The sequence below is a fragment of the Emys orbicularis genome, chromosome 1 (genome assembly GCF_028017835.1).
Source record: "Emys orbicularis isolate rEmyOrb1 chromosome 1, rEmyOrb1.hap1, whole genome shotgun sequence".
Classification (NCBI taxonomy): domain Eukaryota; kingdom Metazoa; phylum Chordata; order Testudines; family Emydidae; genus Emys; species Emys orbicularis.
The window spans coordinates 196,856,632-196,924,553 of NC_088683.1; the positions used below are offsets into that span (position 1 = coordinate 196,856,632).

Sequence of the window (67,922 nt, forward strand, 5' to 3'; positions counted from 1 at the left end):
AGGTCTCATGTGAGGTCTTTCATCCTGCCCCTACCAGGCCTGATGGGGAAAAAAAGAGAAATCTAGGCTTGCTGCATGGGCTACACATATCTCCTAGGCCAGTGATAGTCAGACCTCAGTGATTCAGGAGCCAAATTAGTGATCACATTACCCAAAAGAGCCACAGTAGTGTGAATTCATAGTCTCTATTATAGTACTATTCATATTTAAACAGTATGACAGGGGAAATATTTAATTTACATATATTATATATATAAAATTCTCACAGCAAATAAGTTAATAACTTAGTGCAGGTTGATAACTTAATTGGTTAATAACATAGTAAAAGCATCCTGATTGGTTGATAATTAAATCATAGTGTTTTAATATCATGTACTGCCAAGAGCCACAGGAGTCACATTAAAAAGCCACTTGCGGCTTGCGAATTGCAGTCTGAATATCACTGCTCTAGTCTGATCTTCTCTCTTTCTACAGTCCTAGCTCCCTAAACCAAACAGTTCTCAGTTGGTTTACCTCCTCTATTGCCCCACATACCCTAGCCTGGGATTGTAATTCTGGGAGATATTAAATAGCTCAACAGGAGTGCTCAGAGACAGAACTATTAAATAGCTTCTTTATTACACAGCATGCACCTGAAGGTGAACATATGGCTATAGAGAGTTACCAAATCCCTTATATAATGAGCAAAAAGAGCAAGATAAAGGGCCTGATCTTAGACTACTGAAATCAATGAGAGCTTTGCCACTTCCATGAGAACAGGATCAGAATGTAGGAAGATAAAGAAACTGATAATTGACCACATTAACAGCAGGGAAGAGAAGGATAATTGTTGTGGTTCAGAAATGATGAAAAATAATATTTTTCAAAAGTTAGGAATGGGATGATTATCTTAATATGAGGAACTGTAAACATTTTATAAAGGGAGCAAGTATTATGGGAGAACAAAGAGAAGGATCAGCAGTTAGGTGATTTTATTATTGACTACAGCATGACAGGATTTAGTTAGGAGTAATGCTGACACTCAATTCATATTTGGAAGTTGACTAAAACTGCATGAAATTAAGCTTAAGAAAAGTGATAAACATGTACACAGCCAGGTGAGGAAGCTTTAGATGCCATGCCTTAAACATTGCCATCCATCCCAGTGTAACAGTTGTATGCTCCATTTAAAAGGGGAGGGTGTGGCCAAGATTTTCAAGTGACAAGCTATTTACAGTGCCCTATTTGAGACACCTAAAAGAGGCCTGTGAGACAGCCAAGGAGTGAGAGGGAGTGAGGGAGCTTCCTGCGGGAGACTTGAAGCGTGGGGCTGACTTGCTAAATGAGCTAACAAGAGACACCTGGTGCTGTGAAGGAACCACAAACAGCTGGTTCCTTAGAAGAGAGCTGAAACAGTTGTTTAGGGGAGCTGACTCTGAGATGTCTACAGGGGAGTCAGCTCTGAGCAGGACAGCTGCAAGCTGAACCCAGGCAGGTCACCCCTAAGAACTCATGAAAAGGAAAAGGACTAAATGAAGGAACCCTTTCACTCACCCAGCTCTGAAGTAAGAGCCATGCCTCAGGACAAATTTTAGTGACTCTGACTTTTACTTTTGAGTTACTGTCTGAATAAACCCAGACCCTATAAGGATGGTGACTGGACAAGCAAGTGTGTGGAATCTCTGTAAAAAAGGGCCTGGAAGGAGAATAAAGGGCAGTGCAGAGCAGAGGCCACAAGAGGGTGTATGGGCCCAGCCAAGTCTTCTACATCTCATGCCTGAACAGGGACTTGAATCTCCCCTCCTCCAAGAGAGGCCATGGAGGAAATTTTACTAGTAATGATACAGCAGCAACAAGCTGAGGAGTGAAACCATCAGTTCCAGGAGGCCTTACTAGCCACTCAGCAATGCATACAGGAGGCCCAGCTGGCCAAACAGGAAAGGAATCAAAAGTTCCAGGCCAAGGTGGCCAGGCTGTTCGTGCAAGGTCCGCAGAGCCCTCCCACGAGAGTGTTCCCTGCTGAGACTCTTCCAGGGCCCACCCTAACCAAACTGACTAGCTCCTAGGACACCAAATCTCAGGTGTTTCTGACAATGTTCAAGTGGGTGGCAGCCAGCACTGGCTGGGAAAGGAGCTTCTGGGCCACACAGCTCACCCCTTACCTGACAGGGAAGGCCCAAGCTGCTCACAGGGCCCTAAATGCAGAGGAAGCCCCATCCCAATCCACCCTGAAGGCTGCCATGTGGGATCAGCTTGGATTCTCCCCTGAGGCCTATCAGAGGAAGTTTAATGAGGAACCTTTCCCAAAAAGGGGCAGCCCATGGGCTGTTGTCCAACAGCTCCATGATATGGCCACTCACTGGCTGACTCCAGAAAACAAGACCATGGGTGACATCATGGACAGCATTATTTTAGAACAATATTGAAAACTTCTCCCAGTAGCAGTACAAGCTTGGGTCCATCAGTTCTGCCCAGCAACCATTGCAGAGGCCGTAGAGATGACAGAGGATTTTGGAAACAGACGCCTGAAGTGTTGGAAGAGTGAAGTCACTTGAAGCTCATTGGAGCCGGACCTGGTTTCGGGGTTCTCCGAACAAGGAGGTATCTGCAGTATTGGGCCTCCCTTGAGGGACAAAACCTATACCTTGTGGGGATCTCAAGGGCTCAGTGCTCCAAGGCTCCGGACCCCAAGGGGGCCTTTGGTAACTGGTCAAGATGGCTCAATCAAATGTTATCATTGTGGGGAGCTGGGACACATGTGGTGAGAATGGCCCATGATGGGGTGTGATTATCTCAGGTGTTACTTCATCCAGCAGGGTAAGACCTCAAACCCACTATAGAAGGGGGCCATAAGACCCTTAATGATTCCTATCATGATAGGGAACCAGGAAGAAGGTCTAATTGATTCTGGCTGTGGCCAAATGCTCCTGAGCTGATACTTGCTCCCACCCAAGGCCCTTGAACCTGATCAAACAGTTCAGATTTCCTGCATACCTGGGGAAAGGTATACTTACCCAACCGCCTTTATTATTTTACAAGTAGCTGACCAGGTGAGGTGTCTCAGGGTAGGGGTAGTGGAGCATCTTCCTTGGCCTGTAATCCATGGTCAAGATTGGAAGCACCTCCTTGTGCTCCTGAATAGAAACTTGGTGCCTTTTACCCCAGATAGCTCGCAAGAACCAAATCAGTCTTGGGCCTGTGCTGAGGGTGCCCTGACATAGTCTTAGTCTGGAGAAAGTCTGCCCCAAGAAGATCTCCCAAAGGGCCCCCTCTCAACCTCCAACCATGAGAGAGACGGAAATCCTACCTGCTCTGTACTACCATCCTCTAGATCAGTGGTTCTCAAAGCCGGTCCACCGCTTGTTCATTCCTCCCCTGCACCGCACCGCTTCCCGCAGCCCCCATTGGCCTGGAGCAGCGAACCGCAGCCAGTGGGAGCCGCGATTGGCCGAACCTGTGGACGCAGCAGGTAAATAAACCTGCCTGGCCCGCCAGGGGCTTTCCCTGAACAAGCGGCGGACCAGCTTTGAGAACCACTGATCTAGATGACACATTTGATTGCATCACTGCCCAGAATGAGGATCGGACCCTCTGAGAATGTTAAAGCTAGGTCACCGCGATCAATGGGAAGGCCACTCTGGGACTTGAGATTAGCCCCCTCCATCCCAATGGTCAGACATCTGGGTAAGGTAATAATGCTTGAAAGACTACTGGCTTGGTTCTTTTGGCCAGGTATATTTTGGGAAGTTGCCGATTTGACCAAACCAGATCTACCATGTCATTCTGCTAATGCCTGGAGAGCACAGGAAAACGTTTTCATCTAGTCAGAAGAAGGAGAGGAGCGGGAGCATCTGGGCCAGGAAAGCCTTTGTGCTATTATTTGTTGGGGACCCTGTAAAATAGTGCTGGGCAACAACACCTGAGCCAGCACTCTGGTCACTGCAGCACCAATTAAACACTGCATAACAGACCTGGTGAAGAAGAGCTGTGCCTAACTGGTGGGTGGGGGAGAGCTGGAAGTCTAATAAAGCAAAGGATACAAAAAGTCATAGGAAGGGAGTGATGGGGAGCAGACAGAGAGATTGCTCTTCCCTGCTTGCCTCGGGAGCTGAGGGCTCCCTACAACTGTAGGAGCGCAGCTGTATAGTGTACAAGGGTGGTTGAAACCAACATTGTAAATAAGCTGCAACCAGGTGTTTTACCAGCATAAAGGTCTCTGAACTGTTTGTGGACTTGAACAGAGGCAGGAGCAAGTGGGCCTTGCCACAGACCCCCTTTCTTCTCATCAGTGATCATGGAGTACTCCAGTGGCTCCAGATAAAAGATTCAAATGTCTGAGTTAGTCACTGGTACCTCACCTTATGGCCTTTTGTTTTTGTATAGAGCATCATCCCAGCAAGAACCACCAGAATGCAGACTTTCTGTTAGGGACAGATGAAGGTGACAAGCCATGCAGTGACTGACACACCCATTCCAGGCAGGGGGTGGTATGTTAGATAGCAAAGGGAGTGAGGGAGCTGCCTGCAGAAGACTTGAAGCCTGGAGCAGTCTTGTTAACTGAGCTAACCAGAGACACCTGGCATGGGGAAGGAACTGCAAGCAGATGGTTCCTTATAACAGAGCCAAAGCAGTTGTTTGGGGGAGCTGACTCTGGGAAGTTTACAGGGGAGTCAGCTCTGAGCAGGACAGTTGCAAGTCAAATCCAGCTGGGTCATCCCCTAAGAATTCATAAAACGGACTAGTTGAAAGAACCCTTTCACTCACCCAGGCTCTGAGGAGAGCCATGCTTTGGGGACAGATTGTTGTGACTCAGAATTTTACTTTTCAGTTATTGTCCAATCATCACCCTTATAAGGTCTGGGTTTATTCGGACAAGCAATTGTGTGGAATCTCTGTAAAAAAAGGCTCTGGAAGAGGAAGAATAAAGGGCAGGACACAGCAGAGACACCCTGGCCGCAAGAGGGCATACAGGGCCACCTACTCTTCTACAAGGCCTAATTTTCAGAAAATGGATGCTCAGCACTTTCTGAAGATCAGGTCCCTTTAGGTGTCTCAAGGTGGGCCCCCTAAAATCACTAGTTACTTTTGAAAATCTTGCCCATATGTTCTTGATCTTAGAGCACATAGTGGTTAATTTAGTTAAGCATTCTAGCTCCTCTGCTAAGGATTATCATACATGATGCCAGTGCTTACTTTGTGCCAGGACTTGTCAGGGCTGAGTCCTGGCACCTCTAGGCTTAGCAGTTCATAGCCCCAGCATCTATGGGCTTGTTGCATCAGTTATTAATGTAAAAACATTGCTTGAGCCCCGGCATCTAATTGCTTGAGCCCCGGCACCTCTTTCATTACAAATTAAACATTGCATGGGGCACATGTCTACCACTAAATAAGAATGCAGGCCTTGGGTTAAGCAGGTGCTCTATTCTGGTTAGAGAGGTTTTTTTTAGACACACTTCACATAATTGAGATCAGAGTCTCACTTCTATTTTACTAAATATTGGAGCTGGTCAAACCACTGGAGAACTCTTTTCATGAAAAAGATTCATTAAAGTTTTGAAAATTCTAAAGATTTCAACCATCAATTTTTTTTAAAAAAGCACATTGAAACACCCAACACGAGCAACTCTGGGTATAAAACAAATATGTTGACTGTCTTCTGTGGAAGAAGTATGGCATTGTAAAACCTTGCTAGCATTTAATAAAATGTTTATTAAAATATGAATACAGAATTAAGGCAGCATATCTCCAGGACCTGGCAATGGGATACAGTGAATCACCTGTTTGGTAGAAGAGGAACATTTACCAGAAGTTGTTCCATAGCTCTTTTATGGCCTTTGTGAAATGCGTGGATGATTCAACAAGAACTAGATGGAAACAAGTGCCCAAATTACAAAGCCACCATAGGCAATCATGAAAAAGCACATTAATCGTATTGGTTATGGAAAGCAAATTATTGCTCTTGTAGAGTAGAACTCTGAGCTCTGCATAGATGTAGGGGTCCTCTCACTCCACATGGTCCTTAGTGCAGGATTGACTACATTTGAGAATACTGACCAGGCAGTGGGTTGAAATATATTGCCTGTGTTGTAAAAAAACCCCTCTGTCTTAGTAGAACTTTTGCATCAAGTGCTCGGACTGACATTTTTCATGAGTACAAAGTTCGCTTAACACACATGTTAAAAAATGATTGTTGTTGGCACTAAATACCAGTTAAAATATATCATTTGTTAGTCTGGCTTTATTTTACAGCACTTACACACACTTTGGGTTTATTAAACTTTAGTATCACATTTTACCAGTTGTGTCTCTAAAATCAGGCTATTTGGGGGGTCTTATTTAATTGCTGACATTTAATTTTTGACTATAATGTATGTCTTAATATTTCTGAAGAACACAAGTTCTTCAATTAAAGTAATAAAGATTGGGAAGAGGAATAAACAGCTTATAGGAATTAAAGACAAGGGTATTTGTAGTGGGGAGACGACTCACCCTGCAGTGCCTCCTGCTGTTCGTCCAGGGAATTAGCTCGCCAGCCTCCGGAGCAGGCCGGTGTCCCGCTTGCCGCTGGGCCCGAGTCCCTCCTGGACCCCGGTGCCCCTTTCTGGCCAGGGTGCTGCCCCCTGGCAGTACCCCCCTACAGATCTGGGTCTCCCCTCCCCAGGGAACCCCTACCCTCTATCCCCCACCTCGCCTCAGTCTATGGCCACTGCCAGTCATCACCTAGCCCCCGTTCCCTGGGGCAAACTATAGTGTAAGTGCCACTCATCACTTGCAGGGGCGGGGGGGGTTGAACCTGCTGCCTCTGCCTACCTTTGGGCTGCCCCTCTGCAACCCCAGTACCCTTTCCAGCCTTTAACAAGGCCTGCAGCCTGGGGGGTTTCCAGGCTGGAGCTCCCCCAGCTCCTCTAGCCTTCCCCCAGCCCTGCTCCACTTTAGGTACTCTTTCTCAGCTCCCAGGCAGCCAGGCCCTTCTCCCTCAAGAGCTAGAGGGAGAGTCCTCTCAGCACCTGGCTTCACTGGCCAGGGCTGGCTCTAGGATTTTTGCCGCCCCAAGCAAAAACAATTTTGGCCGCCCCCCCCCCCCCATTTTTTAATTGCCCCACCCCCGGCCCCACCTCAACTCCTCCCCTTCCCCAAATCCCCAGCCCTGCCTCCTCCCCCCAGGCTCTCAAGCCTGGGAGGGAGGGCGAGTAGCAGCGCACGAGCGGCAGCAGCAGCAGCGGAGGTGAGCTAGGGCAGCCAGGGCACATTTTTAGGGGCGGCATTCTGGCGCCGGCCGTGCCGCCCCTAAAAATGTGCCGCCCCAAGCACCAGCTTGTTTTGCTGGTGCCTAGAGCCGGCCCTGTCCCTGGCTTTTATAGGGCCAGCTGCAGTCTGATTGGGGCATGGCCCAGCTGTAGCTCCTTCCACAATCAGCGAGCCTTTAGCTCACAGCCCCAGCCCTCTCCCAGGGCTGGCTTCAAGCCCTTTCAGGGCAGGAGCGGGTGACCACCCTGCTACAGTATTATACAATATAGCTGCCTCTCTAACAATAGTTGTCCTGTTTAACAATATACAGTGGGTGGGGTAGTCCCTATTCCAACAACTGACCCTGTCCTGTCTCCACTTCAAGTTGCTGAGATAGTGTCACAGAACTGGAAAAAGTTAATCATGTTGGGTGACTTGCGCAGTCTAACTTGGCTGTTGAAGTATTAACTAACCGTGTGTGTCAGCAAACAAGCCCACACTCCATCAAAAAACTCTAGCTTCTAAAAATTTTAATTCTAATCACTAGTCTACTTTAGTGAAGAACGACGATTCATCAGCAGTGTCACTTATGGGAAGTGACAGGGTAGACCTGAAAATCAGGGTCATGCTTAGAATATGCAGCCCTCCTCCATATGTGACTTTTTTTTTCCTGAGAGGGAGAGAGTAAAATATCTGCTCAAGATTTTATAGAAGAATTTGCCAAAATGCATTTGTCTTAAGGCTTCAGCCCTTAGGAAGCTATGCAGGAAATAAGAGCAAATTCAAGATGAGTTCTGTTACAAAAAATGACTTTTACAACACACAGGATCCTGTTGTGTCTCCGCAATCCTCTGGCACCATTCACCCTCTCGCTAAGACCCCACAGAAGGCTCTTCACAGACCTGGGATCTGCACAAGGGGAAGGACTAGGCCAGTGAATGGGCAGCCCCAGATGGGGTGGGACTGGGGCCACCTACTGATCCTTCCCCTGAGCACTGTGGAGATTTCTGGAGCTGTATTATCTGGTCCTCAGTGCCCCCTCAGCAGGTACCCTCCATGGGGAGACCAGAGTAATGCAGCTTATGGGAGCTACACTGCCAGAGAACAAGGGGAATAGCTCCTCATTGGTGACATGAAGCCTGTGCGGAAGTATGGACCTCTGTGTAGATCGCCCTGCCTTCCTGTGACTCTCTGATCATCATAGTTCCTCAGGTTCCTCCAGGTTACCTAGAGGCAATGTCTGAAGCAAAGTGTAAGGGGAAATTACTATCATTCACTTTCTTCCTTGTGTTTTTCCAGGGTAAGTTGGTTGGGGTTTGCAACAGGCCTTCCACTTCCTGCACCCCTTGGGATGCTCCACAGGTGTGGGATGTGCCTGTCCTGTGAAGTTCAGTACCATAGAACGAATTCAGGTCCAGCAGAACTTAGTACAGTGGTGGGCAACCTGCGGCCCGTCAGAGTAATCCTCTGGCAGGCCGCCACATAGTTTGTTTACATTTGCACAGCCACCCGCAGCTCCCAGTGGCCGCACTTAGACATTCCTGGCCAATGGGTGCTGGAGGAAACAGCACAGGCCGCAAAGACGTGCTGGCCACCACTTCCCTCAGCTCCCATTGGCCGGGAACGGCGAACTGCAGCCACTGGGAGTTGTGAGCGGCCTGGCAAATGTAAACAAACTGTCTCACAGCCCATCAGTGGATTACCCAGACGGGCCGCATGCCGCAGGTTGCCCACCACTGACTTAGTAGCTCTATAGGGCAGGCACCTCCTCTTGTGGTTGGATGATATCTAAACAGGGCAAGCTGGACAAGAAGAGAGGACAGAATTGTAAGCAGTCATGCTGGTGAGAGAAGTTAGACATGTCAGGGAGGAAAGGAGCTATTAAGAAGATTTTTCTTTTTGGGTACTTAGGCAAGGCAATATTTTAGAGGCCTCAGTGGGAGATTTATGGACATAGTGAAATACAGGCAGAGAAATGTTACATTCAGTTGGAAAAGGTCACCAATTGTGCAATCATAGAATTATCACTTAAGGGTTTTAGCTCCCATCAACACAGTATCCAAGTGCTTCACAATTCAGTTACATTTTATGGTGAAGTGCCTAATAGACTTCATGGAGTCTTCTGGCTTACCTGGTAATAAGAGGTTTCTGTCCAGTTATGGTGAGAGAGCTTTCTCAAAGAGAGCGTTGTAGTATGCTCTAAAAGAAGAGTCAACTCTAGGTTGTCTAAGTTCTCTGGAAGCTCATTCCATCCCCAAATCAAGAATGCTTATTTCCTGCATCTTGTGAGCTTTGCCCTGGGTTTTGAGAGTTTCATTGTCCCAGAAGAGCATGAGTGTCTTGGTAGGTCATAGATGGACTTGCAGTTGCACATATAAGTGAGTCCTTATCCATTAATGGCTTTGAAGATCACAACCAAGGCCTTGAACTGACATCAGAAGTAGACTAGGAGTCAGTGCAGAGAACAGAGGTTTGGGTGATATGTTCACAGCACCCCATTCCATTGATGTGGCAGATGGCTGCATTTTGCTGGAATCTCTGCAGTGCTTCCCCATTCAGTGAACTACAGTAATCCAGTCTGGGGTAGATAAAGACATTGATTATTGTGGCCAAGATTTCATTGGAGAGATGACATTTCCAAGCAATCTGAAGGTGGAAGGATGCTGTTTCTGCCACTGGTGGTACTTAATCATTTAAATTTAATAAAGAGTCCCCAAAACTTCACACCACCATGGTAAGCAGAGTGGGTTTGTGGGTAGATGCCTATTATGGAAGCAGAAGACCGTGTTCCAGTTAACTCCCTGAAGCATATTCCCCTTCCAACCAGCATCAGGTGGGTTGTGTTTGAGCCACCTCTCCTTCATTCAGGGGCTGATCTTCTAGGCAGTGTGACTTCGTGGCACTAGTTGCTTCTGTGGAAGATGAAATATAGAGGTGGTGGGTGATGCTATGTTGGCAGCACAGCGCCTGTCATCTCACCATTTCTCTAAGTCATCTCAGATAGGTATTGAAGAGGAGTGGGTACAGGATGGATCCCTGGGAGATCCGGGGGGCTTGGTGGAAGAGAAGCCTATCCCCACTCTCTGGGTGAGAGAAGATTGGAGCCATTGTGCAGCATAGTGCTGCGCTACTTAACTCCTGCTGTATCAGTAAGTGGCTCAGTATTGGTTGACTGTGCCAAAAGCTATGGAGAGAGAGTAGTATCCGCACTGAGATGTGGCCTCCATCCTTTTAGTGCTGCTAGGGCTGTCTCTGTGCTGTGACATGGTCTGAAGCATCTAGAAGAGGGGTGTCAAAAAAAACATTCAGTTATATGCTCCCCCAGGACCCTTTTCCTGTGTCCTGCAGCTCCACAGCTGCTGCACTTCAAAAAAGCCAGCCTGAGTGGAAGGAGGGAGCTCATGCCTAATCAGTCACAGGGACCTGAAGCATTTTCTCCTTCCCCACACTCCCACTGCTCCTGACCAGTAACCACTGCCACCAGGACTCCAGCAGCCCTGGTTTAAAGGACTCCTTCCTAATTTCTTTTTCCCCTTCCTGCTGCCACCTCCATGGGCCATTTAGCAAAAGCATCTGTAAGGCAAAGGCCAATGTTGGATTAGAACAATCATATGATTTCATAGTTGTACTTTTAAAAAATTCAGATCAGCTAATTGTTGAATTTAAAATACCATACAAGTAAGTGTTTTTGTAAGTAGAATTTTGATTTCCCATGTTGTTATCTTGTCTATAATCCTGGAAGTCTTTTAGATCTCTTTCAGTGGATCTTTTAAATCCACTTTATTGAGAAAACAAAGTTATATGGAGTTCTTGGCTAGTGCCTCAAATATTCTAAAATACCCTTCTAAGGGAGATAGAATATGAAAGGCAAAGGGGATTCTTTGACAACGAGACTGGGAAGTTGATGGGGGAAACCAAAGTAATACTTCTTTTTTTGACTTCATTACTTTAATCAATATATATATGATGGTCACAAGCTATACGATATTCATAGTAGTTATACAGTAGCATTTAAAAGTCCCATTTGAGATCAGGATCCCACTGTACATTTTCACTAAGAGACACTGCTGCCACAAAGAGATATCCCCATCTATAAAATGAGACACAAATTAAGTGGCTTGCCCATGGTCACACAGGAAGTTTGTGGTAGAGCCAAGATCCTGGTTGTCCTGAGTTCCGCTCCAGTTTCGTAACCACAAGACTACACTTCATTTCTTCTACAACTTCAAACACTGGAAAACTAAATACTTGTTTAAGTCCATATTCTGATATTCTTGCACATTCTGAGTAGCACTTTACTGCTTGAGTGGTCCATTGATTTCAATAGGATTACCAGTGGAGTTAGGGTGACCAGATGCTAAGTGGAAAATATCGGGACCGCCGCAGGGGGGGCACCTTTTTAATTGTTATGCTCACACGTCCGGGTCTTCGGTGGCAATTCGGCGGTGGGTCCTTCAGTCGCTGACGGTCTTCGGCAGCATTTTGGCGGCGGGTCATAAACTTTGCCGCCGAAGACATAAGTACCCGCCGCCAAAATGCTGCCGAAGACCGGCAGCGACTGAAGGACCCGCCACCGAATTGCCACTGAAGACCCGGACAGGTGAGTGTAAAAAAAAAAAAAAAAAAGCCCGAAACAAAATATCGGGACAAATGGCGTCCCGACCGTACTTCGGTCAGAACGCGGACAAACTCCTCAAAATCGGGACAGTCCCAATTTTATCGGGATGTCTGGTCACCCTAAGTGGAGTAAGGCTCACTATTCAATGAGAGTAAATGAATCAGAAACTGCCCTTTCAATATTTAAAAGGACTCAAAGTGTTATTAGTTATTGCCACAAACCAGAACACCAAAGAGAAGCCCACTTCAACCTAGGGATAGTACAGATCTGACTACTTTCTGAACATGGTGAGTTGGGGCCCAACTTCAGTTTGTTTAAACTTTACCATATAAAATGATGCATTTCTATACAGTATAGATGAGCTCTGCATTATAGTAGCCTTCAGACTATCCTATTCTCCACTAAAAATCTATCTTTCTTTATTGTTTTCCATACGGTCCCTCAACTTGTAGCAACATTATTCCTGCTGGTGTTCTGGACACTTTGAACTCTGGCATCAGGTTTTTTACTAGATCGAAGCTACAGAAAAGGGATTCTAGCAAATCAAAATAATATTTAATTCATATTTTAGTGAATTTCTCGATAGCAGTAAAGGAGAAAAATCATAGCCACTAAAGATAACAAAAAGCAAAAAAGTAGCACACATTCTGCTAGCAAGTAGAATTACTCCATGTGTGGGAATAGGAATGATCAGTTCTCACCTAGCATTATATTAAAGAAGATATTCGGAAACTACTGGAGCAGCTACCAGGATCTGAGCCATCATAATGGGAAATACTTTTAGTGTCCAAATCCAAAAGATTTAAAAAAATGTTTGGATGCAATGCAACAGGTTGAAAACTATGTTCAAAAGTAAATAAAAAATATTGTCTGAGTGTTTTTCAATCATGCCAACCCAGATTTAGCTAAGCTATAACAATAAACTAAGAGACTATTCTTTGGTGATAGATACTTGCTCCATTGCAGAACTGGGATTTTAACTCAGTTGCATTTATTTTTGGGACACTCCGTTTAAATTAAAAACTGTGAGAAGGTTACAGCAGTGGCTTACCTCTCCATTGTCAGATGTGGCCACTGCCTCAGCTTCACTCGTCTTGGTAGGATAGTTTAATTTAGTCCTCCAGCTACACTAACAACTACAATATCCACCCCTTGCAGAGTAAGAAAATATTTTGTTTGATTTTTGAGTATACAAAAGTATCAGGCCACAAGGAATTATTGTATGAAAGGCACGGGTGTAGTATTTTGGTACTATACAATATTTGTTTAGGTGGAGAAAATCTGTAGGCATCAGCTACACCCAAGTACTAAATTGATTAGGGCAAAATTCAGACAAAAGAAATTTTGCTAGTGATATTCTCAGCCCTAAAAAGAATGGCATCATAGCTGAAAATAGGCATTTCCCTCTACATAATCCCTGTATGTTCATATCAACAGAACTATCAAAATCATCTGAAGTAGCGCCATCTGATGACATCCGATAATGTCACAAATGGGAAGGACAGAGTAAGGCTCAGAAAGGAACCTTACAACCTAAACAATAGAGTCAATACCAAAGTTACACAATCCACTATTTTATTGTCTCACTCCAGTCTGGTTATAACCTTTCCCAGCTGGTGCTGCCAGGTCTCTCGGTGCAGGTTTGCTGAGGACTGGAGGAATTTTATCCATCTCAGTGAGGTGCCTCCTTTTTCCCACCGGATCCACAGGGTTTAATTCTAATAAGACAAATCCGTGCAGCCCAGTTCTGGCTAATAAAGTAATATAAAGAAGAGTTAGAAGCAGTTCCCAGCAATGTACTCCCTCTCCAGGTAGTCATGTTACAGACTTCTGCAGATGTGTGCGTGTGTGGTGTGTTTCTCTCTCTCTCCCTTTCTTGCAATTTACCCCTTACTTGTTTAACATGTTACCATCACTACTAAGCAATCATTTGCATGTATTATTATTTCTAGATTCAAACGTGGAAGCCAAACAGTCTCTGTCCAAGCAAGGAAAGTACATGATGTTAAAAGAAAAATTCTCACGTCAGTTGGAGTTTTCTGTTTTCCCTTTTTAAAAAAAAAAAAAAAAAAACTCTTCTGAGAAAAAAAAGTCAGGGGATTTACTGAAAGCTAAGTCGGTTGGTTATGAGTCACCTTCATGACTTATAAAGGGTCTCAAGTTGTTTGGAGCAGGCTTTCTTTGCCTAACTTGTGCCGCAAGGATATCAAGGTGACCAGCCAGACCAACAGACCTGCCATGCAACTGCTGCTGCCTCAATTGCTTCCCTCCCCCCTGTTTGTTTCATTTTCTCTCTCTCTCTCTTTAGAAGAAGAAAAAAACCCAACAAGCCCAGTGCTCTTGGTTAACAAGTGAGACAGAACAAAGGAAGTCTGTGGCCTCCTCGCTGCATTGGTTTTACTTGCATCTTTCTGAAATTGCCTCGTAGCAGGTAGGTTTTGTTGTTGTTTTTTTTTTTTATAATGAAAATATCATGTGTTACAGGAGACGTGGAGCTGTCCAAGGGAGGGGACCCATAGACAGGGTTCAACAGAGCTCAGGAGCTTAAATAATCAGTGCAAGCTCAGCTTCAGAAGTGTGTGCACACACACATCCACACACAGAGATGCACCTTCAGAAAGCCAAACTCACACACAGATATGCACACTCACAGGAGCACAGACACCATTCCATCACTACCTTTGTATCAGATTCACTTCTATAGATTTATACACTTATATATAACTTAAGTCACATTACACCTAGGGAAGACAAACACATGGTGGATTCTGTTGCTGCTTTTTAATTCCTTTCAGCCTCCCCCACCTATTTTTTAACTTGTTTTGAGATGCAGGTTAGAAGAATTTGTTATATAAAATGTCAGTTATAAATCCCTATATTAAGAGGTTTATGACTCAGACATAAGTATTCCCTCTGGTCTACAACTTGCCATAGAGACTGTCAGCTGGGAAAATAACCCATTTTACAGATTTATTTTGACTTTTTAAATTTTAGGGATGCAAATTAAAATGGAGAGGTGGCCAGTTCTGGACCTCATTTTACAAATACACAACTGAAAAATACCTCCTTTAAAAGATCCAAATGCACTTCTGTAATTTGGGTAAGGCCTTTTTCATTTTTTTTTAAATGTTAATGTTTGGAAAAGCATACTCATACAAACTTTTTATAACTTGTTTGATATGCATATCCATATTAACAAAACTGCAGTGGTATGCTGAGCATTGATACCTTGCTTTGTAAAAATTCTGAAGTTTACAACTCAGCAATAAAAATTGACTGTGGACTAAAATTTGGCATTCAGTCTCAAAGCCTCGCCATGCTTTTTTTTTTAATTTTTAATGTGGCCATTTTTTTATGTATAAAAGTACAAAAAACATTTTATAAAAATATATGCTAAAGAATTTTAAAGATATTTATTCAATAATGTGAAGTAGATCTTTGGGGGGCAATTTAATATTTAAGTGAACACTTTTGAAAAATTTGCTGTTTTAAAAAAAAAATGTAAACACATCCTTCTTCAGAGTTCTTCCAGTGTCTTGGGTAAATATGTTTATTCAAGAGAATGGGACAGAGCTGTCAGATTAAATACCTTTCAAATATTTTTTAAAGAGTACTGTACTCTAACTCAGAAATTCCAGACATCCACGTAAATATATAGAGAGGACATATTCTATGCATAACCAAAAATGGGTATTCAGTGGAGTTACTGTACGTCTAATGCCCACTTTTCAAAGTTTAATATCACTAGAATTTTTAAGTTCTTCTAAATATTTAGGACAATTAGAATATATGAGAATGGAATTATTTGATCCCATCTGAAACTCAGACATTATGCACAACTGATGCCAAATAGGGTTGTTGTTTTTTTTAAATGCAGCGGAAAACATTCCCCAAAGACACTTTTATACTGTATCAAGTTTTAGCCTTGATAAACTGCATAAAAAGTGGCGCCTTGGTTTATTTTCTTTTATGGAAGACAGACTCTACCAACTTTACTGACACTGACTAGCATGGTACTATGCAGTGTAAGGAAGAATGGGAGAATCTGGCAGTGGATTTTTAAAACTGTTAATGAAAGTGAATGATTGGCAGCACCTGTTAGAGTGAGATACGGGACAGCAGGTCCTCTGCAGTCTTTTTCAGCCAGTCCATCTGCAAAAACACCTCAGTCCAGACTGCCAAACCCACCTGGTTTTTCTCCCCCAAGTGTTGAGACTCTGGTCACTGAGTAGGGAGTAGATTGAGATTGTGAATGTGATCTGTGTCTTATTTGAACTCAGGTATGCAGAGGCAAAAGGCCAGTATACCAAAGACCTGTGCCAAAGCCCACTGAAGTCAATAGGAGTCTCTACATTGACTTAATGGGCTTTGTTTGGATTAAGCCCTGACACAGCCTGAGCATTCAAACATGTTTGGAGCTAAAGCTACTTGTGAGTATTTCCAGAATTTGGGCTTTGGTGAGCTGTTTCTTCTCTCTTTTATTCCTCCACGAAGAGGAGGATTTGTAATGGAAGTGTTGGCACAACCTTCCCTGCAACATCACAAAGCACAATGTTGTAATGATTTTTTGCAGCACACATTTCCTTTATCTTCCCTGAAATGACTCAGTGCTTTAGCAAGCTGGAAAATGAATTATGTCAGAGAAGTAAAATACAAATGTGTTTAGAGTTTCTCCAAGAAGTCTTAATTAGCATATATTCAAGGGTTTTTTTAATTAGCAGCTTTCCCTCTTCTTCTGGATCTAGGGCAACTGATCTGATAAAATCATGCTCCCTTGAAGTCAATGGCAAAACTCCTATTGACTTAAAGAGTCCAGAATTTCACCATGGTGTTTAGGATTTCTTAGTTTCAGAGGGAAGTGTGATCTAACCTACTTGGGCTGACTGTATTAATATGTTTTTAGTTTGTTCTAAAGTACTGAAACATGCTGCACCAATCACAGCAGAGATCACAGCAACATTCTAATAATCTCTGTTTTTACCTCATGCTACAGACATGAGTGACAACCTGTAGCCACTAGGAGTTTTAGGCTACTGTAGCCAATGGGAGTTTTACTATTTACTTCAATGGGGCTAGAATATCACCCTAAATTGGCAAATTAGGGTTTCTCCTCACATCATAAAAGGGCCTTGGGGGAAAGAAATATTGAAAATTACATTTGCTTTCAAATGAACAAGTTATTGTCTCTGTTTCAGTGTTTATTAGTAATCAGCTGCAACTCACAGCACTTGGTATCATCTAACCAACTTCAACACTATAATTCAACAAAGCAAAGGGTAGGGCAGCCCTTATACAATGTAGAAAAGGAAATGCAGTATCTTTAAAAAGTGCTAAATGATACCAGAGACCAATTAATTATTTGCCTTTAGAGCAAAACAGGACAGGCAAACTGTCTGTTCAGAAAACAGCATGATATGGGACAAGGTTAAATAGCTGCCAATATAAAATAATAGTGAAGAACAAAAATAGAGCTGATCTATGCTGGTTACAAAATGTTCAGGCTGGAAGCATTGTGCAGTTCTGCTCTTAAAGTGGGTTGAGGTAGTTGACTCCAAGTTTCTGGTCCTATTGGTGTCTAAGGAGTTGGCTAAATGCAATGGTATGAAGTTTGTAAAGGGATGCAAAGCTATGATCTGACTTGCAAAAATATCACAGAAATCAGACTTAACACTAAGGGCCAAATTCATTCCTGGCATTCATCCCTCCATTGACTTCACCAGTTATCACAGACTTCAGTGAAGTTATGCTGGGGATGAATTTAGTTGCTTGCAATACATGCACAGTTAAAACAGACTAGTTTTAAATTCTCAGGTTCATATATTTTAATAAAGAAAAGCAGGAATATGAGATTAGGAAATAAAATCAAAAGTAAGGAATTAAGTATTTCAAAAGTACATTAAGTGCTTCATATTGTGCTAGTAGGCAAATGTGGGAAACATTAGACTAGTCAAAGTAATACATTGTGTATGTGTAATTTAAACAACAACAACATGAACCCTAGAATTGGCTTTCCAAGTCAGTGACAGAAAAAAATACAATATAGAGTAAGGACTTGATCAGAACTCCCTTGCATTAGTTTCACTCCATTGAATTCAGTGGCATGAGTCATATTTTACCATACTGCATGTGAGATCAGAATCAGTCCTAGGGCTTCCATGGGGTGCAGCGGTTAGATTTATTTCAGCACAGAGGGCCCTCTCCTGCAGCATTTACTCAGGCAGAGCTCCCATTGAAGTTGAAGGGAATTTCAGTATGTATGACTGAGGTGTAAATAAAGAGCCTTTCATTCAAAATTGTCACAGTGATAATGTGAACCTCTCAGATTACACTGCAATTAAAGAGTTAAAGGATCCAATCCTCTTCCCACTGAAGTCATTGGAAAAATTCCAGTTAAATTCAGTGGGACTAGGAGCAGGTCCAAAACTGACTGAAGCTATATTAGGAAAGCTAGTGTTGGGACAAGTCATGGGGATGGATGTGTGTCATTAAATCACTTTATGGGTTTCTGAAAATCCCACCCATAGTGTATATGGAAAGGACTGGACAAAATATTTCTACTACAGAGCAGTAGATTCATGAAGGTTTAAAGTCACTGGATTAATCTTCCCTTTTGGAATACATACCAGTTTATCTGTATTCTCCCTTAATTCAATTGGATTTGAGACAGATTCTGCCACCCTCACTAATTCTGAGTAGTGCCTTATTCCTTGAGAAGTGCCCCCTAAATCAAAGTAGGTCGAAATCAGCACATTAAAGTGTACTGAACAATTTATTTTTACACCACCTTAAAGTGGCTAAGATAGTTGCACAGTCTGCAATGCACGTGTTCATGTTTTGAACAGCAGCAAAACTAAAAGGCAGGTTGTGCTAGTCGTAGTGCATTATGCTATGTGGTCTGCTGAAACACTCAACCAATTCATAATTACGTTACAATAGTGAGAGATGTATAGGTACTGCATGTTCCTAGGAGATTAAAGATAAATAATGATTCTATCTTTATTATTATTAGCTTTCCACTGATAATTTGGGCTTAGAAAAGCAGGGCTTTTTACTGAAATATAAAGTAATAAAGTTATGAATGTGGTGAGTTGTCATATTCTGGAAGAGGCCTTCAATGCAAAATCAGTCATATGTATTATACTTGTATTATTATTAAATATATTTATCATAGTAGTTTTCCAGAGGCCTCAATGAGGATCAGGAGCCTGTTGCATTAGGCACTGTACAGAAATAGAAGTGTACAGGACCCCTGCCCTGAAGAGTTTATATTGGAGACAAATTCTATATTTTTATACTTATATGAAAGGTGGGATGAGAAGGAAACAATCTTTTATATTTTATAATTAAACATTGGTGTATCCTAGCCGCCTCTCAGCCTAGCCAGCAGATTTCTTGTAGGCGTCATGGTAGAAGTGGATCTTGAGGCAGGATTTGAAGTAAGAGAGGGGAGTAGTGTTTCAGATCTGCTCAGGGAATGAGTTCCATGCATAAGGGATGGAGTAGGAGAAAGCATGAGGAAGATTGTGCAAGGAGTGGATAAGTGCAGTAAGCGAGCAGTTGAGGCACACATCATTGGTGTGCAGGGACGACACAATATGAAGCAATACCAGATAAATCAGGAGGGCAGAGTTGTGACTGACAATGAAGGTTACAGTAAAAATCTTGAAATTGATACAGTAGAAGCAGGGGCATCATTGAAGTGACTCACAGGGAGGGGAGGCCAGAGCAATGGACGAAGAAAATGATCTTAGCAGCTGCATACATGAGGGACTATGAAGATGTCAGGGAAGCCAGAGAGCAAGAGGTTGAAGTAATCAAGGCAGGAGATGATGAGGGCATGGATAGGATTGTAGCTGTCTGAGTCTCAGATTATTTGCAGAGTTGTTGTAGCTGTCGGTCCCAGGCTATGAGAGAGACAAGGGAGGTGAGGTAATATATTTTATTGGACCAAATTCTGTTGGTAGAAGGTACAAGCGTTTGAGTTACACAGAGTTCAAAAGCTTGTACCTTCCACCAACAAAAACTGGTCCAATAAAAGATATTACCTAACCCACCTTGTCTTTCTCAGATCATTGACAGAAAATATGGTGATTTTTTTAACAGAGACTGGGGAGAGCAGAGAGGGTTTTAGAAGCAAGATAAGTTGTTCCAGTCTGGTCATATTAAGTCTACATTGATAGTGAGATATCCAGAAGGAGATGTCAGAGAGGCAAACTGAGATTCAGGATTAGATGGAGGGCTACAAGTCAGAAGTGGCGAGGTAGATCTGTGAGTCATTAGCAGATAGATACCATGATAGTGGGGGTGATTGCCCAGAGAACAGATGTAAGACACACCCAGGATGGAGCCCTATAGACTCCCACAAAGAATGGGAGAGGGAAAGACCTGCTGAAAGAGACACCAAAGCAAGGATCAGTGAGGCAGTAGGAGACAGTCGCAGTAGCCAAGGGAGAACAAGATTTTAAGGAGGGTGTGACTGACAGGGTCAAAAGCATCAGATGGATCAAGGTGGAGGAGGAGTTAGCCTAAAAGAAATAGACAGACCTTGGTGAGAGCCGTTTCAGTGGAACACAGTTAGTGGAAACCATATTGGAGGGGATCCAGGTTGGAGTTGGAGGTTAGGAAGTAAAGGCAAGGGTTGTAAATGGCATTTGAGCTGGAGAACAAGCAAGATACTTTGGTTTCACTAGTAGGAGGAGGAGAGGGTGTTGGAAAGAGGAGGAGGGAGGTCACACAAGATCTTGTCAATCTTTTCTATGAAAATTTGCATGGGAAGGTAGGAGGGAATTTTATTTTATTAAGCATGGGTGGAAGGATGGAACATCATTTCCATTACCTAAAAAGCCAGTTTCTACAACCTGTAAAGAGGGCACCATCATATCCACAAACTTGCTAATGTAATGGAAAGCAGACAGCTGTGCAAAAAGCTGTTACAGAGGTTCAGCAAGAGGAAATGTCATTTCTCACCACTTCCTGATACAGTAAGACTCTGTTGTTGTTTTAGAACTTAGAAATAAAACATGTAACAGGATTATGGAATTTACACAATGACTGAAGCATAATGGGCTGCCCAATTCACCCACATACACAGGGCCCACACAAGGCCCTCTCTACCACCTAAGTCCCACACTGATATTCCATGGGGCAGTGGGGACAGCAAAGCACCATAGACAGGGTCTTTGTGCTCACCAGAGCTGCCTCCCCTCCAGATTTTGGCTGGAGGAGCTGATTGTCTGCACTAATCTCAAGCTCCAGCCTGCTGCTTCTAGGTTTTCTTGTAGCCAAACAATAATGTGGGATGTGTGTGTATGTAGCTTTTCCTCTCAACCACCATTAGAGGCTATTGGCTTTTCTGACTGCTGGAGGGAACCAGCTCAGCCATGCCCCTTTGTACTCCATCTGCCTCGGCCTTTCTGCTGGGAGACTGTGCGCTAGGGAGCAGGTTGAAAAAGAAGAGTGCCTCCCACAGCAAGTTGCTGATACATGCCAAAGACTCAACATTGTTTTGGTTAGTAAAACCTATGGGAGTCTGTGGAAAAACTCTAAATGGATTTAAATACATTGGGGATGTATGATGCAAAGGATGCTTACCTGGGACACATTTCAGATAATGCAGCCTGATGAAAATGAAGGGCACTGCTCATATATGCTGATGAGATCTTCTGATGAAATCAGTGGCAGTGTTCCGTGTGATTTCAATGGGCTTTGGATCAGGCCCTTAAGTGAGATGTATGCCCATTGGACAACAGCAGGGAAATAAGCAGCAGGGAATGTAAATGCATTAAAAATGGGAAACAATACAGAAATTACATTACTGGAATGTCTTCACAGCTGTAGTACAACTAAGTTGGATGCTTTGTCCTCAAAAAAGCAATGAAAAGTTAGCCTTGTATCCCCATTCCACACTCATCTCACAGTGGTACTGAGGTAAGTATTACAAAAGCTTTAGAGACCTTTTACCTCATTTAAACATGCTGTATTATATTTGCATTTCTAGGTAACAGCTGAGTTCAATGGGAGTTTTGCCTGAATAAGTAATGCAGACTATGGCCCTTAATCACTGTTTTAATCCTGGGTCTGGAAATTTCCAAACCACTGTTTTTTAGCTCACTAAAAACTATTCACTGTGGAATTTTTGTTTGCCTCTTTGATATTTCACTTGAATCATGCACACATTTAAGTAGTTTCATTTTGAGTTGAGTAATGCTGAAGGTAATTTCCCTAAAATCTCTAAATTAGACCACAGATTCATGACATTTTAACTTCCCCTTTGCACTTGCGTTGATAAATGTAAGAATGTTATAAAAATACACAAAGGTCTCAGTGACTTATATACAAAGAAAGCGCCAAAAACATGTTTTTACAGAACAAGTTTTACAAACATATTTATTGTGATTTGGGGGAAAAATGGTTATTGGCTGGATTAAAAGACAATACTTCCTTGTAAACAGTTGATAAATCGTGCCATGATCAAAAGATGAGGCAGATTTGGCAGAAAAGTAACATTGAATGGTATATTAATTAGGCTGAAAAAAGTCAGTTCTCAGTGGCTGAATCAACCATTCTTCTCCCAAAAATTGGCTAACTGAAATCTGTCTAAAGTTTGTATAATTTGTTAATGAAAGAAAAATTCTGTCTGACCCCTCTTTCTTTAGCAGATTCATTTCCACATGATCTTATATTTGAAGCATTATATATAGTGTCTTATCTTATCTCCGAATACTCTTGCTTCCTTATTGCAACATGATTACTCTAGCTTTCAGGACATGACTCACAGATGGGTGAGATCAGAAGACATAAACCTTAATAATCAATACAATCCACTCAACAAAGTTTTCTGTATTGGTCTATGCTATTTATCCCCTTCTATTATTAAGTATTCTCCATCAAGGCATCAGTGTCTTGTAGGTCTTAAGAAGTGTTTATTAGATAGTGGGCTGTTTAATAAACAGGAAAAAAAACCTCAATTCTCTCTCTTCACCCTATTGGAAATTAGTATATACTTCTGAAGTATATTGGCTCCAGTCCTTCAGTTGGCTCCATGGAAGAAGCTTTGCACCTACATGGTGCCCAGCGATTTCAGAATCCAACTGGAGGATCAGGCCCTTTATTCAACCAGCAGTAAATATATATTGATGAGGCTATAATTGCTATAATTGAATTTCCTATATTTTCTCAGAATACTTAGAGCCTGTAATAGATATCTTTATACATTTTAAGACAATATAAAATTAAAAGGTGCGCTTATTATAACCAATTATTGATCACATGCTAATTTTCAGATGATTATTTTGTACATTTAAGTATCTTGATTAACTATCTATTCCAAAGATTCAAAAATATCTAGGACACTGTAAGCAGCATAATAAATAAAACTTGTTCTCTCTCCCTAAATCACTATCATTCTTCTTGTGCAATGCAATTTAGAAAAAAAAGGAAGATGAAACTGAAATGATAGGAAAAATTATTCGGTAAACCTAATGGGTTATTTATTCTTACTGATATTATAAAAATAACATTAAAATTAGTATGCTATTTTGAATTTAATATAACTACAATCCTTTTTTTACACTATGGTGGATGGTCTCACTCTGAAACAATTTATTGGATACATTTCTCTCTTTATATTACAGGTAAACCAATGGGAAAAACCAGTTCAGTTCTTTGTGGCTCATACTCAGTTCTCTGGAGTTCTTCTGTAGGCTGTATGTTGTTAATGCTAATCGTGATAGGGGTTTTTACCTATGACTGACTCCTACATGTTAGCATTAACACTGTATGATGCCTTTTACCAGAACTCATATGGAACAAACTGCCACTGTGGGAGGAAGACAGAAAGCATGAATGAGTCACTACAATGCTGGGAAAACCTCCATTCTGCATGTAAAAAGAAGGGCTGCTCTACATACAGGCATGTTTGTTAGAATGTATTGGTTTATGGTTTCTGGAAAAGGGGGGGAAAGCAGCTTCATATATCAATGCCTCTTTAGCAGGATTTATAAATTGATGCATTTTGAGCTCACCAACTTATTTTTTTATTTTACCCTATTGCCTTTCAGTAGCGAGTTTTCTTCCCATACAAGTCACTTCTTTGCTTCATCATTCCTTTATTAGGGGAGGAGAGGGAAATGATTAATTAAAACTATGGCATGCCTCGCTGTGCACTGTAGTCATTTATAAGAAATATTTTTATACATAGGAAATTTGACTCTCAGAAAATACTTTACCTGATTTTTAATGTTGAATATTTAGCAGTTTTTTTAAGTGTTGCTTTTCTTAGGAAATTATGATTGTGTATAGATCTTAGTCAAGGATTTCAAATGCTATGCAAACCTTATGAAGCCTCACAACATGCCTGTGAAACAAACAAGTATTACTATATCCATTTTGCAGGTGGAAAACCTGAGGCACAAAGCTGTGAAATGCTCACACTCACAGAGCAAGTGAGTGACGCAGCCAGCCTGACTCCCAGTCTCTCATCCTCATTACACCTACTTTATTAACTCAACAATTTAGTTATGACACTTGAGATTGACAAGAAAGAAACTCAGTGGCGACTGTGAGAATTCATATTTAGGCACCTGCAAGAAGTATAAGTTTAAACTTTCACAGGTCCTAACCGTACGGTGAATGCCCAACTATTGTAATATACCATTTGTACAGAGTTAATTATATAGGGCACAGATCCTGCACACACTTGTGAATGTAACTTTACATGTGTGAATAGTCCCACTGAGTTTAACGTTTCTGCTAATTTGTGATTACTTACAGCTGTAAAAGTGTTTTCAGGCTCAGGCTCTTAGTCTGATGCATCCTGCATGGGAATATACACAATGCTGACCAGGGACAGGAGCCCAGCTTCATCCCTCCACAACAGAACAGATTCTGAATTTGTTAAAGTTAAGAATATTTCCATGTCTTTCATTGGATATTTTAGCTGTGCTATTGGAGGAAGGGAAGGTTGCTAGGAATATCAAGATTTTTTTATGTTTAGGTTTGGGGAAAATTGTATAAAATATCCCAATGTTAAAGAATTAAGAGAAATTTGTGACTAGGAAACAATAGATTATAAGCAGATCCTGGGGGACAGAGTTAAAGATACACAGCATTTCCATTCTAAGACCCTGATTTTCCAATAAGCACTACAGATCTCTGCAGCCCTAGGATCAGAATTTACAGGTTCCCTTTCAGTTGCTTATAGCTATAACTTTTTTTTCATTCTTAACTCAGAGTTGAATTTTTTTTTTTTTTTTTAAGTTAGAGTAACAATGCCTCAGCCACTTTTATAGGGGAAACTCTACTTTGCACATTAGAGACAAACTTGCATGTTGGCAGTTTCAGTGATCTGATAAAAAGTGACTTGTTTCTGGGCCCCTTTGGCAAGCCAGAAGGGGATTTCATACGCTCTCTCTCTCCGATCACTCTTTGTTGCTTCTGTCATGTGGGGACCTGCTGGCTTGGGGAAGGTTGACAGGAAGCAGCCTTTGTGAGCTGACTGGGTCAGTGCCGCAGTATTTCCGGGCTGCCGTAGGTGATGTTATGGAGCAGACACAGCTGATATAGCGTCTACATTCCACACACACAAAAAAGCCACATTGTAAGGCTAAGTTTGCAGTGAAACACTCAAAAGTCAGAAAATGACAGGAAGGCTTATCTCTACAACCTTAACTCTTCCCCGCAAATGTATGGATTACAATACAGTTTTATGTGATCACATGTTATTATGTCAAAGATGGTGGTCATTACTGAAGGAGGCAACTATTCAGTATTTTAATTCTCATTGATCTGGGTGTGGCCCGGTCTAGTTTACTGCACATCACCCAAAACTGCAGTGAGGAGTTATCTTTCTTTAAACTTTTTATCAACATCACATTTGAGCCTCTCACAAACTTTGATCCATGTATTCTGACACCACCCGGGTGAACTATTCAGTATTTGGTAGGCTGATTAACAGGTATTGTGCCCGCCATTAAGGGCTCATTTAGCCAGGGAATTTTTCCAAAATAGCTATTCCTGCTTAACTCCACGTGTGAATGCTCCTATTCCATAACAGAAGTGCCTTATGTTGAATTAGCTTAATCTAAATGGATTAATTTTATACATGAGTAGTCTTATTTAATCCAACTACATTAAGCTAATTGAGAATAAGGCACTGCTATTCTGGAATAAGAGCATGTACACAGGTAGTTAATCAATAAGGTATAGATAATCCGCTTTAAATTCACACACTACCTTATTCTGGTTTAATGTTCATATGCAGACAAGCCGTTAAATGTACCACTCCTGCTTTCACAACTGGTATTGCCACATTAGTCATTTTATGTATCATTAAATTCATTACTTCTAACATTATACCAATAGATATTTACTAACAAGGGGGGAGATTGTCTTGCCATTCACAGTTCTGATTCTTAACTGTATTGTGTTCAAATTATACTTATGTTCTTCCATGTTCTGTCCCTAAAATACACAGTAGGTCTGAACTGCAAATATAGGAATTATCTACCAGATATAAATGAGCGTCACACCACATACACATATCCCTTTCTCTACAAATCTGATTCCTCAGAAGAGGCATGTTAGGTTTTTGCCATCACATTAGTGAGAATTTTTAAAATAGCTTTTCTTTTTACTCTGAAAAATGTTAATGCTGTCCATGACTGGGGTTTCAATCTTATGAAAGACCACAGCATGATAGCATTACCATTTTCAGATGGTTGGTATTCTTCAAGAAATGTTCATTGTCTGCTCTTCCAATAAAATGCCTCTTAAAAGTTTGGTGAATTATGGACTTTCCTGTACCTGGATTTCTAATAAAATTCAATAAAGTAAAATATACCTACATCAGCAAGTTCCTTGACTTCAGGTGAAAACATATTGCATTTAGCAGAGTTGTATGGCATTGGGGCAATTACTGAATATCAGTAAGGAATTACTACTTACCGGTGGTTAAAGTCGATCAGAATAGAATGGGAAGCTCACCCCTTCTAATGGTTGTCATGACAGGACTTGAAGTCTAGTGATGATCCTGCATTTTCATCATTGTTTGCTAATGGGATGCACAATGATGAAGACAGCATTCACTTCCTCAGGGAAGAGTTTCACTTACTTAGTAGGGATAACTCCCTCCACTGGATGAAATTCTATGGCCTGTGGTTGCACAGCAGGGCAGACTAGTTCCTTCTAACTTTAAAATTCATGAAAACATAGACAAAGAAAAGTTTCTGAAAGGAGCCTGTTCCCGAGAAGAGCCTTAGCCTGCCAGAAGGATGTGTTTAAAGTAGGGCTGTAATTTAATCACAGTTAACTCCGTGATTAACTCAAAATAAATTAATCGTGATTTTAAAAAATTAATCGCGATTAATCACAATTTTGATCACACTGTTAGTACTAATTTTTACCTTTTCTTCAATATTCCATTTTTTCGCAACATCCAAGAAACGCTTTACACATGTTTCAGCATAATGTCTCTCTTCAGTATGTGTTACTGTTGAAGCAAACAACTGCAGTGTCCATGCAACATCCATCAGTTGTGCTGTGACTCCAAGACAGCTGTGATTGCTCAAGAATGTGCAGTGATCACTAGTCAAAGCAACAGCTAGTGCATTTTGCAGGAGCTTCAACTTTGTAGTCTTTTTGTTGTGATATAGGTCATGTATTCGTGATGCAGTAGTTCCTTGCCAGGGAAAGGTATATGACTGATTGGAAGTAGAATTTGAATAACATCTCTTAGCCCTCTGTTGCTTGCAATGTTGAGTGGTCTGCAGTCTATAGCTATCCACTTTGTAATAACATTGGTTAAGCTGTTGTACTTCATTTGAATCATGGGCTTGTAAAGATCCTGAAACTCTGTAAATATACTCTGCCACGTATGGCAGGATTCATTTGCTGTCAATGGTTATCTGTCGCACAGGAATTGGAGGCGAAAGCATGTTTAGTGTGTAGGTGGTACTGCAGACTTGAAGTACTTCGATGGTATTGGAACTTAGCCTTGCAATAGCTAATATAACCATCTTTTTATACAGTGTGATCAAAACTGTGATTAATCACGATTAATTTTTTTAATCCCTTGACAGCCCTATGTAGGGTGACCAGATGTCCCAATTTTATAGTGACAGTCCCGATTTTTGGGTCTTTTTCTTATATAGGCTCCTATTACCCCCCCACCCCCGTCCCAATTTTTCACATTTGCTGTCTGGTCACCCTAGCCCTACATATCAAGCTCAGTCTGGGAACAAATTAGGCTATGTGTACACAACAGAGTTTTGTTGACAAAACTTTAATTAAACTGCTGTTGCATGTCCACACTATGCTTCTTGCGTCAGCAGAGTGCATCCACACTAGTAGCTCTTGCATCGACCCAGTAAGCAGTGCATTGTGAGTAGCTATCCCACTATGCAACTGACTGCAGGGTGCTTTGGGAAGGGTTTGCAATGCCTCATGATGCAGGTTTCTTAATCCTATCATTCCATGGGCATCCTATTAGATTGCCAGCCACTTTTTCAACTGAAGGCGGGGGAGGAGTGTTTGACAGAGAGTGGGGAGACAAAGTATGTGTTGGGGGAGTGTGTCCATGAGAGTGTGTGTGTCAGCATGCTGTCTCTAAATTCGGACAGCCACTGAAGCAACCTATCCTGAGGTGGGGTAGGGGGACACCCCGGACATCAGCCCCCGCCTCCCTCCCTCGCTCTGCACAGCACAGCAGTCTGTCTCTCTCTCTCTCACACACACACCCATCCACCCCTGCCTGCCTGCCTCTGTGTAAAAGAGAGCAGCTTTCCACATTAATGATTTGCTCTTTGCTGCCAGGGTTGAGCTGCACACTCAGCTGCCAGAACTTCCTGGAGCTTTGAAAGGAGCGGAGCACATGCCTGTATACCAGGAATGCAGGGTAGCGGAGTTCAAAACAGTGAGCAGAGCAGTCATGGCAGGCATTGTGGGATACTGAAGGAGGCCAGTTCTGGCAATATATTGAACGGCAGCATCTACGCTGCCACTTTGTAGCTTTAAGTTTGCCACAAAAGCTTCATCCCTCTTGTCAAGGTGGTTTTATTTTGTTGCCAAAACAGAGCAGTTTTGTGACCAAAAGTGACATTGCAGTGTGCACGCCTCCACCATTTTGCCGCCAAAAGCTGCCAGTTGCTGACAAAACTCTGTAATGTAGACAAGGCCTTAGGTTTTTGCCCCCACTACTCCCCTTGGAAGGCTGTTCCAGAACTTCACTTCTCTGATGGTTAGAAACTTCCATCTAACTTCAAACCTAAACTCGTTGATGGCCAGTTTATATCCATTTGTTCATGTACTGCCACTGGCCCTTAACTTAAATAGCACCTCTCTCTCCCTGATGTTTATGTCTGAGACCAGGGCGGCGAGTTATATGGGCCTGTCGTGCCCGTGGTCCAGAAATATTCAGGGCCCCGGGGGCCCAGCTCCTGGCCCCACGCGCCTCCCCCGGAACATCCCTGCCTGCACCCTGGGCAGCAGGAGGCTGCCCTGCCGCTCTGCACCGCACTCCCTCACCAGCCACTGCCAGCTACAATAAAGGGACCGGCGCCAGCGGCAGGCTAAGGTGGCTGCTGTGCCTGCAGAGGGAGGAGGTGCACATGTGATGGCAGGCCTGCCCCCCCCCCCCGGCACCCACCGGGAGACGACTGCGAGGGGGCTTCCTAGAGTCTGGACCTGAGCAGCTGGGGCTTGGGTGAGTGTTGGACTCATGACACCCTGCCCCCCTGCCCGCTGTTACCATTCCTGCCCCAAGCTGGGCAAGGAGCAGCCCCATCCCCCACTGAACAAGGATAATAAGTGTTTGCTGCCTTCTGAAGAACATCGCTAAAGAAGAGGCTACATTTTGTTTTAATTTTAGGGTTATTGATCCAAGAGTGCTGGGTTGTTTGCATATTCATAAGAGTATTTATAAAGCTGATATTCTTAAATAATTTTTTCTTACAATAGTGATATTGTGCAAGAGGGAAACTGTTAAATGCTTACTGTTTCCAGTCCATTTTTACATTATTTTAAATAATATAGATCAGCTTACAAGGCAGGTGGGGGGGAGGGGAGGGACAGGACCCGTTCTGGGCACCACCAAAAATTATACAAACCTGCCGCCCCTGCCTGAGACATATTTATAGAGAGCAATCATACCATCCCTCAGCCTTCAGTTTGTTAGGGTAAACAAGCCAAGATCCTTACCTTCTCTTGTAAGGCCATTTCTCCATTCCTCTGATCATCCTAGCAGCCCTTCTCTGAACCTGTTCCCATTTGAAATCACCTTTGTTAAACATAGGATGTCAGAATTACACCCGGTATTACAGATGAGGTCTCACCAGTGCCTTGTACAATGGTAATAACAGTGTCTCTACTGGAAATACCTTGCCTGATTCATCCTAGGATTGAGTTCGCCTTTTTCACAGCTGCATCCCATTGGCAGCTCATAGTCATCAACCAATCCACCCAAGTAGGGTTGCCAACTTTGGCTGGATGAATTCCTGGAGGTCTCATGACATGATGATATCGTTTTAATTAAAGATTAATCTTTATTTCCTGGAGACTCCAGGACAATCCTGAAGGATTGGCAACCCTACACTCAGGTCTTACTCCTCCTCCATCACTTCCAACTGATAAGTCCCCATAACCTTTCACTTTGCACTAGGGCTGTCAATTAAGGATTAATTCACAGCACAATTAACACGTTAATTTTTTTAATGCATTAATCACACTCCAGAGGTAGCAGGACACTGGAGCCCCAGCCCCAGAGGCAGTTGGAGCTCCAACCTAGAACCCCATGGGGGGGGGGGGCTGAAGGCCAGAACCCCATACCCTGAGGGGGGCTGAAGGTAGGGGGATGACAATTTTTTTCTAGTTGGAGGGGTCACGATTTTTTTTTTAAGTCCAAATGGGGTCACCAGCACAAAAAGTTTGAGAAACACTGCTCTAAAGTTTTACATTGTTTTATTTTTGAGTGCAGTTATGTTAAAAAAACAAAACGAAAAAAAACCAAAAAACCCCCCAAATTTGTAAGCTGCACTTTCACGATAGAGACTGCACTACAATCCTTAGAGTATTTCAATTCACATCATATGTTTTTAACAGTGAAAATATTTGTAATAAAAATAATATAAAGTGTGCACTTGGTATTCTGTATTGTAATTGTAATCAATATGTTTGAAAATGTAGAAAACATCCAAAATATTTAAATAAATGGTATACTGTTATTAACAGAGCAATTAAAAGTGCAATTAATCCCGATTAGTGTTTTTAATTGCTTGACAGCCCTAGTTTGAAGCTGGGGTTGATGGCAGGCACATCCTTGATGCTCCCAACCATCACTCCTATAAATGGCAGGATTTAGATTTGACCAGGAGAATCTGTACTGATGTAAACACCAGGGCCGCCCAGAGGATTTAGGGGGCCTGGGGCAAAGCAATTTTGGGGGCCCCTTCCATACAAAAAAGTTGCAATACTATAGAATACTATATTCTCGTGGGGGTCCGGGGCAAATTGCCCCACTTGCCCCTCACCACCACCCCCCCAGGCGGCCCTGGTAAACACCACTAATAAGATGGAAGGTCTGGGGGCCCTTCCCACAGGAGAATGGTGAAATCCCTGATGCGATCTCCTACACTTTTGAAGAACTCAAAATAGTTCAGAATATTTTATGAAAAGCAAACAAATCTAATATTTGACCAACTTGTCAGAGGCATGGTAGGTCCTATTAACATATTGACCAAAACCAGGAAGCCTGCATAATAAAAACAATGTGCTTTCTATCCATAAGAATATTCATGTTTTTATCTAGTACCTAAAATGAGGTGTCAAGCATCGACATTCGATCCAAACATGGACCCTGACCTCTGGAGCAAACGTTAATGGGAATCTTATTGCAATATTTTGGCACCACACTTTTATACAAAACCAAAAATGATCTTACTTGGGTAAAGTGTTCAGCTCTTCCCTTCAGTCTCTCCACCTTTTCCCTTCATTCTGCCATCCTTTTCCCACTCACCATCACTCCCCTTAGATTTTCAATCTCCCTGTTTAACTCCCCACCTGTCATTCACCTAAATACCCCCCCACACCCTCCACCATTCTCTAGATTTGCCTGTCACCCCTTTCCATTCCCATTCTTCCATCTCTCACTACTCTCATCTGACCCTGCATTCACCTCCCCATTCCCTCTGTTCACAATGGAGCGTTATGGAGGAGAGGGAGCTGACAAGGGCCAGTTGGTTGCCGCTGGGCGCTCTTCCCACTGGAGTCTAGAGGAGATGGTGAGGGGCAGTAGCTATAGGGAAATAAGGATGTCTTCTCTTCTGTCCCTTTTTCCTCCTTTGCAGCTGACACAATGAGGTCGTCTTCCTCTCTCCCCTTGAGAGAAAGAGGAGCAGGTGACAGGGCATGGTAATGAAACTGATTGGGGGGTGGGGGAGCCTCTTCTCCCAAAGATGCTGCTAGTATTCCACCTAGTAGGTAGGAAATCTGAAAGCCCCAATAAACTTGTGAGCCAGTTCCCACTGCACATTCTCCTGCCTGAGAAGTGCTCACTCCATGAGACAGGCAGAATATGCAGAGAGGGAGCCCTGGATGAGCAATTATCATCCAAGCCAGAAAAAAAGGAAAGGAGAAGGAGCTCTCCCTTTGCTTATAGCTGCATTCACCCTATCTTTAACCTCAGATATTCACTAGACAGAGGGGATAAGACCAGTGCATTAGCCAACTAGTGTATCACCTCTAGGAACTTACTTTCATATCGACAGTTGGTCCAAATTTCAGAGCCATGAAAACAACCTTTGCCAACTGTCACAAAGTTCATATTTACTTTCCCAGATCTAAGCCTTCCTCTGCAGTTTTGGTTCCAGGTTGAATTTAAATCCCAAATATATGTATTTTGAGGTTGTGATTCAGACGTAGTTGAAATCTCACAAGGACAGATTCTGGCATGACTTTGGCTCAAGATGATGGAAATCACACAAAGACAACTGAGGTCACAAGCAGAGCTAGTAAGAACAACAAAAGTACGAGATTTTACAGGAATTTTTCAACTTTTTTTTTTTTTTTTTTTTTTAAATGCTGACCAAACTTTTTGAACATCAGTTCTAAAACTGGTAAAATTGGGGGTGGGATTTATTTTAGTCAAAAATAGAATTTGATTATAAATCTAATTGAAAACTCTAAATTCAGTCACAAGATCTCCATTCATGGTGGAAGTCTCAGAATATTTCAGTGCCATTGAATCCAAACCCACTCCTAATTCTAACACCCAAATCTGAATATTACCAATAGTCCAGAACCAAATCCAACCACGATCTTGTCAACCCATCTCTATTCAAATCAGGTTTGTTCAGGGATCAAGTTATTTTAGTGATCTCCCTATAATGTTTAACCACTGCATTTAGAACACTCGGATAAAAAAATAATCACACTTTCACAGGTATTGTGAAAATTAAGAGCCAATTCTGACATTATTAGGCTATTTAATACAGAAAAGAAAACCTAGTTACCCAGGCAAAGAAAATACAGCACTGCAGTTTACTTCAGGGGCATGTTTATCAAAAGATATTTCTTCCAAGCCAGAACTTCACTAACAAAAAAAATGGTGAAATGCAATTTAATTAGAGCTCTATTTTGTCATCATACAAGCCTATGGAATGTAGAATATGCCCTATGCCTAACTCCACTCACACTGTCAGAAGTCATTTACTCCTTTACTCTTTTTTTTTTTTTTTTTTTTAATTTTGTACCTGGGCTTTTTTTCTTTCAGGTCATTTTCCTCTCAACCTGCTGACACTGACCTGTTTGTGGCAGGAGATCTTTTAAAATATTAAAATTCAGCTCAAGTTTACAAATTCTACATAAGATGGAAAGAGATTCTCATCTTGCTCTTAGCGGCAGAAAGCAAGATTCAGAGGCATAGTTACAGAGTTTTGCTACCAACATACAACACAGATGATAAAAAAGGAAGGATGGTCTTGTGGTTACGGCACTGGACTTTGGACCTAGTCACAGATACTGAACACTTCTGACAATTTGGCTGGTGTTCCTGAATTTTTTGCTGCTCAACTTGACACTTATCTGTTTTTTTTTTCCCAGTGGAGCTGAAGATGTGCAGCTTCCAAGGCCAAGCATACTCAATAAAACAAGATACAGAGTTGTGGTTTTAAAATTAAAAACGTACTTAAAATTTGGTAGACAGAGTCTATGATTCTAAAGTTATAAATAAATATAAATATACAAGGTCAAAGTCCCTTTAAGTGAACCAGGAATATTCCCACACTAGAATTATACAGTACAACCTTGCTTAACCAAACCTTAATTACCTGAAACTCTTTTATACAAAACAGGATTATAGAGAACCTTTGGGGTGGGAGAGTCCCAGAGCTCAGGCTCCGAGCCCGAAAGTCTATACAGCAATGAAACAGCCAGGCAGCAAGAGCCCCGCAAGCCTGAGTTGGTTGGCACGGGCCAACTTCTTTGCTGTGTAGACATACAATCACATCAGTATACTTAGGGAAATTATTGGTAATTGTTGATGCCACTAATTAGAAGAGATATTTCTAGTTAAATATATTTTATTGAATGCTTGCTGTTCTTTGCTAATGTGATATCAGTTTGTTAAGAAAGCAAGTGAAATTTCAAAAGTATACCTAATGGTAAAGGAGTTAGTGGGACAGAATTTAAAGAATGCATTAGCTAAATAAAATGTTACAGTAAGTATGACTCAAATTCTTTTCTGGCCAAGAAAAAGGCCTCTGAGCCGAAAGGAAATGAAATTCTGACATTCCCTTTTCAGCAAAATCTCTTGAGATTTGTATAAAGTCAACCACATAAACAATCTAAAAAAAATAAAGACTCTTATTACATGGAGGGCTGGGAGTTCCAACATACCTCCCTGCTAGTTAGGGGAAATGGTTTTTACATAAGACATTAAACTTTTGTTTTAGAGCTAAATTCTAACAATGCCTCAAAGAACACAGAGGACATGGAGAGATTCAGAGATTACTCATCTAAAAAATGCTGACATGTAATTGATAACAATTGGACACTATTCTAAAGCTCCCTTTATGGGGAAGGAGATGTCTTAAAAAGAATTACAAGCAGTTTGACGACAAGAAAACTTAGTTCAATTTTTAAGTGTTTTAGGTTTATTACCTATTGCTAGTAATGTACAAGACACCAGAGATCTGAAGCAGCAAAGATATTTGCTTTGACTTGTTATTGTAGGAGATGTAGATGTTTGTGACATTCCACTGGGGAATAATTTTGGTAAGAAATTGAACTAGCATTTCAGTGGATACAAAGTTGTTGGTTTTTTTCATGGCAAAAAATTGTTTTGCATGTTACTGAATGAAAAGAAAATACATCAAATTAGTACAGATGGACTAGCTCACTTATTTTCTGTGTTAATGGTTCACTTATTTTCTGTGTACCAAGATGGGGTATTTATGGAATAGAATACTCACAGAATAAAGGTTTATCAGCATCTGGGATTATTAAAATACCATGAATGAGTTGAGTTTTACCATACACGAAACATTCATTTCTCACTCTTTTCAAACTTTAGTTCAGATCTATTTCTAGTTTTAACAGATGTGGAAAATCAAATAAGTCAATTGAGATATTAGCCTTAAATTTATCCCTGATTTAACTTTGTTAACTCAGTTGACTTCAACAATCAGGACTGAACTTGGCATTTTATCTTTATACATAAACACACAAGACATGTCCAAAACATTTTTATTTTATTAATTTACACATGAAAATTAAGAATTATGTTAATACAGTTTTTGCTTCCAGATTTCCATCTTTTGCTTCCAGACTGCCATCTTCAATAATCTGCAAAACATCAGTGTTTGGGGGGATTTAAGCATAGTTTCACCCTGTACATTCTCCCCTTCTGCTATACTATACTTGAGCAAGGATAGTGTACAGCAAGAAGTACTGTTGTCTTTAAAATTAAACAATATGAATTATAAACATTTTCAAACTGGTTTATAAGAACCAGCAGAACCCTCTGGTCTGCTGATCTAATTGGGACTGGGGCCAGATTAGATAATCAAAAATCCAGATAAACCAGAGAATGGGAAAGTGCAATGCTGCAGCGGCATCTAGTGGCCACAGGAGAGTGTGCACTGGTTGTCCGGTTAATATGGATAATGGAGGGTCAGAAAAATGGGTTCGCTATTGTACTATATTTTAGCCTTGAGCAAGCTTCTTAATTAGTGGACTGTGGAACAGATGTGATATGCTTTTTCTCTGCTGCTATTCAAACAGCAAGCAGAATATTGGCTTTAGAGTTTTAAAAGTCTGATAATTTTACTATTTAATCTTTACCAAATTTCCCCAAGTTTAGTTATGTCTAGATGTTACATAGGGTTCCACTTCCTTTATTCCATTAACATGTTTTTTGTATTTATTCAGTCACTGTAGATGCTTCCTTCGACTGCCTTCACTATTACTTTCTAGTCCTCTTCCAGATAAAATGTAATTAGGAAACTTCCTTTCCTTACACCAGGCACATTTTACTTTTTAGAACTCTTTCCAGTTACCTTCCCATTTAATGTAATGCAATCATTTTCCCGTTTGGCTTCCACTAGCTTCTATATAGGCTCACCCCTAGTGTCAGCCTTCTTTGACTTGACTCATTTGTCTTGTTATACATGAGGCACAAATCTCCTGTATTTGTTTTTGACCCAGATGTCTGTGTACAGTTAGAACATTACACTGCTTTTTTTCAGTTTTACTTGTATTTCAAGTTCATGCTAAATCTTCGTTTCAGATTCCACATATAACCTTAAACATGTAGAAAAAATAAAAATACAAAAGTGCTAACATTCTATTTTCCTCATTTTTAAAGAATTGACATTTTTCAAAATTTCTAAAAGTTACTTAATGAGAGCTTACAAAGAGACTATTCATGTGTACCAAAAAATCCATATTGACAGAATTTGCAATTTTACTATGGAGGAAATCAATCACATACACCACCCAAGTTCCATGATCTGTAGTATTCCAGAGAAATATTTTTAATGCAACTCAGGCTTCCACAAAGTTCCAATGTTTTCCTTCTTACAAAAACAATTAGATTGTTTATTTATATTCTAATACAGCATTCAATTTTTCTTAAGATTTGGCCTGGATTCCTTCCTTTAAATAAATATGTTCTTGTATGTATCCTCCAATTATGATTATCTAACTTCTACAGTATGACAATTCTTTTACTTTAAGAAAAACAAGGTCATTAAAGCTGTGTATTTAGCTGCTACTTCAACTTACCAGTCTCTGAGACCTTTCCAGCAATCTTCGCCATACTGTGTGATGAGCCTGGAAAAAAGTGAATGAGTGCAGTGAATTACTTATAATTAAATTGAAATCAGATCCTGTGGCAATTTTAAAAAATAGAGACAAGGTCTGTGAGGTAATATCTTTTATTCAGTTTGTGAGAGAGACAAGCTTCTTCAGGTCCGGGAAAGGTATGACTACACCACCACTGTAAACAAAACTAAAAATACAGGCAGTTTGATTGCTCATGTTGAAATTAGTTAATTTTTATTACATTTCCAACTGGACAGGTATCTCTCTCTTGCACACTTGAATATTATCACGCTCACACACATGAATTGTCCCACTGAAGTTAACGGACCTATTTACATGAATAAATTTAAGCAAATATAGAAATGTTGACAGGATTGGGGCCTTCTTTATATCTTTTCTGGTGTAAAATGTATAAATGTCATATGTGTCTTGAATATATTGTTAACAGCCATAAGCTCTCTCCCTGCCCTTTTAAGCATAAAACTCTCACTTTTTCCTTAGCAAGAATACAAAACAAGATTACAAATTGCACACCTTGATTTGCTCAGAATAAAGGACCAACAATCCTCATTTTACAGAAACATTGTCAAAAGAATCTTTATTGCATCAGGAATAGGCAATGCAACATTTAAACAAAATCTACAAACTATTGTTAATCATTACGCAAAAGCAGATGGAACTTCTCTCTCTCCCTCTAACTATAATGAACCTACCAAAGGCTGACAAACAAGGCTAGCATCCTGATTGCCTATGCACATGGCCCATTGCATTCTGGAAATTAATCAAGTTTTAGAGAGGAGTATAAAAAAAAAAAAAATGTAGATTTAAACTAGTTAGGAACAGTGGGTGAACCAAAAAGCTGCAAGTTCCAGAGGCCAAACTTTTCTGATACCCCAACAAGTTCAATATATAAAATCTTCCTCAAATTAGATTCTGTATATTTGTCTTCTTTATTAACCAAATATACATTTCTTTTCAAGAAAATAATTTGTCCTGTATCTTCAAGATAATTCTCTTGTTCTGTATTAGGTATTATATATACTTAAAATAATGTACTGATTATGTTCCCCAAATTCACAGGATTTTGTTTTCTGTATAATGATATCACAGTCTAAATATGGCATATGGCATAAGAAGGGAAATACTGAAAGTTATGAGCACCTAACCTATATAAAGCTTGGAAATAATAATAGAAATGGCTTAATAAGGAAAGAAGAATTCCAAATAATAGTCCAGAGAATTCAGAAATACCTTCAAATGAATCAAACATAAAAAGCCTCCAACAAAAAAGGATCAAAATTTGTTCTAAAGTTGAGCAATAATTGATTTCTCAGTTCATTCACCCTGAAATGATTTTTTTTCTTTCACATTGGGTTGTTTTCAGGTGTTTTCTCTGTTTCAATTTTTTTTTAAATTAGCTAAATTTCTAATCGAAACATCATTTCAAAATGAAAAGTTGAAACTAAACTTTTGAAGTGGTCAAAATGAACTGTTTTGATTTTCAAAATGTTTTCCTTTTTTAAAAAAAACAAACTAATTACCAAACAACTGAAATTTGTGAATAGTTTCAGTGCCCCCAAAAATGCATTTTTCAATTAATTTACTATTCATCAAAATGATGTCGCCTCACTCTAATTATACACCATCACCATCTACTGGACACCAACTGAAGTAGCAGAGAAACTATAAATTGAAAGCTGAGAGCAACTTTTGGCCAGTGTCCAATAAAAAAATAAGACTGCCTTCCTCCAGCAAACCCTGAAACAGGATATATAAATTGAGATCACCATATGGGAACCTAGAGCTAGCTGAATCCATGTGGGCTGCCTCTTTCCTCCTCCAGGGTTACAGCACTAAGAAGAAGAGTTGATCAAATCCACAGAGACACTGAAGAATCCAGCAGATGCCCAGAGTAGCCATGTGAAAGAGACTCCCCACGCCATCCCAGGGTTAACAGGACTAAGCAGCAGTGAGATTTCATTTCAGAGATTGTATTTCTCTTTCTGTTCTTTAACATTAACAACGTTATCTGACTGAGTCTACACTCTTTCAAGTGAGATCTCAAGTAACCATATTTTGGATTTAAACTAAGGGATTGTGTACATTTACAGCACTGTAGCTGCATTGCTTTAGCATTTAGTGAAGACACTACCTACGCCAATGGGAGAAGCTCTCCTGTCAGCATAGGTACTCAATCTCCCCGAGAAGCGATAGCTATGTCAATAGTAGAAGCCCTCCCATAGCGCTGTCTACACCGGGGGCGGGGAGGTTAGGTCAGTTGGTTGTGTAGACCAAGCCTAAGTAATGCAATATACATTCTCCTTTGTAAGCCCAAGCAAACTGGACTAACAGAGGAAAACAATAACTTGAAGCAGTTACTTTTGACATTTTAAACATTCCCCTTTCATACCAAAACAATTCAAATAGTAGGAACCACATTCACTCCTTGGTGAATTATTTGAAGTGTGACAAATGTATTAGAAGCACTAAAGAACTGAATATTATGAAGTACATGTAATAAGAAATCTTGATAATTTGTTTTTTTCTCTGGTATAAGTGCTTGACCTCAACAACAGTCTTTATTAATCGCTTAGAAGACTGTGTTTCTTGTGTTTAGCACACACCTAGAACATTTGCTGTATCTAAACTTGATTTATGAACTGTTGACTATATAGTGAGATTCTGGGTGAATTAATACACTGTGGATTGGTTAAGAAAAATTAAGTGTGCTGATCTGAGAAATGCTCCAAGGTAAAACTTGACCTGAAAAGAACCTAGTACTCATTAGCAAGCTAGCATTCCCTACACTCAATAAAAAGTGGTTACCCTAATTAAATTCTATGTCAATATTGGCCTCAACACTTCTCAAACTGGCAAATCTAGTTTGTTCAAATTCACCTCTGCAAATTCATAAAATTGACCTCCCATTCACACTTACACAGGCAGTGTCAGCAAAGGGAAGTAGTGGTGAATTACAGAGGAGATAGAGAAGCACCCTTCTCAACAATTGTCAGCCAGTGTTAGGGTTTATACACGTTAACAGACCTGGGGGGGAGGGGGGAAAACACACTGCCCATTAACTACAATACACATTCTGTGACTGAAAGGCTTGAGGTATCCGCTGCTGTTAAATATTTTGATAATTTAAAAAACCCTTTTAAGCAAGACATTTTCTAAGTTATAGCTTCTGCAATATACTGCCCTCTGCAAAATAATGAAGGCCATGAGGCCACTAGGTTGAGATCCCCAGATGATCTTGCATACATTAAAGGATTAGCCCATGGAAAGCTGATCTGGCTCTCAGTGGGGGCAAAAGCTCCTACCCTGCTCTGCTGGCAACTGAGACAGAGGAATTTGGGCTAATATAAGACTAACGGTAGCCCCAAAAACATAAGTAAACAATTTAGAAAGGTGTGCGTATGTGTGAGAGGAAGAGAGTGAGAAAAGAAGAGACAGGTGCTAAAACTGAAACTTGGCACTCCACATTTAGATAGCGCCATGATGCAGAGCATAAGCCAGAAGCTAACTGATGGAGGTTAGAAAGAACTTTACTCTATGGGCAAGATATTCCATAACTGTCACTACAGAGTTTTTTTGCACCTGTTTCTGAATCATCTGATAGATGATTATAGACAGAACACTGAACTAGATGATTCTGATTCTGAATGGCAATTCTTATTTTACACTTTGGAATGATGTGCAGTGAAATAATTTCACTCATTTAAAAGAGTTAATAGTTTGCCATTTCCCTTGGAGGAAACATTGTCAGTAACCACACGAACAAGAAAAATGTGATGGACAATTATAGAACCTCCCCAGAAGTGACATGACTAAAATAACTGTACTGGAAGACAAGTATATTTTTAAAAAACAACAACTAATGCTTAAATAATGCCACAGAGCCTGGTCTGTAGTAAAGAGTTTTGACTAAATATCTAAAATAGTGCTGAGGAAACCAGAGCCTTGACACTCCTAAAGTAAACCACACTCTGGGCCTTCCACTCATCTACTTCTCACCTAGGGTGACCAGATAGCAAGTGTAAAAAAAAAAAAAAAAAAAAAAATCGGGACAGGGGGTGGGGGGTAATAGGTGCCTATATAAGAAAAAGCCCCCAAAATCTGGACTGTCCCTATAAAATTGGAACATCTGCTCACCCTATTCTCACAACTATGACAAGATATTGGCACTGCATATGCCAAGGATTTGAAGACATGTAAAAAGACTTCTTCCACTCCTTCCTGTCCTAAGCAAAGAATATTTGTACTGAATGCATTACTTACCTTTAAGTGAACAGGCAGAGACACACCCTGAAACCTTCGTATAGACTCAGACTGGCTGGTTTGGAGATTATGGGCTGCTGTCACTTCATACTGGAAGCAAAAACTTGTCCTTGGAATGTGAGGGCCTTCACTAATATCTACAAAGTCACCAAACCTAATTGGAGCACAATAAAACTCACAGTGAATGTATGTTTACAGCGACATTACAAACATAGCTATTTCTTTTCATTATCACTTAGAAAATGCCTATCTACAGAAAATTATAGTGAACCTCTTTCTAAACCAAAAGAGAAAACCCACACAAATCCCAAACCAAACATCCCACTACAGCTCAGCATTCTTGGTATCTGGGGAAGAAGTGCCCTTGAAAACTTCAGGTTCAGCATGTTTTCCTAACCTGAATAACTAATTTAAAACTACAGTCCAGAAGGCAGTTCTTCAGCTGTCATAGGTACAATGATTTTAATGGAATTATGACAACATACAGGATCTGCTCCCAAAAGCACACACTTTTGACATGATTCTATTTATTGCTTCAAGAAGGATTTCCCCTATCATATATCTGAAAACTCCAATACTTGCATAAATGAAGGAAGGAAGGAAGGAAGGAAGGAAGGAAAATATACAAAATGCAGGAGAATTTAAAAACAAAACAAAACCCTTCACATCACACTCTTCCTTCAGAGATCTTCCCTTCTGTCCTCAGTCCCCACTCTGTGCTCTGCAGACTTCCCTGAGCAAATATACTTTTCCCAGGAAAAACACTATTCCAAAACTAGCCATCTCTGCAAAGCCAATTTTTCTGTAGGGAGTTTCCAGACCACAACAACCACTCGTGGTAAAACACAAACATCAAGTGGTCTGAACAGCATGCATGAGGTTAAACCAAAAATGCATCCTTTTACAACCCATGGACTATGATAAACATTTCTTCCCCTCTCAAGCAATTTTTCCCTTCACCAATCAGATTCCTACAACTTTCTTCTGCTTTTCTTTCCTTGAACACCTGAAGCCAGTTCCATTCTGACCCCAGTGTAAACATAACTGTAAGTAACGCAATGCTGACAGTGAACTGGAAAAGGAATGAGATTTTGGCATTAAAAGGTTTACCAGGAAAATTTTAGTTTTTGTTTTAAAGTATTTTTCTTCTAATACATTAAAGTTGTTAAGACTAATTTTTAATTTAGAACCTTAATATAAAGCTTTTAAAGTGATGGGGGTTTTTTCAGTGTTTACCATCAAGAGATGGGAGGCAGGGGAAGGAAGCCCACTATCTTAAAAGCTTTCTGAAAAGTTTAAGGAGTCCCATCAAGAGTTAAATACAACAATAATGGTGCTGTGGAAGAACCTATATAGATCAGAATGCAGCTAACCCAGAAAGCAAAGTTCCATTAAAAATACATCACAAGTCACTTATCTTTCTTTCAGATGCATATAATTTTGCAAAGTAACTGGACCCTTGTGAATCATTACAGAATAAAATTCGAGTTTTACTCACCTATGTAACTTCACTATTCCTTCAGGATTTTGCGATGCTTTCTGTTCTATTGAATCCATTTTGTACCTTGAAAGAAAACAAAACAGCACACTTCACAGATTTGTCAGATATAAAGTTACATATATGAAGAAGCAAAAAACAATCAAGTTGCTTCATATTATTTTTATAATCTATAAGGGTCTAATGCAGAAGCACACTGAAGCCACTGGGAGCCTTTCAGAACCTAATCCTTAACTCCACTATTAAGTTAATATGGGAAAATAATGAGAAAAATCTTTGAGCTATGCATCAAAGAAGCTTTTTTAATAATTGTGCTCAATATTCATAAGATTAGAAACAATTTTAAATCCTTACCTTTCATATTTCAAGGCCTCTTTGACATGCCTCACAAAAAGTATGTATGTCATGAATGAGCCAATCCACCTCAAAGCAGTTACATTCATTTTATTTTGTGGAAAGAACATTTCAATAAAAATAAGCCTTTCTAGATACAAAGATGTTAATGCCAGAAGGGACCATCTGGTTTGACCTCCTGTGCAACAAAGGCCACAGAATTACACCCAGTTACCTTGTAATAAGCCCATTAACTTGTGTTTAGCTAAAGCATCATTTCCAAAAAGGCATCTATCCTTGATTTGAAGACATCAAGAGAAAGAATCCACCACTTCCTTCAGTAGTTTGTTCCAATGATTAAATACCTTCACTGTAAAAATGTGTGCCTAGTTTCTAATTTGAATTTGTCCAGCTTTAACTTCCAGCCACCAGCTGTTATGCCTTTCTTCACTTGATTAAAAAGTCTGTTAGTATCCACTATTTTTGCCCCAGAACTAAGGGGAGGGGAAAGAAAGGTACAGAGAGGTAAAGCGACTTGCCTGAGATCACAAAGTAAATCACGGCCAAGACAGGGATAAATCCCAGGCCCTGGTCAGTACCCCATTTATAGGACACCTCAGTTTTGGTTTTTATTTTATTTTTCACAGGAATTGATCAGTGTTTATCACAACAACAGAAACAGGTGAAGATTGGTGGAAAAAACTAGTAATATTTTTTCTGGATAAATATCAGGGTTTATTTTGGTGGACGGCAGGACAGGGAAAAAAGTATTCAGTAGATTAATGCTTTGATTAATGAAATTCAATGTGGTTTGCTACAGAACTAAAACAGAACTCAAAACACAAGGCCACCTCGGAGTTTAAGAAAACAATACATCTCTAATCCCCAAATAAAACCTTTCGTTTGAATAAACAGTTTACTGTTGTAGACTTACAACTATTAGCCTATAAATATTTACATTTAATAATTGGGCCACACCATTTGAGTGCATACCCTCAACTTCATCCTTTTCTCTTTTTTTTTTAAACTTTAATACATCCTTGTGTTCTGAAATGTATTCTGACACATATTTTTGTTTTCCTCCCATTTTCGTGTATCAGATCTTTAAACAGCATCTGCTAACAGCTTGAAATGTGTATGTGGTGGGTGTGAGATTCATCAGTACGTTCAGATGCACACGCACTTTGGCGCCTGTGTGCGTGCCTGTTTGTTTATTGTGTGTATCTTCTAGACTAATATATAGCCTTACTTCAACAGGCAGCTTTGCATATACACACAGACTAATGTATTATCGTAATATATATATCTCATGCAATGTATTGTATTTTCCTAATAAAACAAGTTATTTTTATATATTTGAATGATACAAAAGTAGGGTGAAAGTCGGAAAAAACAAATACTGTAATCCTTTGTAAAATCTGCCTTTTTTTTTTTTTTTTTTTTTTTTTTTTAATAAAAATCAGTTTAAACTGAAAATGAAGGGGCTTACCCATCTATTAGATATCACTGCCTCCCAGATAGATAGTTGGGTGGAGTGCCAAGCTTAGCCAGTTACCTGTTAACCAAGGCTGATAGTAAAATATAATGGTATTTAGAGGATAACTTCCTGGATTCACTTGTTGAATTTGAATATCTCAATACAGAGATGTACTGTATAGAACAAAACTTAAAAGAATAAGCATATGAGGAATCTAACCACTAATATGGTGAAAGAACTTTAAGAACTTCAAGATTTCACTAGTTTGATACTAAATACAAAATCTCATAACTGTTCCAATTTCTTAAACACCTCTCAGTTATACACTGTAGTGCCACCTAGTGTGTGCATTTAACAGGAAAACTTAAGTGTATATTAGTTTAGCTCTACTGAAATCAGTGGAGCCACACTAATTTACACTGAGGGTCTAGCCCTTCATATTTCAATTGTCACATTTTTAAAGGTTATATTTCCTTTAGCAATTCAATTCAGTCTTTACTATTTTTGTTTAAATCTGAAATAAACACTGACCTGTTATGCTGAAACATTTCTAATGCCACTTTTGCTTCAACGTGCAATGTTTCAAACGGCAGATCTTTCTGAATTAGATTGTATGCTTCTTTTGTAAGAGAACGGAAGTTGTCCTTAAAACAAAAAAGTAGACTGTTACCACTGTTCTTCAGCTGCTTTTTAATACACATTGTACGTATAAAAAATATTGTAACAAGCAGTAAAAATGGTAAACAACGAGCTTTTAAGGAGACTCCTAGTATATCTATAAATTCCTACAAATATATCTATCAGCAATAGACTTGCTAATGATTACTGTTGGTAGGACATTACAGTTACTCTAACTAGGAGTGGCCCCTGCCACTGAAATCAATTGGTGTGTTTTCACTGACTTCAATCGGTATTGCATCAGGCCCAAAGAAAATGGGAATTCCTTATTACCCATGCACTCCCATTTCCAATTTTTTTGAGAGACTTCTAATTCATTGAAAGCTTCAACAAGCTCCTCCAAACATACTATATGCATAGACATGATCCTGCCACTGCCGAACACTAATCTGGCTAATATCTGGCTAGTTTTCAAGCTATCAATCAAAATCCCACCTGAAAGTGCCCTCTCTGTTAACAATTTTTTTAAAAAGTGGACATTATTGATACATCAATAAATACAAAACTGATTGCCCACTCCAAAAATCAAACTTCAGTACTCAGAAGACATTAGCAACTATCAAAATGTTTACTGGATTGAGAAACTGAAGATGACTCTCAACTACCTTAGAAAGTTTTTCAAAGTGGGCAAGTTAAACTACAGCTTGCGCTAAAGTGAAATTCCGTATTTTGTTAACATTGCCCCTTTAGCCATACATCTTTTTTCCCCCTCTTCTGGTGAACACGTATTATAAGAAGAAACACCTGCCCAGTGAAATATATTTGTTTTCACTTAACCTCACAGGAAGTCATGAGGCTTGATTAAAGGTCTAAACAGCTTTGGACCCTCTGCTTAGAAATGCCATGTAAGTGCAAACTATTATGAAAATTACAATTTAATATACACTCATAATATTTCTAAGTAAACATATATCACCTTCTCCATACTGGGAGAAAAACTGTGCTAGCTATAGCTATCTTTAATTTAATGGGGCTCCACATGGGGGCAGAGGTTTGCCTGGGGTAATCAGGTAATAGGGGTCTCTAAACTGTTGCCACAGTAAAGCAAGACTGTTCCCATTTTAAAAAAGAAAGGTCACAAGAAACAAAGGAGGAGTAAATGATAATCATTACTTTTCAGAAGACAAATTGTACTTACTTCTGTTGGTTTCCAGCCATCAAGCCTACTGTCCAAAACAACATCATAACAGAAAGCTCCAGAGATCACTGCAGAGCCAGAGAAAATGCTGTTATTTGTAACCAAGTATACATTTTATTTCATGGCCTCAGCAGTCTTACAAAAACATTATCAGTGTGAATAAATAAGGGCCAAAGCAAGGCTGTTTCTGTTATAGAAATATAGCAAGGATCACAAGCTGAAACCTGTGGATTACAATCACAGCTGGACAGTTTGGGTTTTATAAAGTCAAATGACAGATTCTATTTGTCTCTTAAATATTCACCCCAAAAATATGTTCAGAGTATTTACAATTTTTATAAGAGTATGGCAGTCTGTACCCACTCATCAAAACAGTTTTTTTCTGGATAAGTATGATATATATTCAGAGCCTCCTCCTCTCTGGAGTATTTCTGCACTTTTCATTTGTACAGAGAATTGTATTGCTCAGAGGTGCCAGACAGACAGAATATAAAACTTAAGTCATTTATTTATCCACAGAGGAGGTAATACAGGCAGCAGCAACACAATTTCAAACTCTGACAACATACTGAGGTAGGAGGAGACGGCATGGTCTCCATGCACATTCATTCAGTCCTTGGCCTCTCTGCCTAAAAGCCATTTGGAGTCATGGTATGGTATGTCAAACATGACGGCAGGGGCGGCTCTAGCTTTTTTGCTGCCCCAAGCACGGCAGGCAGGCTGCCTTAGGCGGTATCCCTGCGGGAAGTCCCCGGTCCCGCGGATTCGGCGGCATGCCTGCGGAAGGTTCGCCGGTCCCGCGACTTCGGCGTACCTGTTGCCGAATCCGCGGGACCAGCGGACCTCCCACAGGCAAGCCGCCGAAGGCAGCCTGACTGCCGTCCTCGCAGGGACCAGCAGGGCGCACCCCGCGGCTTGCCACCCCAGGCACACACTTGCTGCGCTGGTGCCTGGAGTCGCCGCTGCCTGACGGTCAGCCTACCAGCCTCACACATATCAAACACCTAGGGCTTGTCTACATGAAGACTTTGGGCGCAACAAGCCAAGGTGCAACTGTACTGCGCATTAATCTGCCACACACGAAGTCACTGTGCAGACCCTGCTATGGCACACTAAAATTTCCATAGTGCACTTTGACATACTGCCAGATAGCCAGTCAATTTCAGGCTTCGCTTAAGTAGCCGAAGGATGAAATGCTCTCTTCCCAGCAGTCTAAATATATTTTTTAACAATAAATATGAAAACCTTTTGCTTCTGTCAATTTAAAATCCTAAAAAAATTCAGACTACAAATTAGCAGAAATTGTCAATGCTCTTTGCTATTATGCTTAACTATTGCAATAGTCCCCCAGTATAACTTGCTAGTTTTCTAGTAAGCCCTCTGGCCATTTACATGAATAAACAATGTTAAAAGAAATTTCATACAAACATCAGTGCATCACATCCGACACTTTAGCTTATCATACAAGGTATAATTTAAGGTCCTGTTCCTCATCTTAAAAGCCCTAAATGGACTTGGACGCGGTTATGTCAGAGACCACCTCTATTTCTGCACTGTGACAAAGCAGCTGTCAGCAAAGACACTTCAACTGAAAGAGGCAAAACGACACCTCATACTCGTCTGGGTCACTGTATCCTTAATGGAAGGTAAAATTTGCTGCCAGCAGAAATTAGGCTGCATCAGTCTTGCCACCTTCAGGACATGGTGCAAGACCACTTCTTCATGCAGGCATTCTGGGTGGGATTTCAAGTGTTCAGATGAGCAATTCTGAAATCCCAATTATTACAAACACATTAGTGAAGTCACTCCAACATCATTTGATGTCTGACCATTGAAATGATGACGGAGAGGGGAAGAGAGAAGGTACAACTGGGCTGTACTACTGAGTACATATTCCTTGGACATAAAATGAATGTCTAAAGCACTCAGACATTACAGTGACACATTTTAGAAATTGAAGAATAATAAACCCCTCATCAGTAGGAAAGAGAGCCCGTAAATGTGCTGTAATACTAATTCTGAGACATGCACCTGAACTGGGTCTATGCGAGCTTATCAACAATAAAACATTTATATCACCTGGCACTTCTGGAGCTCTGATCAGACTGACTGAGTATTCATCTTTGAATGCCTGCTTTAACACACATGCCATGATCATGGCACAGGAACGCCAATAGGCCTGTAATAAAGAGCATTTCAAACAAATTTACTATACTGAAGTTGCCAATTCATGCCAAACTAGTTCAGCTATTGATTCAATTAGTGAGTCTTCCTTTAAAACTGAATTCCTCATAAATTTGCTAGTTTCCATTGTGCACTAGTATTTTAATACAATGGACATATTTTATCAATCATTTATACAGTGCTACAAACATAAGCTTTACAAAATAGAACACCAGGTGCACCCTTCCTGGAGAAGCTTTGAATCAACAGTCCTGATCTTTCAACAGTCCACCCATGTGGATTTAACTGCAGGTTCTAAGAGACAGGTCAACTGATCAGGTAAAGAAAAGTGCAGGAAAATTACAGGTGAGAAAACAAGGTATAAAAGATTTCCAGAAAAAAATTATTTCAAGGGAGGGATCTGAAAGAGGATGGAAAGAGTATCTTGCAGACTGTTCAAGTTGCAGGAGGCAGCATTAAAGAGAGAATGAAGAGAGCATGAGAAGGAGATAAAGGAAGAGGCAAGGAGGGAGGGATGCATGCAGTATATCAAGTGAGAGAAGAATTAACAGCAAATGAAAAGAGAGGTGTAGCGAGGTGAGATTATAGAGGACCTTGAAGGTGAGGATAGGAAGTACTAGATACTGCGTATATGTATCTTCAGGCCTACTGTAAGTTCTAAAGTTTACAATATTTCAAGGAAGGGGGTCGAACTGCAACAGTGCACAGTGATTTTGCAAGCTTGTGCTTTGCCCCAATGACTGCATTTTGTGGTCCAGAATCTAAATTTTCATTGAGAAATAATTAAGATACTAACCCCTTATGGATGTGAAGATAAACTTCAAAATGTGAACCAGATGTAAACTAATGTAATGTCTACTAATCATGGGTCAACTTGAGTCTTCAGACAACCTGAAACAATAGCTCTGATGCCTGAACTGACAGTTTAAACATCAACATTATTACCTATATTATTCATGCCCACAGAATTCAAGGAAACAGATGGACGTGGAACTTGAGTGGAACTTGGGGTGGAGTTTAGGAGACTACCACTTATTTCTTCCAATGCAACCCTGTTTTAAAGCAGAGGGAACGCTAACCCAGCTTATGCACTCTTCAGCCAAAATGATTCTTTACTGAAGTTAACATCACTGACTAGAAATGTAAAGTATCATTTTTAGCGTGCAATATAAGTAGTATTCCTCACATCATCTTTGAAAGGTATGTAGTAAGTACCATTTGACCATTTTACATATGCGTTAACGGAAAGACAGAGTTTAAGTGACTTGGAAAAGACCACACAGTCAGGAACAGAACTCGGCAGTTCTGACTCCCAATCCTACAATATTCTTCTGTATCCATGTGTGGTCTCATGTTCTACACTTAGATTATAAGCAATTGGGGGCAGATCCTTTTTATTCTGTGTTTGTACAGTGGAGTTCTGATCAACGACTGGGCTCCTAGGCACTACTACAGTAATAATGTAACAAAAAACATTCCTACATTACAAACTAGGATTTTACCTGAATTCTTAGAACTGATGGATCAACTTTATAAACAAATATATTTGGTGAAAGCAATAGATACTTACATGTAGTGACAAATCAACTCTTCTACCATATCGGAGCCAGTATTAAGGGGCTAAAGACATACTACAAATACAGCTACTTCACTCCTCCTCTCCCTGTCTGGAATTGGTTGTAGACCCTTTTTTCTCTATATAATGAACAATCTTTAGTGTAGGGTTATTAGCAGACTAAAATTACGTTTAGGCTATAAATTTTTAGTTATTACAGAAATGTAGACCAAAAAAAAACAAAAAAACCACTTATTTTATGCATCCTACTATACTTTCAGTAAAGCTTCTCAACATGGTTATTCCCAGCTACTGAAGTGTCTATCTTGTTCATATGGAGCTTGAAGGAAAAGGTTTCTTATATCTTAATTATTTTCCTGCATTAATACAACTCTTGATTTCTCTAGAGTGCAGAATAAGATTTTGCTTTCATATATATGTGCAAAAATTGGTGGAGATAGTAGAGACTGTCCAAACAGCAATAGAGATGAAGCCAACAAGAAATGTGTGATTTTAACAACTTGCATTTTCTCATGTAACCAATAGAGCTAGAATTTCATTCAAACTACTACCTAAGGCCCTAACCTACTCATTGAAGTCAATAGAAAAAACTTCCATGGGAGTTGAATCAGGCCATAAGAGAGGGAAAATTGCATAAAGAAATAAGATGCTGATTTACCTTGTTCACTTCCTCTGGATTTTCATCTTTGAAAGTAAGAAACTGAATTTCACATGATTTGGTCAAAGGCCGATACATGTCCCAAAGCTCTCCATCCACAAGTGCCAATACTGATTTCTTACAATGCCATTCACTTAAGTCTAAAAAAAGAGTGGAAGAATTCGAGGCAGTTTTCAACATCCCTCTAAGATTGCTAAAATTTGCAATTTAGAATTCTACACTTATTATACCAAAATCCAAGTGTCATTGCTTGAAAAACCTGTGTGTGGGAATGCTATCAGAATCCACAGAAATTAACTTTTTTCTTAAATCCCACTATCTGTATTTTATACATGCCAAACTGAAATACTATGTTTGTATTATTACCTAGACCACTGTGTTTGTCTTTGCAATGACCACAATAGTCGTATGTGCCAGTTTGGATGGTAAATACATTTATCAGCAAAGTGATTTTGATACACAATGGAACAAACAGTTTGTGATTCCATTTACTTACGCATGGCGCAATTGTATGGAGTAGACAAAGCTTTGTTCATAACAAACAAAGTGCCAGGATGAGATTTGCCAACATATTTTACTTCAATCTTCTCAATTCGTGGATACAGAGACAACTGTCTCTCTTTCTCCTTAGTGAAGAGTTCATTGCGCATCTGAACAATCTCAGCTGTTGACAGTCGAGAAGCAGGAGCTGTTGAAATAAACCCTGGAAAAAGAAGTGATCTAACTAAGCAACATACAGCTTCTCAAGGTATTTCACAAACAGATATAAATAGACTAATTAGCATCTTCAATGAGTAGAAAAAATGAGCCACTAACTCAACAAACCTTTAACTGTATCCATATTGCAATGGCACTAACTTCCAGTTCACTCTTAACATTTGTAATAATCACTCATTATGCAAAAACCAGACCCTAAATATTCAAAAGTTAAATAACGTGTTATTTAAATAGAAAGGCTCAACACAAACCTAAAATCTTACTTGTAATCTTTCAGACTCTGTATTTGACTCTATTACAAGCCATGATTGCATCTGTGTCCCTCTACTTTCTCCTCATGAATACATAAGAGGAATTGTGGGATAATTCTCTCTCATAAGAACTTGCGTTCTGATCCTGTATGGCAAATCCTTGCTGCATCATGTCCTGTACACTGCCCCCAACTGCAGAAGAATAACCTGATGCTTTAAAAGAACACAAAAACCCGGGCATAATTAGTTTAACTATGCAATGGTGCCCATGAGGAAACATTCCTTTCTGACTCCTACAACAATAGTCTTACATCATGAATAACTACAAAAATTGTCCATATTTATCCAGAGCCATTTTTAACTCAATGATTGTAAATGATAAGAAGCACCTCAGATCAACTACATTAGCTAAGTCCAAATAGAGTAAGTTATAAAAATTTACCGACTGACATCTCAGCCTTTATCATAATAATTTTCTTGCCTATTTAAAAAAGTTTATTTATCCCACATAACTGAATTTTGCAAACCTCTCATTTTATTTTAAAATGTGAATTTTATTATTTATACAAGTGAGTCTGCAGACCATGAGCACGTGCACACACACACCATGTGGTTTCCAAAATGTTTCACATTCTGTAGTCCACGAGGAAAGGATCCATGGATCACTGGTGATCCGCAGAACCAAACAAAACATTTTGGAAATTAGGCACGGGGGGGGGGGGGGGGGCAAGGAGGAATATTACAAAGAAACCTACACAATACAAGAGCTGCTTCCAAAGTCATAAATTGTGCCTAGACAGGTAAACCACTGACTTATAACTGAGGCCTGGTCCACACTAGGAATTTACCTCGGTATATCTCCCTCCCTCGGGGGTGTGAAAAAGCCACACCTGTGAGAGATGTAATTACACTGACCTAACCCCCAGTGTAGACTGTGCTAGGTCAGCACAAGAATTCTTTGGTCAAACTAGCTACTGCTTCTCGGGGAAGTGGATTAACTAAGCAACGAGAGCCCGGGGGGAGGGAAAGGGGGAGCCAGGCTCCCGGCAGGGAGATTCGTGACTCGTGTGTGGTCAGCTGCTCCGTTCCCAGTGGCAAGCAGCCCGGTGCGGCTGCCCCAATCCCGGCAGGGAGCCGAGAAGCATAGCTGGAGAGCCAGGATCTGGCTTTCTTGTCAATTTCACAGCTCCAGCATAGGTAGCGTCTATGGTCACTACATTACAGACCTATAATACATCACTCAGTGATGTGAAAAATCTATATGCCTGAGCAATGTAGTCATACCAACCTAACCTCCCACACACACACACTCAGGCTAGGTCTACACTGGGGGGGGAGTCGACCTAAGATACGCAACTTCAGATACGCAAATAGCGTAGCTGAAGTCGGCGTATCTTAGGTTGATTTACCTGGCAGTGAGGATGGCGGCGAGTCGACCGCTGCCGCTCCCCCGTCGACTCCGCTTCCGCCTCTCGCCGCAGTGGAGTTCTGGAGTCGACGGCAGAGCGATCGGGGATCAATTTTATCACGTCTACACTAGACGTGATAAATTGATCCCCGACAGATCGATCACTACCCACTGATCTGGTGGGTAGTGTAGACGTACCCTTAGGCCTGGTCCACACTAACCCCCCACTTCGAACTAAGGTACGCAAATTCAGCTACGTTAATAACATAGCTGAATTCGAAGTACCTTAGTTCGAACTTACCGCGGGTCCAGACGCGGCAGGCAGGCTCCCCCGTCGATACCGCGTACTCCTCTCGCAGAGCTGGAGTACCGGCGTCGACGGCGAGCACTTCCGGGATCGATTGCTTACGGGGCGGACCAGGAAGTAAGTGTAGACCTGCCCTTAGAGAGCACTAGGTCAGTGGGAGAGGCGAGCTACAACCTCTCAGGGAGGTGGATTAACTATGCCAGGGAAAAGCTCTCTCCTGTTGGTGTAGAGCAGGGATGGGCAAACTTTTTGGCCTGAGGGCCACATCAGATTTTGGAAATTGTATGGAGGGCCGGTTAGAGGAGGCTGTTCCTCCCTAAACAGCCAGGCGTGGCCCGGCCCCGGCTCCCCCCCAACCCGCTTCTTGCCCCCTGACGCCACCCCCCCAGGACCCCTGCCCCATCCAACCCCCCCAGTTCCCTGATGCCCCCCCTGCCCCATCCAATCCCCCCAGTTCCCTGATGCCCCCCCAGCACCCCTGCCCCATCCACCCCCCCCCCGCTCCCTGTCCCCTGCCCGCCCCAGAAACCCCCACTCCTGACTGCCACCTGCCGCCCCATCCAACCCCCCCCTCCTTCCTGACTGCTCCCCCCCCCGGGACCCCTGCCCACATTCAACAACCCCGTTCCCCGCCCACCACCCCGAACTCCACTGCTCTCTATCCAACCTCCCCCCCCTTACTACGCTGCCTGGAGCACCGGTGGCTGGCGGCGCGGCTGTGGCTGGAGCCAGCCACGCCACCGCGCCGCACAGAGGACCGGGTCAGGCCGCGGCTCTGCAGCTGCGCTGCCCCGCTGCCCAGAGCATTGCGCTGGCGGCGGGGCGAGCTGAGGCTGCGGGGGAACAGCGGGGGAGGGGCCGGGGCGAGCCTCCCGGGCCAGGAGCTCAGGGGCCGGACAGGAGGGTCCCGTGGGCCGTAGTTTGCCCACCTCCGGTGTAGAGCATCGTCATTAAAGTACTGCATCATTGTAGTTGTAGCTTTGCCCTACGCTGAAGTGCTACAGAGACAAGCTGTAGCATTTTAAGTGTAGACAAAGCCTGAGTTTGGACTGAGGTCAGCAGAGAGAAGGAAGCTGGTGTTTACACCTACCACACTGCTGAAGCTATGCAAACAACCCATAACTGCACCCAACCCCCAATAGTCAGTGCAGAGGGGAGGGGGGCGGGCACTGCCCCTACCCCGCCCCCTGAAGTGCAGGGTCGGGGTCACTCACGGGCGTGTTGGCTCCGCAGATACCGGGTCGCCCAGCGCGCGGCCATGGCCCAGAGACTGCTGCTGCTGCTCCCTGCGGCCTCCCCCGAGCGCGCGCGCGCGCGCACCCGGCGCAGGGTCCCCCGGAAACACGGACCGCGGCGCAGGGATCCGCCTGCCTCGGCCGCTAGCGGCGGAGCCCGGAACGAGTCCTCGGGAACCCACCACTGCCTCGGCACGCGGCCCTGAGCCATATCCTTCCGCGGGGAGCGGCCCCGTCTGCAGAGACTCGCACAGACTCTGAGCTCAGCCAGAAGCACGTTCAGGACCAGAGTGACGCTTATGGTGTAATCAGGTTCCCGCATGAAATCCCATTTAATAAGCAGGTTGCTGCATTGTGCCATCGCGTAGGTGCATTGCAGTGTCCCGTTTCAAGTGTAGACAGATGAAGTATAACTACTCAGGTCCCAGTCATCAGGGATCCCCTCTCTACTTGACCAGAGCTCAAAGGCTGAAGAGACCTTGGAATTAAAAATATTCCACCACAAACTGCCCAATAATTTTCCTCCCACAAAAGAAGATTTGAGTCAGGCTCAGGCCGATACCTAGACCCCGTCAACATAAGAAGATGATTTTGTCCACAAAGTAAACTTCTTAAATTCCTTAGACGAGTTTGTTACAATTTTCTTGTGTTCACTCATGGCAGTGATTCAGCCAGATCACAAAAGGGCAAAGATATGACAGACACTGAGCATGTGAGTATCTGACAATTATTTTGACATCATTAACTCCTCTGAAAGTTAAAACATTTAAGAAATGAAAAAGTTGTTATACCTAAATTCACAATTTAAAAATGAATTTAGAAAACACTGACAGAGTTGCAATGAATCTGCATTCAGTTAAAGAGTTTTCCATATTCAGAAGAAATATGAACCAGGATCAGAGGGGTAGCCGTGTTAGTCTGGATCCGTAAAAAGCAACAGAGAGTCCTGTGGTACCTTTAAGACTAACAGATGTATTGGAGCATAAGCTTTCGTGGGTGAATACCCACTTCGTCAGATACATGAAGTGGGTATTCCCCCACGAAAGCTTATGCTCCAATACATCTGTTAGTCTTAAAGGTACCACAGGACTCTCTGTTGCTTGTGAACCAGGATATTAACATATAGGATTGGGAACCAGGACTTCTGGGGTGTATACTTGGCTGTATCGCTGACTAAGGCCTGGACTACACTACAGCATTAGATTAACAGTTTACGTTGACCTAATTATGTCAGTGTACACACTACAGCCTTGTCCGGCCAATGTAAGTGCCCTATTACACTGACATAATAACTCCACTTCCACTAGAGGCATAGCGCTTATGTTGGTGTAGTTAGGGCGAGCCAGTGTTTGTGTAGACACTGCCTTACTTATATCTGCTGTTGGCTGTCTTGTCAATTTCAGGGCTCCATGCTCAGTACCAGGTTTACATGGAGCCAGGCCCATGCTCAGAAGGGGCTCCAGCCTGCTCTGCTTGCACTGAGACCCCACCAGGCTGCTGGCTCCCCGCTTCCCCCCACCCACAACTTGCTCCTCTTGGCCTGTCCGTCCTCTGGTCCCACCTGCCTTCTTCTGTCTGCCTCCTGGCTGGACCCCAGTGCACCTCCGGCTCCAGGCAGTCTCTGCTTCCCACCACCTGTGGGGCCCCACCTGTATTCCTGGAGCTGAGTCGCCTGGGACTGGTGCAGAAGTCTGGTCAGTCTCAGACTGTGTGAGGGGGGCTTGGCTGGGCCCCTTCAGGGGGAGCCTGGCTGGGGCAGACCCTGGCCTGGCTGGTCGCGCCACTCCTGAGGGGCCGGAGCGATTCCCCACCCTGGTACCAGCCCTGGCTGCACTGGTGGCTCAGCCCGGCAGACATAGTCACCTCCCAGCAGGCAGACACAGTCACCTCCCAGTGAGTGCGGCCAGGAGGCAGGGCGTGGGGGAGTGGGTCTCTGGAGGGCCTGGGGTGGGAGGTGCTGGGCTGTGAGGGGGCAGGGAAGATCTCTGTGTGTTGGGGCACTAGGGGGTTCTGTGTGGGGTGCTGGGCAGTTGTGGTAGGGCTGTGGGCAGGGGGGCGCAGAGCAGGGGTGGTGTTGTGCAGAGTACTGTGCATTTGTGGCAGGCCACTGGGCATAGCGGATCCGGGGGGACTCTAGCCATAGGGAATCGGGGAGGGGGGTGTTCCGGTGTTGGGCGGGGGGGGGCTATGTGGCGTGTCATGGGCACACTCCCGAGGGGAAGGGGCCTGCTGGCAGCACAGGGCCGGGCGGGCCAGTTTGCATCTGGCAACTGTCAGTTTGTAAATAGTGCCCTCACACTGCACTAGGCAGAGCAAGGCCGCCCCTGCCATGCCATGCCCATGGCCAGCCTCTCGCTCCAGGGACTGACTCCCCTGCACCATGCTCCATTGCCCCCATGGCAGCCCACAAATATGTTTGGCACCAGGCCCACAAAAGATTAATCCAGCCCTGTCCATGCTGGAGCTGTGAAACTGACAAGAAAGCCAGCAGCTAGAGCCTGGCTGTCCCTGGTTTCCCGCTCCTAGCTGGGCTGAACCCACCTGGCTCCCCACTCCCTGCTCAGGGAGTGGAGAAGCCCAGACTGCTGCCCCCTGCTCCTGGGGGTATGTCTACACTACGGGATTAATCCGAATTTATATAATTCGAATTTTGGAAACAGATTGTATAAAGTCGAATGTATGTGGCCACACTAAGCACATTAATTCGGCGGTGTGCGTCCATGTACCGGGGCTAGCGTCGATTTCCGGAGCGTTGCACTGTGGGTAGCTATCCCATAGCTATCCCATAGTTCCCGCAGTCTCCCCCGCCCATTGGAATTCTGGGTTGAGATCCCAGTGCCTGATGGGGCAAAAAACATTGTTGCAGATGGTTCTGGGTACAGCCTCACCCCTCCCTCCATGCAAGCAACGGCAGACAACCCATTTCGTGCCTTTTTTCCTGGGTGAACACTGCAGACTCCATACCACGGCAAGCATGGAGCCCGCTCAGCTCAAGACAGCAGTCATGAACATTGTAAACACCTCACGCGTTATCGTGCAGTTTATGCTGAGCCAAGACCAGAAAAACTAGGCGAGGAGGAGGCGGCGACGGCAGCGCAGCGACAAGCGTGATGAGGACATGGACATGGACACAGAATTCTCTCAAACCGTGGGCCCCGGTGCTTTGGAGATCATGTTGTTAATGGGGCAGGTTCTATCCTTGGAACGCCGATTCTGGGCCCGGGAAACAAGCACAAACTGGTGGGACCACATAGTGTTGCAGGTGTGGGATGATTCCCAGTGGCTGCGAAACTTTTGCATGCGTAAGGGCACTTTCATGGAACTTTGTGACTTGCTGTCCCCTGCCCTGAAGCGCCAGAATACCAAGATGAGAGCAGCCCTCACAGTTGAGAAGCGAGAAGCCCTGTGGAAGCTTGCAACGCCAGACAGCTACCGGTCAGTCGGGAATCAATTTGGAGTGGGCAAATCTACTGTGGGGGCTGCTGTGATCCAAGTAGCCAAAGCAATCACTGAGGTGCTGCTACGAAAGGTAGTGACTCTGGGAAATGTGCAGGTCATAGTGGATGGCTTTGCTGCAATGGGATTCCCTAACTGTGGTGGGGCGATAGATGGAACCCATATCCCTATCTTGGCACCGGAGCACCAGAGTACCCAGTACATAAACCACAAGGGGTACTTTTCAATGGTGCTGCAAGCACTTGTGGATCACAAGGGACATTTCACCAACATCAACGTGGGCTGGCCGGGAAGGGTTCATGACGCTCGCGTCTTCAGGAACACTAATCTGTTTAAACGGCTGCAGCAAGGGACTTACTTCCCGGACCAGAAAATAACCGTTGGGGATGTTGAAATGCCAATACTTATTCTTGGGGACCCAGCCTACCCCTTAATGCCATGGCTCATGAAGCCATACACAGGCAGCCTGGACAGGAGTCAGGAGCTGTTCAACTACAGGCTGAGCAAGTGCAGAATGGTGGTAGAATGTGCATTTGGCCGTTTAAAAGGTCGCTGGCGCTCGTTACTGACTCGCTCAGACCTCAGCCAAACCAATATCCCCATTGTTATTTCTGCTTGCTGTGTGCTCCACAATCTCTGTGAAAGTAAGGAGGAGACCTTTATGGCGGGGTGGGAGGCTGAGGCAAATCGCCTGGCTGCTGATTACGCGCAGCCAGACACCAGGGCGATTAGAAGAGCACACCAGGAAGCGGTGTGCATCAGAGAAGCTTTGAAAACCAGTTTCATGACTAGCCAGGCTACAGTGTGAAATTTCTGTTTGTTTCTCCTTCATGAAAACCCGCCCCCTTTATTGACCCATTCTCTGTAAGGAACCCACCCTCCCCCTTCCCCCAGCTTGCTTTCAAAGGAAATAAAGTCACTATCGTTTAAAAATCATTTATTCTTTATTAATTGATTATAAAAAGAGGGAGAGAACCCGGGTGGGGTTTGGGAGGAGGATCGGCGGGAAGGAAAAGGCCACTAAAAAAAGGTTAAAAAAATGACAGCCTTTTGCTTGGGCTGTCCACTGGGGTGGAATGGGAGGGTGTATGGAGCTTCCCCCCCTGCGTTCTTACACGTCTCGGTGAGGAGGCTATGGAACATGGTGAGGGGGGAGGAGGGTTATACAGGGGCTGTAGTGGCACTCTGTTATCCTGCTGCCGTTCCTGAAGCTCCACCAGACGCCGGAGCATGTCTGTTTGCTCACGCAGCAGCCCCAGCGTTGCATCCTGCCTCCTCTGATCTTCCTGCCGCCACCTCTCATCTCGAGCGTCTCTCCTCTCCTCACGTTGGTCCCTCATGTCCTCACGTCGGTCCCTCCTGTCCTCACGTTCACTGGCTTCTTTCCTATACTTTGAAACCGTGTCCTTCCACTCGTTCAGATGAGCTCTTTCACTGCAGGTGGATTCCATGATTTCTGCGAACATCTCGTCTCGCGTCTTCTTTTTCCGACGCCTTATCTGAGATAGCCTTCGGGACGGAGGAGGGAGGCTTGAAAAATTTGCAGCTGCTGGAGGGAGGGAAAAAAGGAGAGAATTTTTTAAAAAGATACATTTTGCAGAACAATGCTTATACTCTTTCACAGTGACCAACACTATTCACATTACATAGCACATGTGATTTCTGTGCCAGGTCGCATTTTGCCTCTTAATATTGAGTGCCTGTGGCTTTGCTGCTAGAGATCACAGACGCAGGTCCGGGCAACAGAATTCGGCTTGCATGCGGCCATGGTAAGCCATTGTCTTTCGGCTTCTGCGCCCTCCTTTCCCACATACCAAGCAAAGCCCGTTGAGTGCTGCGGTTTTCCTGTTAACCTTCAGCATCAGAAAACAAACTAACCCCCCCCATCCAATTCTCTGGGATGATCGCTTTATCCCTCCCCCCACCGCGTGGCTGGTATCAGGGAAGATCCCTGCAGGAACCAAACTAACACCCCCCACCCCGCCATGAATTCTCTGGGATGATCGCTTTACCCCTCCCCCCACCGCGTGGCTGGTATCAGGGAAGATCCAAACAGCCCAGTAGGAACAGCCACCTCTGTCCCCTTAATTAAATTCCCGTATTTCAACCAGGTTACCATGAGCGATATCACTCTCCTGAGGCTTACACAGCGAGATAAAGAACGGATGTTGCTTGAATGCCAGCAAACACCGGGACCATACGCTGCCAGGCTTTGTCATGCAATGATACCAGATTACTTGCTACTAGCATGGCGTGGTCAAGTGTCTTACCATGGAGGACGGAATAAGGCTGCACTGCCGAGAAACCTTGTGGCAAGGCTTTTGGAGTACCTCCAGGAGAGCTTCATGGAGATGTCCCTGGAGGATTTCCGCTCCATCCCCAGACACGTTAACAGACTTTTCCAGTAGCTGTACTGGCCGCGAATGCATCCCAAGTCCTCAGGGCAAATTAATCATTAAAAAACGCTTGCTTTTAAAACAAGTTTTATATTTTAAAAGGTAAACTCACCTGAGGTCCCTTCCATGGGGTCATGGTCTTGGATACTGGCTTGGGAGGGTTGGGAGGGTACTTCAGTCAGGCTGAGAAAAAGATCCTGGCTGTTGGGGGGAACGGAGTGCTGGGTGCTCTCCGCAAGCTCATCCTCCTCCTCCTCTTCCCTGTCCGCAGAATCCTCAGGTGTAGCTGATGAGATTATCCCCGCCTCAGAATCCACGGTCAGAGGTGGGGTAGTGGTGGCGGCCCCCCCTAGAACTGCATGCAGCTCGGCGTAGAAGCGGCATGTCCGTGGCTCTGACCCGGAGCGACCGTTTGCCTCCTTTGTTTTTTGATAGGCTTGTCTGAGCTCCTTGACTTTCACACGGCACTGATCTGAGTCCCTATTGTGGCCTCTCTCCATCATGCCCTTGGAGATTTTTTCAAAGGTTTTGGCATTTCGTCTTTTCGAACGAAGTTCTGCTAGCACTGAATCCTCTCCCCATATAGCGATTAGATCCAGTACCTCCCATTCGGTCCATGCTGGTGCTCTTTTTCGATTATCAGCCTGCATGGTTACCTGTGCTGATGAGCTCTCTGTGGTCACCTGTGCTCTCCACGCTGGGCAAACAGGAAATAAAATTCAAATGTTCGCGGGGCTTTTCCTGTCTACCTGGCCAGTGCATCCGAGTTCAGATTGCTGTCCAGAGCGGTCACAATGGTGCACTGTGTGATAGCTCCCGGAGGCCAGTACCATCGAATTGCGGTCACACTAACCCTAATTCGAAATGACAATATCGATTTTGGCACTACTCCGCTCGTCAGATTGGAGTACAGAAATCGATTTTAAGAGCCCTTTATTTCGAAATAAATGGCTTCGTTGTGTGGACGGGTGCAGGGTTAATTCGATTTAACGCTGCTAAATCCGAATTAAAGTCATAGTGTAGACCAGGCCTGGGTCTCAGCTTCCTACCAGGAGCACAGCAGCAGCCAATCAGACTCTGAGCACGGATTTCCCCACCAGGAGCCCGGCTCTCCTGCCCCCCCAGGCTCTCCGCTCCCCGCTCTCTGCCAGGAACAGGGCAGCTGCTCTGGGCTTTTCACCTCCCCCTTCCCCTCTGAGAACAGGGCAGTCAACCCGACAACAGATGTGAATCTCCCTGCCCAGAGCCGGGCTTCCCCCCAACCCCAACTCGTGGTTCCCCCGCTCCCCACTGGGAGCATGGCTGCACCTGACTGGGAGCTCCGCGCCCAGAGTCCAGTCAGCTGCCCCATATTCCCAGCAGGAAGGGGGCAGCTGAGAAGCCCAATGCGGCTGCACCATTCCTGGAGCAAGAAGCTGAGGGAGGGTCCAGACAGGCTTAGGGGAAAGGGGGCCCTGGGCAAACTTGTATTTTTGGCATTTCTGGCCCCCATGGATGTGGCGCCCCACACCCATTGCCCCTGGCTCCAAAGTGCTCCCCACCCTCTGTTTGTCCCTAACCCCTGCACTGTGCCCCCTTTGCCCCTGCCCCTCCCTCCTGCGGCCCAACCCCATGCTCCTCCTACACCTTTAAGCCTTGCACTGTGCCCCCTTTACCCCCAACCCCAGCACCCCACTCCTGTGCCCCTAAGCCCTGCATCCACATGGGGAAACTGACCTGAATGCACAGCGCAGCTGGCATTGCTGCTTGCTCCGCCCCCCGCCCCCCAAGAACACTGCTCCACCCCACCCCACCAGGGGACTGTGTGGGGGCAGCGATGTTAGGATTCCCTGCATCCAGGTCCACTTTCCCCACTTGGCCTGCATAATGGGCGGGCAGGAGAGCAGCAGCTCCTGATGCCTCACAGCACAGCACAGCCCAGGTGGGGAAAATGACCTGGACGCAGGAAGCCGTGGCATTCCTCGCTCCCCTCCTTACAGCCCCTTAGGGGACACGTCTTACCCCTTAAAGCCCTGGCTCATGAAACCTTACACAGGACACATGGACAGCAGCAAGGAGCATTTTAACAACAGCCTGAGCAGGTGCCGCATCATAGGCGTGCGCACGGGGTGTGCCGGGTGTGCCCGGGCACACCCTAATGCCCATGGGCCGGATCCGGATCTGGCCCCTCGGGGCTTTGGATCCGGCCCACGGGATTTGCCCCCCGTGGTGCCGCAGGCCCCGCGCTGCTTTCTGAAGCAGCCATCAGGTCACCATGTCTCTGGGGCCGGGGGGTTGCTCCAGGCACCGCCTCCCGAAGCTCCCATTGGCTGGGAACGGGGAACCACAGCCAATGGGAGCTTCAGGGGAGGTACCTGGAGGCGTGGCAAGGGCAGTGTGCAGAGCCCTGTGCCGCCCCTCCCCTCCCTCGGGGACGTGGTGAGCGGAGCGGCGCGGCGTGGCGTGGGGCCCTGTCAGGCAGGGAGCGTGCCGCTGCAGGTAAGCGGCGCCAGGCTGAGCTGGAGCCCAAACCCCTCCTGCACCCCCCCTCCCTGCCCTGAGCCCCCTGCCTGCACCCTGTTGAGCCGGGCTCCCCTTCCCCAGGGCTGGGCTGGCTGCTTTAACAGCCTCATGTGCTCGCTGGCAGCCTCCCACCCGGCAGCACCAACACAGCCGCTTAAGGTGGCTCGCGGGGTTCGTGGGGGTCCTGCCACAGCCCCCCCCAAGGCAGCTGCCCCCCTCCAGCGCCCAGGGCCCCAAACCCGCCTGCGGCTCCCCGCGCTGGCCGGGGGCCCGGGCACCACCCAGGGGGGTCAGGCCGCCCCTGAGCCCAGCCCACCTTAAGTGGGACCCAGGAGCCAGCAGGCCCAGGGCAGGGGGCGAGCCCAGCCCACAGGCCCCCTGCAGCCTGGCTGCGAGCTCAGCTCCCCGGCACCCTCGGCCTTGAGTCCAGCCCTGGGAGCAGCCCGGCCCCAGTGCAATCCACCCCGGCTGCCTCTGCCTAGCCTGGCCCCTGGCCTGCCTGCCGGGACGGGGGAGCCCAGATCCCCAGCCCTGGGCCTGCCTGCAAACAGCCTACCCTCCTGCCCCCCAACTCCCTGCCCTGAACCCCCTGCATGCACCTCGCATCCCAACCCCCTGCCCCACAGCTCCCTGCCCTGAGCCCCCTGCCTGCACCTTGCACCCCAACCCCCTGCCCCACAGCTCCCTGCCCTGAGCCCCCTGCCTGCACCTTGCCCCCCAACCCCCTGCCCTGAGCCCCCTGCCTGCACCCTGTACCCCTCCTGCACCCCAACTCCCTGTCCTTAGCCCCCTCCTGCACCCCAACTCCTTGTCCTGAGCCCCCTGCTGTACCTCTCCTGCACCCCAACTCCCTGTCCTAAGCCCCCTGCCACACCCTGCACCCCAATCCCCTGCCCTGAGCCCCCTCCTGCACTCTGCACCCCTCCTGCAACCCAACCCCCTTCCCTGAGCCCCCTCATACACCCCACACCCCTCCTCTGCCCCAATCCCTTGCCCTGAGCCCCGTCCTGCACACAGCACCCCCTCCCACACCCTGCCCTTTATGATGTTCGCCTTTAAAAAAAAAAATTCCCTGGGTGCACACCCTAATGAAATGTGCTGCGCACACCTATGTGCCGCATGGTAGTTGAATGTGCTTTTGGCCATTTGAAAGCTCACTGGAGGTGTCTCAATGGCAGACTAGACCTTACCGAGGATAATATTCCCGTGGTCATAGCCGTGTGCTGCACTTCGCATAATCTATGTGAATCTAAGAGTGAAATGTTTGCTCAGGTGTGGAGCACTGAGGCAGAGCGCTTGGCTGCACACTTTGAACAGCCAGATGCTAGGGCTGTCAGAGGAACCCAGAGGGCTGCTATTAACATCAGAGAGGCTTTGAGGAACCACTTTGACAGTGAGGGGCACTTAACAAATGTCTGCTTTGGAGTTGCTTCCCTGGTGCATCCATGTACAATTTTGGGGGCCAAGATCCATGCAACAAAATGCTTTAGAAGCCTGTTCCCGAGAGTGAATTGATTGCTATACGCTTTTGTAGAACACAGAATAAAAACGCTGCACCATTAAATGCCTGAGCCTTTATTTATTGTTAAAAAGGGTAAAACCTCACAACTGTGTGTAGCTCCAGCTATCATTGTCCAAGCTGTGAGAGGGGGTGGAGTGATGCGGAAACTCAGGAATGCTGTGAAGTGAAAAGGAATGTGTGAGCATAGAGGTGGGTGGGGTGGGCAAAGAATTGTATATGTGCATGTGCTGCAGTGGAGGTCGACCACGGATCTGCTCAGTCTGCAGCTCTATCAAAGACTTTTATCATCCGCTGTATCGCCTCCCTAGCAAATGCTGCATTGGCTTCCCAGCACTCTTTGCGTTCCCTGGTCTGTCTCTTATCGCGTCGCACAGAGGCGTAGCGAGCGCCCTCCGTACCCTCCGACCGGAGGGGGCCCCGCAAGGAAGAGGGCCCCTAAAAGTGGCAAAAAAAATGTAAGGTATAACTAGGTAAGTGACATTTATTGACGCTATTGCACAATCCATGTCGGTTTTACTGACAAAACCGTGAAGTTATTATGATATATCATAATGCTATTGGCTACATCAGTTGTCTGTCGGTCAGTTTTGAATTTTAGTTGGACCCATTCAAAGAATGTGTATTTGCGTTCATAATGGCGGTTGGCGGATAAATGTTATTAATTTAGTTGTTTAATTTTTTATCATTTGAAACGATTCGTTTCCAACGCAGAAGCGTGCTTTGTGATGTCTAAGAGAACGTATAAGAGCGGAGCTAGTAAACGAAAGGCAGCAAAAGATGCCAAGAAGGAACTTGAGAAAATTCCAAAGTTGTCAACATATTTTGCGCTGCAATCCAACGTACAGGTACAGGCACATGAAACGGACAGCGCTAGCAGCGATGAATCGTATCCAGAAGTATCCAGAAGTGCTTCTAGTGAGGTCGAAGGTGAAGCCAGTTGTTCTACCAAACAAACTGTGACAGATATTCCAGCTGCTGCCGGGAAAGAAGTATCTGAATCTGAACCACTGACTGATGATCCAGGAGATTGGCCGTCTATAATATCGGACAGGCAAGTGTGTGACATTGTTGCACGTGGCCCACCGCAGCAGAATGAAAGTTACGAATTTCCATTTAACGAGGAAAGATGGAGGTTCACAAGTACTCATTTCTATCGAACCATGGCAAATGGCGAGAAAATAAGACATTCATGGTTAATGTACTCAGTTCAGAAAGATGCCATTTTTTGTTTTTGTTGTAAATTATTTGGCACTGGCGACATACCGCTACGTCATGGAACATCTGCTTGGAAAGCACTGTCAAAAAGACTTCAGCAGCATGAAACAGGCAAAGGTCATCAAGACTGTATGGTGAAATGGTTTGACCTTCGGTCAGGCATAGTAAACCGTACATCTATTGACCAACTCGAATTGCAGGCTTTTCTGAAAGAAAGAGATTTCTGGAGAAATGTTGTCAAACGCATGGTTGATGTCGTTATTTTCTTGTCCGAAAGAAACTTGGCATTTCGAGGAAGTAATGAAAAGCTCGGCGATCCTTCGAATGGCAACTTTTGGGGACTGTTTGAATTGCTTGCAAAGTATGATACTGTCCTCAGCGAACTTTTACAGAGGATTAAGAAGGCAGAGACACATGTTCAGTACCTCAGTCCACAGATCCAAAACAAGCTGATTCAACTTGTTGCCAGTAACATTCAAGAGGCCAACATAGCGCAGCTTAAAAAAGCAAAATATTATTCAGTTATTTTGGACTGTACTCCCGACGTGTCACATGAAGAACAGATGTCTGTGGTGTTACGCTTTGTTGAATGCAACGGTGAAGATGGTGTCAATATTCGTGAAGCGTTTGTTGGTTTTCTTAATGTTCATGATACAACTGGCGAGGGCTTATTGAAAGCGTTTCTTGAAAAGGCAAACAACTTAGGAATAGACATTGCTGACATGAGAGGCCAAGCTTATGATAACGGCGCAAATATGAGAGGAAAGAATAAAGGAGTTCAAGCCCGCATGCTAGAAATAAATGACCGTGCCTTGTATGTACTTCTTGACTAAACTGTCCAGATTCACCTTGTCTCATCCAACTTACTTGGTTAACTTTTGTAAAAACAGTTCAAAGTTCAGTCATTAAAACCATCAACTTCCCCAGTGTCTATCCAGCATTTTCTTCTTTCACCAATATATGTAGTAGACCCTTCATTCCTATTAACTCATCCTGTCTTTTTTGAGGGGCGAGAGGGGATGGGACGGGGAGGGAGAGGATGCTAGATTTGTTCTTTTCCTGTCAGCCCTAACATCTTTATTCTTGTCTAGTCCCACCCCAGTTCTCCATTTCCAGTACAGGCTGTGTTTAGCCACACAAGGAACTGGTCAGAGATGTGAAGCCTCACTGGTGATGTCTCATCACTTGCATTTTAATGTAGCTGTGGGTCCCATCTGGTTAGTGCACAAGCTGGGAGGAGAGGAAGAAGGGAGGGTGTCTCTCTCTGTGCAGAAGAGAAATGAACTGGAGAATCACAGCAAAAATTTTGAAAGAAAAATGGGAGAGATTGATGCCAACGAACTCATAATGGAATTGAATCGTTTTATTTATGTCATCGAGAAAGAGAGAGGACTTGTCACGGCAAACAATTTTTTAACGTACATATACAAGAACAGCCTTCAGGAGATATATCCGAATCTTTGCATTTGCATCAGAATTCTTCTGACCACACCAGTTACTGTCGCTGGTGCTGAAAGGAGCTTCAGCAGAATGAAACTGATCAAGAATATCCTGCGCTCAACCATGACAGATGACAGGCTTTCTGCGCTTGCAGTTATCTCAGTCGAAAACAAGATTGCCAGATCTCTGGACTATGATGCATTGATTAACCAATTTGCGGAGAACAAGGCTCGAAAGAAGCGCTTTGCGTAAATACGGAATACATGTACACTGTAGGCCTATGTATACATAATATGAACCCTGTATATTGTATAAAATAAATACCGCATTCCAGTTTCTGCATTGTAAGGGGCCCCGCCCGGACATATGTTCGGAGGGGGCCACGTTCTTTGTTGCTACGGCCCTGGCGCCGCAGCACCTCCATGAACATGTCTTCTTTGCTACGTCTCGGCTTTTTCCTTATCTGCCGAAGCCGGTCGGCAGTGGTGCGTGGTGTTTTCTTCAAGGTCTCGGCT

The 67,922-nt window shown here is 43.4% G+C and overlaps 1 protein-coding gene across 2 annotated transcripts; it reads right to left on the minus strand.

Annotated features, from left to right (window-relative positions):
- Positions 1-35,543: 35,543 nt before the first annotated feature.
- MRPL39 (mitochondrial ribosomal protein L39) lies at positions 35,544-54,947 on the minus strand. Of its 2 annotated transcripts, XM_065412708.1 has the most exons (11): positions 54,856-54,947; positions 51,939-52,118; positions 51,455-51,661; positions 50,959-51,098; positions 48,620-48,719; positions 46,541-46,608; positions 45,256-45,368; positions 42,915-42,980; positions 41,417-41,570; positions 37,097-37,144; positions 35,544-35,656 (listed from the first exon to the last, which is right to left on the minus strand). In XM_065412708.1, the coding sequence occupies exons 3-11, from the start codon at positions 51,606-51,608 to the stop codon at positions 35,591-35,593; spliced, it is 909 nt and encodes a 302-aa protein (XP_065268780.1). In that variant the 5' UTR covers positions 51,609-51,661; positions 51,939-52,118; positions 54,856-54,947; the 3' UTR covers positions 35,544-35,590. The 2 variants fall into 2 exon arrangements, with proteins under 2 accessions (XP_065268780.1, XP_065268775.1); XM_065412703.1 differs by lacking the exon at positions 51,939-52,118.
- Between the last annotated feature and the right edge of the window lie 12,975 nt (positions 54,948-67,922).

Excerpts from the sequence above, each read along its gene's own strand:
- MRPL39 (XM_065412703.1), bottom strand. The coding sequence starts at position 54,901 with ATGGCCGCGCGCTGGGCGACCCGGTATCTGCGGAGCCAACACGCCC. Across the intron at positions 51,662-54,855 it reads TCTGCGGAGCCAACACGCCC|GGTTTATTTCAACAGCTCCT; the intron begins GTGAGTGACCCC and ends TTCTTTTTCCAG. Across the intron at positions 46,609-48,619 it reads CAGAGCTCCAGAAGTGCCAG|TGATCTCTGGAGCTTTCTGT; the intron begins GTGATATAAATG and ends CTGGCTCTGCAG.